Source organism: Colobus angolensis, unplaced genomic scaffold (genome assembly GCF_000951035.1).
Source record: "Colobus angolensis palliatus isolate OR3802 unplaced genomic scaffold, Cang.pa_1.0 Scaffold7, whole genome shotgun sequence".
Lineage (NCBI taxonomy): Eukaryota > Metazoa > Chordata > Mammalia > Primates > Cercopithecidae > Colobus > Colobus angolensis.
In genome coordinates, this window is record NW_012120709.1 from 17,757,960 (window position 1) to 17,830,048 (window position 72,089).

The window sequence follows — 72,089 nt, forward strand, 5'->3', positions numbered from 1 at the left end:
CACCCACTCCCCACCCCTTACTACCCTGAGCCCCAGGGCTTGCGATTTTGCTGCCCAAACTGTAAATCTGGCTGATGCTGAGAAGAGCAAACAAAGGAGCAACTGTGGGAACTGACAGCTCAAGGACTCTGGCATCAGGGTAGGCCCTTGGCTGCCTTTCTCAGGAGGTGCTGTCAGGGCTGATCTTCCTGCTGGCCACTGCATACATCTTAAAATGACAGAGGGTGTGAGTGGCCCTAAGAAGTTTCAGCAGGCACTGGAGAAAGGGAGCCTTTTCCAAGAAATGAAATGTGACAGAAATGAAAGCCCATGGACCACATACTTGGCAACATTTGACATAAAACGTTATTGCTAAAATCCCTATAATTACCTCCCAAAATGGGACAGAATCGAAAAAAGAAGTAAGGAAGAGAGAAGAAGCGAGGGAGGAGGGGGAGGGAGGAAGGGAGGGAGGGAGGAAGGAAAGGAGGGAAGGAGGGAGGGAAGGAGGGAGGGAGGGAGGGAAGGAAAGGGAGAAGGAAGGAGGGAAGGAAGGCATGAAGGGAGGAAAAGGAAGGAAGGGGTTGGGAAGGAAAGAGGGAGGGAGGGGAAGAAGGGAAGGAGGGGGGAGAGGAAGGAAGTGAGGGAGGGAGGGGAAGGAAGAAGGGAAGGAGAGAGGGAGGAAGTAAGGGAGGGAAGGAGGGGAAGGCAGAAGGGAAGGAAGGTTTACAGGTCTACAATTCTAGCTGTGTGTAGAAAGTGTAGTTATGAAATAACTACTCCAAACAAGCTTGAATTTGGGGCTCAATTCCAGGCTCATTTTCAAATCCCAGTTTCAGGGAACAGGACTCAGGTGGGAGCCACCCCTAAAAGCCTTCCACAGAGAGAGTGTGGTTGAGTGCGTAGGCGTCACTATCCTCTTCCTCCAAAAGCAGCTTGTCGATGGTCAGTGAGCTGGTGGCTCTCCTGGGATCTTCCATGTCCTGAAGGACTGGCTCTGGGATAGAGATGGGGAGCTGGACAAACTGGGGCCCAGGTAGGGCTGGGGCCGGAGGCTGGTACTGCAGGGTGGAGGTGGGTAGCGTGGAAAGGGGCTGAGGCCACGGGAAATAGGTGAGGGGTGCCTGGTGCTCTGGGCCCTCCAGCGGAGGCCCCACTGCAGGCGTGGCGGAGCTTCTTGTCTGTGACAGGGAAACACGGGACAGAGGGTTAGCAGCCCCAGGAGACCACCCATCCTTGCCCTTAGAGTGGTCTCCATCTCCCCCTTCAACTCTGCCCTTTCCTGGTTTCTCACTTCATGGGACTCCACCTCCTCCTGCTCAAAGTCTCCCCCAAGGGAGAAGCCAGGCAGACCCCCAAGGAAGAAGCCAGGCAGACTTCAACCGCAGCCCCAACCCTGACTCTTCCTAGCTATATGTCTTTGCTCAGGCCACTTCCTGTTTGGAAGGCTCATTTTTCTCATCTACAAAATAGAATACAAATAGTAATGAACTCATTGGGTTAAGCCAATTAGAGAGGATTTTCCAGGTTTCGTGGAATACAAAATTCATTTCTATTTCAGAGATCTTAAAATGTGAAAAATAAATGCACCTTAAAATCTGTGAAAATACATGTTAAACCATAGCCTGGCAGCTGTATCTGGAAGGTGGCCACTATCCTGCCCAGACACAAAGATAGTCCAGGCTCCACACAACAGCTTTGGAGGTCCCCATGAGCCAACACAGTTCTGTCGCCTCTAGTAATGGCCAGCATGGGAAGCCCAGCCATCCCCAGGTGGGGGAAGCACTGCTTTGTCAGCAAACTTGGCCTTCATTCCTGCTGCTGCCTGGTGCCTTCCACATCCTCATTCTCCTCTGTCTCTGAGCTGATCTCCATCGCCATCCCACTTATGGGCACCCATCATGACCCTTCAAGGGTCAGAGTCCTTCTCCTGCCTGCTCTACGAGTCACACCTCTCACCTGCACGGGCGACTTCCCTCACAAACCTCAGGTCAGGCCTGTAACAGAGGCGGGGCCTGGATTCTTACTTCTCTTTCACACTTGAGGAAAGCAGATAGAAGAGGATGCTCTTTGCATGGATTCATGAGAGCGAGGCCAAAATCTCTCCCTACCATCCCTGTCTCTCCTGTCACATATTCCTCCTATTGTCACTGTGTCTTGACAGCAAACTGTTAGAATCATTTAGGGCAAGGCTTTTCTTTCTTTTTTTTTTTTTTTTTTGAGACGGAGTCTCGCTCTGTCGCCCAGGCTGGAGTGCAGTGGCGCAATCTCGGCTCACTGCAAGCTCCGCCTCCCGAGTTTACGCCATTCTCCTGCCTCAGCCTCCCGAGTAGCTGGGACTACAGGCGCCCGCCATCTCGCCCGGCTAGTTTTTTTGTATTTTTTTTAGTAGAGACGGGGTTTCACCGTGTAGACCGGGATGGTCTCGATCTCCTGACCTCGTGATCCACCCGTCTCGACCTCCCAAAGTGCTGGGATTACAGGCTTCAGCCACCGCGCCCAGCCAGGGCTTTTCTTAACCTCCTGCAGATCTTGTTACAATGCAGCTTCTGGCACAAGAAGTCTGGGATTTTGCATATCTAATCAGATCTCAGGGGACTCCAATGTGGCCAGTCCAGGGACCAGAGTTTGAGTAGCAAGACTTTAGGGTGTTTTTGCATAGAATGGTAGAGCTGGAAATGGTCTCAGAGGCCTTCCAGCCTTCCAAAATCTGGGCTGAGGTGTAAGCCAGTGGTCCCTATCCCAGTGTCCTGAAACCAGACAGAATCCGGGAAAGCCTCATTATTCCCAGCTTTTCAAAAATCCAGATGGAAATTCTACATTTCCCAGTCATAAACCTGTACAAATCTATTGCAACTATAGGTTTATTTGCTGGGGAACAGAATTACATCCACTCAGCACCACAGCAGGTCTTATCTCTGCTGATCAGGAGTGTGGACTTATAGCTCTAGACAGCTTTGATGAGTTAATTCACAAAATGGCAAAACAAATAAATTAATTCTTAATAAATACCATTTGTTTGATATACAGAACTTTTCAAAGCAAAAGGTGGGGATGATGAAAGGGGATAAACAACGAAAGGAATCCTTGGTAATGAAATGGCTGGAAACCATGAGTCCGCCACCCACCACCCTCTCCCCAGGCTCCCTGACATGGAAATGAGGTGCCTGGGAGAGGGAGTTGGATTAACTCCTTCTTATCTATCATCCAGCCTCCAAAATTGATTTGCTGGGTAGCAGGTGGACCTGGGATGGAAGGGCTCCTGCAGGCCTTTCATAGAAGGTGCTTGGAGGCAGGGGCAGGTGCATCAGGATGACACTGGACCCTGGAGGGAAATGGAGGAGACAAGGTGGACCAAAGCAAGCTCTACCATCGAAGGTGGGCTCTGGGACAGCTCAAGGCCCAGCTGTACTTCCCACGGTTTCCCTGGACTGGAGCTGAATACAGCTGTAACCACAGGTCTTTTTGCCCTTGAACACTTGCAAAATTCCCATTCCTTTAGTCAAATAGGCATCATTAATATAAATCTATTTCCTCTCCTTCCTTCACTCCTGGGGGAAGAGGCTCTTCCTTTCCCATCAGGCCCTTAGTTCATGTTAGCCGATTTTGATATATGATAATAACTAATATATATTAGTGATTTCTGTATGCCAGACACTGTGCTAAGCCCTCCACATGCATTATTTCATTTGATCCTGACAATGACCCTTTTCTTGGTGTTCCCATTTTACGGATGAGGACACTGAGGTTCAGAGAGTTTTAAGTCACTAAACCCAGAGTCACATAGCTAATAAGTGAAGGGGCAGGGATTTGAACACAGGCAATCTGACAATAGAGACAGAACTTTAAAAAATTACCCCACAAGTGGGTCTGATGCCATCAAAAATATCACCTGTTGCTCAGCCTAGAAATCTTCTGTTAAGTCCCATTATTAAGTGAACGATCACTCCCTAAGTTATCTGAATAGAAATGAAAGGCTGGTTCCAACACAAGACCCCATGTAGATCTCACATGGTACCCCATTCACTAAAAACTTCAACTCAAAACCAAGACTCACTGCTTGCAGGGAAGCTGGGGAGATTTAGAACAGGGAATCAGAGAAGACCTCCCCAGTCCTGAGGAGCAGAAAGGATGACAAGAGAGGCTGTGAGACATCTTTGTGAAAGGTATTTCAGCAAATGAGAATCAGAGCAGGCCTCCGCGGAGGACAAGGCAAGCTTTGATGACCTGATTATCCTGAGAATCAGTAGCAAGGAAGATCAGGGTCGGGAAGTCAGCTCTGGTTCTAAAAGGGTGTACTCAGCATGGGCGGGTGCAGTTCTGCCTTTGTGTGACATACCGTGACATTGGTGATGAGTGGCGGAGAGGCATAGGTCAGCACTGAGGAGGGCCCCACCACCGTGTAGCTGGGGCACACGGGCTGCACATACATGTCAGCTGAGTAGGGACAGCTGACGGCTTCGTGGGGCACATACTCGGTGTAAGGTGTCCATGGGGCCAGGGGCTGGAGGGTGGCCGGGGTGGGCTGGGAGAGCCAGCCGGCACACAGAGCACCCTCCTCCGTCACTGCAGACACAGAGCCTTCCATGTCCAGGCAGGAAGGACCTGTGGGAAGAAGGAAATTTCAGAACTGCAGATGCCACCCAGATGAGAGGCCTGGGGGCCGCCAGGGCTACGGGGCACTCTTACCCACTGTGGTGTAGGTCGCCAGGGGCTGATGGGGCAGCACCACCTAGAGGGGAGAGGAGAAGACCAGGGTCAGTGTTTAGCCATTGCCAACTGGCCCTGTGCAGGGAACTTGCCCAGAGGGCCTCAGGGCAGGAGAGTAGAAGGTAGGAAACTCTCTGGTTAGAACAAAACACCCCACCCGGGATCCCAACCATCACCACCTACACTTGAGGGATTTGTGTTTCCATTTAGCAGGAAGTCTTGTGCTCAGGGAGCTGGTGTCTTCCTCTTCTCAGGGTGAGCCCCCAACTCACACCAGCATATGTGAGTCATTCGCTCACTCAGGCCTTGACAGTAGCTATGCTCAGTGGGCCAACTGAGCCAGTCCCGATCCCTCATCCCAGTTGCTCCACCCTGGCTCTATCCCTGGCAGCCTCCACCATGCGACCTGCACTCCTTCCTGCCTGATCCCCTTGGTCACCTCCCAACCTGTCTGCCTGCACGTGCGCACACACACACTCTCTCTCACACACACAAACACACACACTCTCACATACACACACTCTCACACTCTCTCACACACACTCTCACACACGCTCACACATACGTTCTCTCACACTCACACACATACTCTCCTACACACTCTCTCACACACTCCCTCATACACACATACACTCTCACACACTGACACATACACACATTCTCTCTCACACTCACACACACTACTCTGTCACACTCATACACACACACTCTCACACACTCTCACACACACATACACTCTCACACATTCTGACACACACACGCATTCTCTCTCACACTCACACATACTACTCTGTCACATTCATACACACACACTGTCACACATACGCACTCAGTCTCACACACACCCACACACTCCCTCACACACACATACTCTCACAGTATCTCTAACACACACATTCTCTCTCACACACTCACCCTCTCACACACACACACTCTCACCGCCGTAGGTGCAGGTGCTGCCCCGCTGCTGGCGTGGCCTCGCTTCCTCCTCAGCAGTTCCTTCACTGGCTCCTTCACGCGGACGCCCTGGTATGGCCGGGCCGGGGCGGGGGCTTGCTCTGGAGCTGTGGCTGTGAAAAGCAATGTCCCTGGAGCCCATGGTCCTTCTCAGACGAGCCCGCACCCCAAAGTGCTCATTTCCTCATGGATCTGCCTGCTCCCCTAAGTCGTGCTTGAACACAGAGAACCACGTGACACTTCCTAGAATGCTTCCTCCCAGTATTGTCACTCCTCCTACTCCCAAACCTTCTGTAGGCCCCCTGCACCCAGACAACGAAGGCCCAGCTCCTTATTCTAGAATGGGGCAGCCTTCAGAATGAGATCCGAACCCATTGTTCTCACCACTTTGCACACTCTCTACTACACGAACCCTGACTCCAACCAGAAGGTCTGTCTGTGTTCTCTACGTGCTCCTGCGTGTCTCACGTCCTCATCTGTGGCTGAGGTTTTCCACGGTCAGAATTCCCTCTCGCTTCCTCCAGCCTCTTGATTCTTGCTGACCCAACCCAAGTGCAGCCCTCCTGCCTGATCCCTGCAGCCTGAAGAATTTCCACATTCTATAGCCTCTCAAACATTTCCAGATCTGATTAGTATTCATCAGGTGGCAGTAGGGGACAGCGGGAAGGGCAGGGACTCTGAGCCAGATGGCACAGGCCTCAAATCCTGCCCCTGCCACCACCTCGCTGTGTGTTCCTAGGCAAGTACTAAACCTCTCTGTGCCTCTTAATCTTCAGTTTCTTTGTCAAAGGAATATTGAGAGAAGTCACCCGATGTGGCATATTGGTAGAACAGTATATGCCTCAAATAAACACAGCATAGACATTCAAAACAGTTCAGTTATGTAACAGTTATTCTTTTTGATGGAAGTGTCTTATACCCACAACTAGATTATAAACGTCTCAAGGGAGTTCTTGTACCTTATTTCTCCATATCTGCCCAGTGGTATGCCCATCCGTTTTAAGCTTAGTTGATACTTATTGATTAATCGATTGGGTGATTCTTTAAGACATGCTGCCATTTGTCTTCCCTTCACCTCTCCTACACCTTTAGGATGAAGGCAAGTGGCTCCCAGGTTCTCGGTGACTTCCACGGCATGGGACAGTTACCCAAGGGTGATCCATGTGCCCTGGGGCCAGACAGTGTCCACCTGCTGCTGAGGGAAGGTTTCCTTCCCCTCTTGCCGTCAAAGCCAGGAGACCAAAGCATTGACCCAAGTAAGAGCCAGTGCATAGGGCCCTTCCTGGCCTGGGAGAGCAATTGAAAAGCAGCCGTGGCTGAGAAGCGACAAGCTGTCCACCTAGACAGCCTGTGGCCTAGGGGCCCTGGGCTCTCAGAGAGCAGGCCTGGGTAAGCCAAGAAATACTAGCCCTTAGGACTTCCACAGGGAGCTCATTATTATCCACCGATAAGGGCCCCAGGGACCTGGGCTCTGAATCAAAGTCCCGGAAGCCTAGGTATCTGTTAAACCCGGATCTCCAGCGCTGCCCTGGTTGAACTTTGCTCAGTAAATACCCAGCTGATAAGGTCCCATGCCTGACTCGGCACCAGACCTTCCTCCAGGCTCCAGCCACGAGGGAGGCCTGGCCTTGAAGCCCAGAAGGCAGAGAGAAGCTTGGGCAACAGGAAGTGGGAAGTGAGCCCCAGGGGCAGATGATGGGGGTCAGGAATCCCAGTATCTCAGGTGGACTTCAGACCCATCCTCCAAGGTCCCTCAGCTGGCCAGGTAGCAAATCAACCAGGAAATGATGCAATATGCAGGTACAGGTCCTGCTCTGGGAGAGTCTGATTCTAGGGGGCTGATATGGGCCTAGGAATCTGTATGTATAAAAGTCTCTCTTGGGAGGCTGAGGTGGGTGGATCACAAGGTCAGGAGATTAAGACCATCCTGACCAACATGCTGAAAGCTCGTCTCTACTGAAATACAAAAAATTAGCCGGATGTGGTGGCAGATGCCTATAATCCTAGTTACTTGGGAGGCTGACGCAGGGGAATCACTTGAACCTGGGAGGTGAGGTTGCAGTGAGCTGAGATCGCACCACTGCACTCCAGCCTGGCAACAGAGTGAGACTCTGTCTCAAAAAAAAAAAAATCTCTCAGGTAATTCTGAAAATATACTGGGATTACAACATTGATAATTCATTCCTAATTTAACATAAGCATCTCCCGATAACATCCCAATAGCAGTTTCATTATCCTTATTTTAACTTCCCCTGTCTGAACAAGAGATCTCTGCTGGTGTTCATTCATTCTTTCAAATATTTCTAGTGCCTAAGAGTACAGCGCTGAGCAGGACCCATGCAGGTCCCCCCCATGCGGATCTTGCAGTCTAATGGGGAAGACAAGCAACAAAAGTTACCAGCAGATGAATGTGTCACAACTTGTGAAATTCTGGCTGCCATGGGAGTGTGTAGCCGGGAAACCAGCCTGGTTCTGTGCCCCGGGGCCACCAGTGCACCTCCACCTTTGCTCTGAACACCAATGACAGTAGACTTGAGAGCCACACCTACCTGTATTCAAATCTGGGCTGTCACTTACTGGTGGAAAGTTCTTAGATTTATTTAATGTCTCTAGGCTTCAATTTCCTCATTTGTAAAATGGGAATAATAATTCTTCTCTCACACAGTGGTTGTGAGAATTAACCGAAATAATACATGGGGAGCTCCAAAGGCCATGTCTGGCACAGGGTAGATGCTCAATACATGTGGTTTTAATTCTCTTCCCTCTGGCCTTTTCCACCTTCCTTTTGGGGAGATATTATGTCAGACAGCTCTTCCTCCTACTGAGGCTAACTTATGGTAACACGCGTCGTATTTCCCTCCACTACCTTCTAATGAAACTCACAATTCTTAATCCATTTACAGCTGTCTCATCTATAAAGTGAGGATCATAATGGTATGTATGTTGTAGGGCAATTTAAGAATTGCATGTCAAGTGTTTGGAATAGAGTTTGGCACAGAGCATTTAATACATGTGTGCTCCTATTATCATGAGTATTAGTAGTAATATTCCTTTCCCACATCTGAGGAGAGATACCAGGTGCCTCCCAGGGCTGAAGGGATTTCTCATTCCTTCAGCTATTTCTAAATGACATGGTTTTAGTCCCCCCACCTTCCTTCTGGGTGAGTCACTCTTGCACAAGTTCCATTTGCCACTTTCCCTACTGCTGGGTGGTGCCCAGGGATGACCACAGGCCCCAGGTACGATCTGACTTGTCAGCAAACAGGGCACCTGCCCTCCCACACTCTGCTCACTCTTTCTCAGGCTCACCCCATGGCCACATCAGCATTTTTGGTTTTAATCTTTGTGAGTACATAGTCAGTGTATATATTTATGGGGTACACGAGATATTTGGATACGGGCATGCAATGCATACTCATCACATCCGGGTAGATAAAGCACCCGTCCCCTCAAGCATTTGTCACTTCTTTGTGTTATAAACAATCCAATTACGCTTTCAGTTATTTTTAAGTGTACCATGAATTATTGTTGACTATAGTCACCCTGTTGTGCTATCAAATACTAGATCATATTCATTCTATCTAACTATATTTTTGTACCCATTAGTCATCCCCACTCCCACTCCCTCTGCTGCCCTTCCCAGCTTCTGGTAGCCATCATTCTACTCTCTATCTCCATGAGTTCAACTGTGTGAATTTTTAGTTCCCACATACAAGTAAGAGTATGAGAATTGTGTCTTTCTGTTCCTGGCTTATTCCCTTCACACAACGTCCTCCAGTTCCATCCATGCTGTTGCATACATCAGTTCTGTTCAGCCATATCCTGCAATTCACATTTGTCTTCAGTTGGGTTCCCAGCTATTCCTTAGGCATAAAGTACAGTCTGAGGCATTGTGTACTCGAAAGAAATTTGGGAAATGGGGTTACTTGGGGGTCTGAGCACTGTGGTCACCCTCTTAATTCAGCTGAAGGACAAGAAGGGCTCAATCTCATATGCACATAGCTCCGACCATCTCAGAGACAGGTATATGGCTCAGCCCCCTCTCGTTTGCATGTACACTTCTGAGGAAGGGCTCAGAGACCTGCTGGTCCCAGTCCCTCCCAGAAAGTGGACACACCACACACTTGGCTGGAAAGGGACCAGCTGGGCACTTCCAGGATCTTGTCAAGAGAGGGCTTCCTGCCTCCTACTGTTTCTAAATCAGTTAACAAAGAGCGCTTGGCAGAGGTGCTGTGGACAGAGAGTATCACCCTTTAATGTCTGGACTTCCTTGGAACACAGTGTCAACAGGTGTGCCCTGGCACAACAGACCATATGTGGAGCAATCTCTAAGTCCCCACCTCTTCCTATTGCCGTTGCAGGACTCCCACAGCTCCCAAGGGTCTCCTGACCGCCCGGCATGTGTCCACAGTTAGCTGCCAAGGAAACCTGTAACTGACTCCAACTGAGCGGGTAAGAGGGAGGGTGCTTCTCAGAGTGACTTTGTAAAGTGCTCATGAAATATCAGAATCTGAAGCCTCAAGATGATTCCAAAGGAGCCCAACACCCAAGTGTTTTTGCAAGTTGAAACTTGTAGTTGGTACCTTTCACACCAACCTATGTGCAGCAACAATAAACATTTTTAATTCCACAGCAAACACTGAGCTCCCTACTGCCACCAGCATGAGAACTGAGCCCACAAATACACATTTGGGAGAGGAAAAAAGTGTGTCTAAAATCACGATTGCCTCACCTTGGGGCACCCGGATCCCTGAATTAACTTTAAAACAACTAAATTGTAATACGTAAAAGAAATATTTTTAACTTTTTAAATAAATTTCTTAAAATAATAATAATACATCCAAAGAAAATAAACCAGGAGATTGAAATAATAAGATAGAAGCCCAATTTCCCAAAGTCAAATTAAGTCCCCGATTAACTTGTAACTCCAGGTAATATAACCTCAAAGCCTGAAGCTTTCTCACCATTAATCCTGTGGTCTGAGGGCCTTTTAAGTCTCCTGTGGGTATCCAAGAGTCCATCATGGAGGAAAATCTTTCCACCTTAGCATGAGCCTCTCGGCCCTGATTGAAAATCTCCTTTTTCGGGCTGAGAAGTTCACCATGTTGCCTTTCTATACCACTGGAAGTCAAACCAATGGAGTTTGAGGGGGAAAAAATCATTTACAGAAAAACCATCAATTTGGCCCCTATAAGGGCTTCCCTTTTCCAAAATGAGCAATGAAACAAAATCTGTAGGTATAAAAAGTCAGCAGAGACTATTTCAGTTCCCCCTGCCACGTACCCAGACATGCTCTACATCACAAAAATAAGAGTCCTGCAGCTGCTGTTCTGCTGGAGACTGCAGAGCATGAAAACTCAAGCAAACTGGTCACCTCAGTCAGCAACCTGGCCGCATGTGGACATTTGTGCCTGCTTTGCACCAAGCTAGGAACATATGGAGTGTCCTGATTTAAATAAATATGGTTCTCCAGTTCCTTGATGAAAGTATAATAAAATACCACCCAGGAAATACGCAAAATTGTCAGCACTTGTTTATTTAATGACACCTTGCAAACCACATTCACACCACAGTGCAGGAGCTACTCATCTAAGGAGGTAAGTCCCTCCTGATGGCTCTGAGCTAAGCAAATGCCTGGGGCCTGGTCAATGGCAACTTCTCTTCTGGGGCAACTTTAAGACAGCCCATGTCAGAAGCCAGTCATTCCCTAAAACAGCCTCCAAGGCACCCTTGAGAGAAGACCCTTCTCCCAGCCATTGTCCTCTTGTGACATCCCATGAGCTGCCAGGGCCAGGCACCAGGGTGGACAACAGTTAAGACAGTTGCTCTAATGGTGTGGTGGGCTGCAGGATAAGCATGCATTTCCGTCCCACCATCTCACCTACTGAGAGTACTCTCCATTCACAACAGACTGGTTGAACCTTGAATCGGCAAGGACCTACTGAGAAGAAATACAATTTTCTCTTTCTTCGTAGCAAAACTAATTGAACAATAGGAATTCAAGACTATTGCCAACAAAGTTGCCCTGGCTTCTAACTGAAAATCAAGTCACAATAGTTGCTGGCACCTGTCACTTTCACATAAAAAATTCTTTACATTTCATAGAAGAATTAGCTGGGTGCCGTGGCAGGAGCCTGTGATCTCAGCTACTCGGGAGGCTTAGGCAGAAGAATCACTTGAACTCAGGAGGCAGAGGTTGCAGTGAGCCGAGATCGCACCAGTGCAGCCTGGGCGACAGAAGCGAAACTCTTGTCTCAAAAAAAAAAAGAGTTGTTTACATTTTCGTGTAAAGAATTTTGTTGGTGCTTGTGGTCCAAGGACTTCTAGAGAACATTAACTCCAGTTGGCTAAAGGATTATTCATATCTTTAACTGAAACACTGATGTGGACGCTTTTCTTACGGTGACGGTCTGAGTCAAAGTTTTCAAATTTGTTCCTTCCATTCATGGACAATGGCTGATATTTTTCCAAACAGGAAGAAAGAAGTTGGGTTTTGGTAAAAGGTTGAACTTGACACACTACAGAAAGGCTTTCCCACTCATTTACACTACATTGTAGTTTACCTTTTGTTGTTGTTGTTTTTTAATGTAGGCCAACAAAGAAATCCCATATGCATGTAAACGCAGGCTTTCCATTCACTAACATTTGAGCTGAGAGGACCCTGCAGCCAGGAAATACAAACACGTCACTCATATATCCTGCAATCTGGATGATACCCAAGACAGAGGAGAAAAAGACAGCAGGGGGAAAATGGTGGCTTTAAAGGTGACTGGAAGACATGAGAGAAAGGGGAACCACAATTGAAGTACAATTTGATGCTGCCTGCAAGGCTGCTGGACAGCCAAGGAATAAGTTGTAATGTCTTGCTTGGTAGGCTGGGATGCCTTTATCAGATCACAAAGATGGTGGCTGACCTCACATTCTCTGGTCTGGGTGGAGAAGATAAAGGAACAGACAGTGGCATGTGCCCTCCCAGTGTCCCCATTCTAAAAGACTATTCCTTCCCATCAGCCCCAAAGAGCTCACTCATTAACCATAGGAAGGTCCCCTGGGAAAGGCTGAACCAGGGGCCATGGTCATTGAGAATTTCCCCAGACCTAGGCAAGCCACCAGGACCTAGAAAGAGCAGCCCTGACAATGGGACCCAGGGGACACTCTTAAGGTATGTTGGGGGTGACAGCAGAGGGTTGTTCGGTCTTAGAGCCACAAAGCCCCAGACCAAAGTGGTCTAGGGGCCAAGTGATTCCTACTTAACAGACGTCATAGCCAGCAGGGAATGGACCCCCGGGGCAGTCACACAGAGATCCCTCTAGGTTGTGTGAGGCTGAAGTCAAGAGCCCACTGACCCACAGAGGACCACCCATCTCCACCAAGCTCAGACCTGAGCATTTACACCCTGCGGCCTCAGGATTACGCGGATTGTCCCTAAACTTCTGGGTGTCCTGCCCCACAACCGCAGGTGGGGGCAGCCAAAGGCCTCAAGTGCAAGAAGTTTCCACGTGGCAGCAGCCCTCTAACCCTTCCCTTACAGGCATGACTCCCAGGGATCCTTTCCCCGGCACTCTCCGTACCTTCCACACCACACCTCCCTTCCTCTGAGCCTCCTGCAGATCAGGTCAAGCACATAAGGCTGTTTGTACCCATTCTCTGTTCCCAGGGACTCAGGTCTGTTGAATGAATGGGTGGCAAAGGTCCATGTGTTTCCTGGTCACATTCTTAACTCTCGGGAACTCTGAAATCACCACACTCCTATTTGCATGATGTTCCATAGAGATTTTGACACTAATGATTGCAGATGGGGCCTCACTACAACGTATTCCTCTTCCCCTCCCTTCCTTTACCGAGAAGGAAAGTGATGCTCAGAGATGTTCAGTGACTTGCCTGAGGACTACACTTGTAAGTAACAGTGTCCTCAACCAAGCCCAGGACCTGTGATTCCAGGTGCAGTCCACTTCTGCCTCACTGCCTGCCTCGTTCCTGCCCGGGCAAGTCCCGTTTATTTCTCTGAGTGACACTGCAGGTCAATCATCAAATGATTCCTGGCCCCGTCCTAACCCTCCTTGCTCCAGTTAAAGTCTGGGCTTGGACTACCCTGATCCAGTCTCCCTCAATTGCCAATTTCCCCAAGAAATGCTGTCGCCCAGCCAAGAGAGGAAAGATCAGTCCACGAGAACCTTGTCAGCAGCCTTCTCACATGAGGAGTGACGAGAACTGAGAGACCCAAACAATTCCCCGCAAGGTTTTATTTTTGGTATTTTTCGACTGAAATGACAGCGGACAGGTCCACCTGAGAAAGCAGCTGCATCTGCCTGCCTTTTACAGAAACTGGGGTCACCAGAGCAGAAAGGGTTCCCATCGCAGATACACTGTGTCCCAGGGTAGGGGACAAGACCAAGAGACCCCTGGCAGAGCATTCACTGAGGAAGTACTTGCTGAGCAGAACAGATGAGGTTCTTGCCCTCTTGGAGCTTGCAGTCTAGCCTAGTGGGGTACACAGACTTTAATCAAATAATTGCACAAACAAATTTAGAATTACAAACTGTGACAGAGTTGCATCTGCCTCAGAACTGAAGTGGTTCTGGCTTGTTTGGATAGTTTCCACCTACACCTGGTTTAGTAAGGCTTGAACAAGCAGCAAATTGGGGCCCCAAGTCTGTAGAGACTGTATAGAGGAGAGTGCAAGAGATATGACTGTTCTGTCTCCAATGCAGAGGGGCTGGTCTGGGGCCAGAGGCTCAGGCCACACCATGAGCAGACCCTTGTCCCAGACACTCTAAGTGACAGGTCCTGAGTGAATCCTAAGGGTGTGTCACTAGCTGGTCCTATCCTATCTTGGCTGATTGGCCCACCAAGAGAAGAGGAGTCCAGGGAACTCAGATTCTAAGATGGAAATCAGCAGGTTTCAGAGCTTCCTTGCTGAGTCTCGAGCGTGACTTGCTAAGATTCAACTTTGCAGAGGCTTTTTGTGCCAGGCTAGAGCTACCCTTGATGAAGTCATAACCTGCCTCCATCTACTTGAGGGCACTCTTCAAGTGGGAGGAGAAGAAGGACGCAGTGCAACACTAAAATCCTTGTCACTGAGAAGCAGTGTGGTATAGTTTGGGACTAGACCTAGCTTAGAAAGTCTGCTATGAAGACTATACTTTCAGGGATCATTTCTATAGTTTGTTTAGAAAGTCTGCTATGTTGTTTATCACCCGTGTGACTCTTGGCAAATCACTTAACCAGTGTGTGCCTCGGTTTCCCCATCTGCAAAATGAAAGTAATAATATCCATCTCAAAGGGTTATCATGAGAACTGTAGGAGATTAACACAGTGAAACACCTGGTGCATAATGCGCTCCCAACAAACAGGCTTTTCTCCTTTGATCTCAGCCAACAATCCATGGCCCATCTGTCATCGGAGAAGTAGCCTTGGCACAGTGACCTAATTTGCCCCCATTCAGCTACATCCTGATACTGAATGTCTCTGTCTTCAGCATACCCAGGGCCTTCTGCTGCCTGCAAGGTCTGTCTCTACATGCCTTCACTATGCTCCTGGAATTCATCTCTCAGGTACCTGGAATCCCCAGGCAGCAAGATACCCCTACTTAGGAGACAGGGAGGCCAATGATGCTGCAGAGAGGCTGGTCAAAGACCTCACTTTCATACAGCAATCCTAGACAGGAGATGCCAAACCCTGGAGATGGCCTTTTATAAAAAATACCATGAGCTGAGCAGAAGACCTCTTTCTTCAGCAGTCACCAGAAGATTAGGTTTGCAGCAGATCTGAATTTTTAAAGGATGACTAGAAATGAAAACCTTGGATATTTTTGAATGGCAGTGATTAGGCTGCAGACAGAACACGATGGCATTCCCTTGTCCTGACCTCAGACGCAGCCCCTTAAGGAACCTATACGTATCACCTAAAGGCCAGAGACAGCCGTGGCTGAGGCTGTGTTGTAGATACTCCTTCAAGGGGGCTAGAAACCTAGGAGCACATATTGCATATGGAATAGAAATGCGGCAATGGGCAAGGGAGGGATCTTCAGTGCCCATAGATGGGAGTTTGATCACCTTGTAGAGCGAAGCAGATTCCTGGATTACATATTTGGCATTGCCTCAGCTTTGCTGAGAGTGGGGCATCAGAAGGATAGAGAAAGGGCCTAAACAGAGCTCCAGACCTACCGTCCCAGATCAGAAGGTGAATGAGGAGAGTCCACCTACCCCAGTGGCCACCCCAATTCTATAACAAGGCAGCACCCCAGTGAGGGATGGAGCAAAGGAAAGGGCTGGCTCTTTCCTTATTAGATCAAGGCTTGAATCTAGAATTGCCCACCGAGCTAGGATGGGAATAACCTGTGGTTAGGCAGCTGGAGGAGGCAGATGGATATCCGATTTTTTGTTCCTTGATTCAAACAATATCTAATTTTGGGTTTTCAAGACCAAAGAGAGCTTTATTGAAAAAAATTAACTTTTCCTGAGACCATCATGTAAGGACCACTTTCTTGGAGAATAGACTCTTCAGACCCCAGCATTAGTTTTGTATTTGGAGTCAGACCCAACTGCCCAAGCTCCAAGGCTCATGGTGGCTTGGGGTGCAGCCTACGTGAGAGTAGCCCTAACAATGGATTCATGAGAGACAACACGGCCAGTCAAGAGGAGCTTTCTGGATAATGTTCAGCTTTACTAGCCAATGGCTCTCATGATGTAAGGGATTCCTTTAGGATGGACATAGGAGAAGGGGAGTGGTTGTTAGTATCAAGCCTGAGAAAGAAGTCACTTGGTCAATTTTTTAGTTCTAAAATATTATCACTGGGAAGAAAATCCAAAGATATCTAGGCTAATATCTATAACATTTTTGTTACAAACTCCCTTATTCAAATCTAGTGTAGAACTTCAGTATAAGAATAAAAATGGTACAGTTTTGGGGGAATATCTGGAGCTCTGATTGCTCATGTTCCCTCACATTTCCCGGCCGTTCTCACTCTGTTGGCACCTGCATGCACCACAACTATATTCCGGGGTTCTTCAGATCACAGCTGGATCCCCCTGACCTGGCCAGTCTACCCCTCTTTTTAGCAAGATCCCTGCTAGCTGCTTACAGAGAGTGGCAGTGAGTGGCTGTGCAACATGTTGCATTGGTCTTCATCAAACTTTGAAGCTGTGAAAACTATGTGTTCAGTCTTTGTGGGTCTCTTGTGAATAAGGAGGGGGTAAATTCCTAAAAAACTGACCAGTGCTAATATCTTATGTCCTAAGATACATCTGCACACTCCAGGATCTAAGCCAGAAGTCTGATTACCATGTATTCTTCAGGATCCAAACCCATTCTGTATGTTCCATGACACCTTTCCTGATTCCATTGTCCCCACCTTCTGCTGAAGATCATTTATTTCATTGGTTGGTTTCTCTAGCTGGAAATAATTCCATTATTGGATGGATGCCTAGAGGGATGCATACCTGCATGGGATGATGAATAGATGGTTGATTCTCCTTCTATTCCTTTCCTTCCTGAATTGGTGTGCCTTTCATCTAACATTAAGACTTGCTCCTATTGTCAACTCTCTTGCCTCTCTTCTTTCCTTTCCTTTCTGTCACCTCAATGTTTCCTAGTCCTGGAAAGTTTTAACAATGTCCTGTATGCTTGCTCTCTTCCAGTGAAACATATGGTTCTTTTTAGTGGATTAAAAAGTAATTCAATTTAAGACTGGTCAAATCCTTTTTTGTCCCAGCACCTGGTCTGAGAATGATTCTGGTTTATAATTTTTTGGTGACCAGCTCTTCCCAGAAAGTGGTACTAATGAAACTGTTACTAAGAAAAGGAGGCCACACATTGTTGTTTCAGTTTTCAGTATCTATTTCTTGCATATTTCAAGTGTCATTCTGCTCACAACTAGATTACAAACACTCAGTCCAATCTTGTGAATTAAAAAAACAAACGCAAGTTTGGCAGTCAGTACAAGCCTTGCCGCCACCCTACCTTACAAGGTCGGTAGGAAAATTGTGACCCGAGTTCCAAGTTTGATCACAGAATGGTCAGATTAATCATCAGAAGTAACCCTGATCACTAACCCACTACAAGTTGTAAAACTGGAGATATGTGGCCTGCCATTTCACAAGAAATGCAGAATTCAGAAGACATACAAATTGTAATCTAAAATTAGGCGGCATAACCTTTGTCTTCAGAGGTAGATTGTGACAGAATGGGAAAATAATAACAGCAACTAATATTTATTGAGTGTTTACTTAATGCCAAGCACAGCAGAAAACCCCTACCATAATCCCGTAAAGTAAGAGTCACACCCCTGGTGCATACCTATAAAGAAATGGTGGCAGAAGGAGGAAAGCATCACACTACCAGAAAGGCATAAACCTAGGACTCAAACTCAGATCCACCTGCCCCAGAAGCTAAACTGTAACTACTAAAGGCAAAGAAAGAACAGAAGTGTCACTCTCTAACACAAAGTTAAACCCTACTCTCTACATCTTATTCTCCATACTCCACCTAAACATACACACACACACACACACACAGAGAGACATGCAGATATGAAGGAGCAGTCCGACTTTTCCAAAGTCTAGAAAGTTCAGAGTGAAGGAAGTGCCAAGGAGGCAGAAGCCTTGGCTCCCAGCAAAGGCCGCCTGCCACATCTGGCTCTCTACTAAAACTGCCCAGAAAACAGTAGGGCTGGGTTATTTGGGGGCAAACTCTAGGTCTTTCTCTGAGCCTTTTATTGTAGCTAAAATGTCTTCAAAGAGTCCCCCAGAGGAGGCACAGCAGCAAGCAGAGACCTTGTTTTCTTCAACAAGTAAGCTGAAGTAAATGTTAAACAATCAAAATGGGTTCTCATGGTATGAACTACCATCTGCAGGCCTCATTTTGCCATTGGTCCCTTATCTGACATGGAAAGCCTGTGCTTTCACCAGGAGTACCTCCTAAGCACTGTGAGAGAGACAGGCACTGTGGCAGGGAGACAGGACAGCTTAGCAGGCCAACACTTGAGGTCTGTTCAATTGAATTTTGCTTTGTGGGAGAGTTACTAACTTAATCTTCATGATTCAGTTTCCTCATCTATAGAACGGACCTTACAACAGAATCTGCTTCATGGAGTTTTCATGAGGATTACATGAGATAATGCACTCAACGCATAGTGAAGACTGGCAGTTGTTACACTCAACATCTGCCTTCCCTTCCTTTCTAACAACCCCTGTATTATGGAGGGTGGCAAGGTGCCCAGTTAAACAATTGTGTTGTTCTCCCTTGTAGATAGAAATGGCATCAGATGTCAGCAGAAGTTGTGTGTTGAGGAGGGAGAAGGGGCAGCGTTTGGGAGGCATGATCTTTTGCTGTTCCCTTTTCTTCTTCTTTCTTGTCTGAAGATGTGATGTCACAGATGTGATGGCTGGAGTTACAATGGCAACTGTGGAAAAAACCTTGAGGACAAGAGCCACATGCCAAGGACAGCAGATTAGAAAGACAGAAGGAGTGTGGGATGATGTTGGCACCGTGAGACTCCATACGATCCTGAACACTGTGCTGTGTACTTCTTTTATGTGAGAGAAGGGACACCACTGTCTTACTTAAATCTATGTTATTTCAGGTCTCTTCACCAGCAATCAAATGTAATCCAGACTGATCCAACAGAACATTTTGTATACTGCATAGCACCAAATAAATTCTCCATCCCCCAAAGATGTTTGTTTATCACTGATAAAAGTATTGAGCCTTCTTCTGCTCTTAGTAATGCCCAAAGGTTTATTAGAAGCCATCCATTTCAACCTCCAGGTCAGCAGTTCTCAGCCTTCCCCCCTGGGAGGCATTTGCAGCTCCCCTCCAATGCCCAGGACAATTTAATCAGAAGCTCTAGGTTGAGATCCAGGCATCTGTGTTTCTTAAATCTCCTCAGAGAATTCCAGTGTGGCCAAGGTGGAAAAACACTACCCTAAGCAGATATAAGAGTCCCATCTATTAAATTAAGGACTTCTGATTTAAAACGTGTATTTATTTTTTTATATAAACACTCAGGAAAACTCAGCAATTAGAGCTGGAAAAGAACCTCAATCAAGTTCAATCTCTAGGAAAATTAGCCAGGAAAAGGCAAGTCCAATCCAACACTAGAACATCTGAGACCCAAAGTGGTTAGGTGGCTTGCTTAAGGTCTCCCACCTAATTATCTTTAGAATGGAAAGTAGAACCCTGGCTCCTGCCTTCAAGGACAGTGCTTTGTCCCCAGCATCACACAAGCAGGACCAGAGTGTTTCAGAGAAGGCCTCCCCATCCCAGGTAGGCTCACTTTTGTCAAGCAGTTCTACAAACACGAGAAAACTAGAGTGTTACTAAGCATTTCATAAAGGTGAGAATTATGTTAATGCTCATAATCAGTTAGCCAACTTTGGTTTGGTTGGCTCAGAATAAGAAATTGGTGAACATCTTCATTAAGAGGGAAAATAAACTACTTTAGAAAGATGTCAAAGGGGAAAAAAAACACTTACTTTGTATGGGAAAGTTAAAAGCAAACATTTACAAGACTTCCTTATGAATTAAATGTCCACACATTTAATGAACAAGTGTAGGCAAATTTGATTTTTTTTTTTTTTTTTTGGTTCCTCATGAAAGAACAGAATTTCAAGTGTGAATTGGAAGAAAGCTTTCAAAACTTCTGAGTCAGTAACTTTGAGGACAAATCTGGCATTTTCTTTAGTAAATAAATGTAAGGGACAGTAAGTAAAATATCCATCAAGAGCGTCATCTGCTCTTCTACCAATTAAATCTGCGTGTTTGGTTGACGTTTGTCCTTTATTTCACCTCCAGAAGGTGCATGTGAATTCATGTCTCTCTTTTGGATTCTACTTGCCCTTAACAGCAAGAACTGATTAATTGGCCAGGTGTGGTGATCCACGCCTGTAATCCCAGCACTTTGGGAGGCCAAGACAGATGGATCACTCGAGGCCAGTAGTTCGAGACCAGCCTGGCCAACATGGTGAAACCCCATCTCCAATAAAAATGCAAAATTAGCCAGGCATTGTGGTGTGTGCCTGTAATCCCAGCTACACAGGAGGCTGAGGCAGGAGAATCGCTTGAATTCGGAGGCAGAGGTTGCAGTGAGCTGATATGGCACCACTGCACTCCAGCCTGGGCAACAGAGCAAGACTCCATCTCAAAAAAAGAATTGCTGAATCAATGGAATCAACTTGGTAAGAAGTAAAGGTGCTCACTAGGCTTATTAAATAAGCAAAGGTTGTAACATAGAATAGAAATATTAGAGGTCGTCCAGAAACCTAAATTACTTCTTATTATATATTGTGCTTAAATTTATGTGGGAGATAGGCTTCCAAAAATTATATGTATAGTACACATTTTACTTATCTTTCACTGCCTCCCAAAAAATGTTGGCTCTTTATTGGAACCCGAGAGTAAACCTGAAGAGCAGAGTTCAATGTTGATGAGAATTTTAAGGCCTTAGTTTTTCTGTTTGCTAAATCTCTGCTCTGTTCAAGTTGTCTGAAAGCAAAGACATATCCATGACATAATAATTGGATACAATTTATTTCCTGTTTCAAGGTCAAGTCTACAGGACACCAAGACAATAAGCCAGTCCAAAGAAAATCAGTCAAGCCTGCCTTTCATTAGCATATAGGTCGTTCCCTAATACAAACAACAACAATAAAAAGCAACTATCCAATTTGTTCACTTTCTAACAAATGGAGTTCAGTTTATTATACACAGTCCTATCACTTTTAAGGAAGAAATTCAATTAAATCAATTTGGGGCACTGTACAAATTATTTAATGAATTGGCTGCAAGTTTTATTTCCATTGGTGTTGGCATTGTACAACTCCAGGATACTGAGTACCTTAAGGAAATGAATGCCTGAAGAACCAAGCAAATCATCTCAGACCAGAGGTTGGCAATGTTTTTCTATAATAAGCCAGAGAGTAAATATTTTAGGCTTTGTATGCTGCACAGTCTCTGTCACAACTACACAACTCTGCCGTGTAGCAAAAGCAGCCCTAGACAATATTCAAAGGATAAACATAGCTGTGTTCCAATAAAACTTTATTTACAAATGGGGTGACAGGCCTGATTTGGCACAGAGGCCATAGTTTGCAGACCCCTATTTTAGACCCTTGGAAAACTTTGCAATATCCTATCACCCAAGAATATTTAGACTGTGGCTTTTTTATTTTATTTTATTTTATTTTATTTTTTTTGGAGACAGAGTCTCACTCCGTCTCCCAGGCTGGAGTGCAGTGGCGCCATCTCAGCTCACTACAAGCTCTGCCTCCCGGGTTCACGTCATTCTCCCGCCTCAGCCTCCCGAGTAACTGGGACTACAGGCGCCCATAGACTGTGGCTTTTTAACTATTCTAATCAAAGTGTGGAAAAGGATATACGAATTTAACATAACACTTATCACTCAAGATGGGCCCACAGGAGGTTTCCAGGACGGAAGGTACTAACTCACCACTATCACTACTTATCAGGAAACTTGCTATCATTTTACCTACATTCTCTACTTTAATTCTCACAAAAACCTTGGGAGGCAGAATTAGAATTCCCGCTTCCCAGATGAGGAAATGAATGGAAATTTCCTTCTCAACAAAGAAAGAAAGAACTAAGTTGCACAGTCAACTTTCAAACCCAGACCGGTCTCCCTCCAAGGTTCCTGCTATTTCCACTACTAGCTGGGGAGGGATAGTAATTCTTCACATCTACACCTGACCAGCAGGTCCAAGTCCAGAACCCAGGGGGAGAATCTACAGATGGAGTGACTTCTTCATCCAATTGGCCCATCAAGCAAATCTCACATCCATTGGTTGGGGCTTGAAGATTTCTACTTCTCTGTGCCAGCAGTTCTGGGCTTTGCTCTAATCTTAACCAAAAGCCAGGGTTCACATTTAGTCCACAAACTAGGGTCATGGGCTAGGTAGCGAGGAGGTAACGTTCTCAAAGTGAATGTTTTCTTAACCCTTTCCAGAACCCCATAGTACAGTCATTTCAGCTCATGCCTCGAGGGTGTTTTCTGAAAAAAGAAAGTGCCCTTTCAGCACTCTTGGTGTCTGATTTCAAACCCTGCCCTTCCACCGGGTGATTCTAAGTGGGCTGACATGCTGCCCTGTTTTTACTGATTTTCCCACAGGGTTTAGTCACCCAGGTGCCCTCTATACCACATACTGGGGTTCGGGCTAAGGGCATGGGTCCAGAGCCCAGGGTCTCTCCTACTTTTTCTTTAAGGCTTAAAAGACGATTTAAGATAATTTTGATTTGTGTTCATCTGAACATGGGGAAACATTCACCCCAGTTATTCCATTGACGAGCTTACAATGTGGTCTCCCTTACAATGGAGTTTTGCTGTATCTGACTGGTCTCCAGAGTGTGAGCAGGAAGCATGCCCTCCAGCATCTCCTTTAAAAAAATTGGGGGATAGGCACAGTGACTCACACCTGTTATCCTAGCACTCGCCGAAGCGAGTGGATCACTTGAGTCCAGCCTGGACAACATAGTAAAACACCATCTCTACTAAAAACACAAAAAAATTACCTGGGTGTGGTGGCAGGCACCTGTAGTCCCAGTTACTAGGGAGGCTGAGACGAGAGAATCACTTGAACCCAGGAGGCAGAGGTTACAGTGAGCCGAGATTGCACCACTGCACTCCAACCTGGGCAACAGAGCAAGACTCTGTCTCAAAAAAAACAAAAAACAAAGAAAAAAAGTCTGTTCATCTCTTAGAAGGAATTAGAAACGAAAAAATGTAGTACGGAACCAAGAGGGGAGAGTATGGCAGATTGTGAATGCAGGGAAGCAACTCGTATCTCAGAGGCTGAGAGGCTGATGCAGACAGAGCAATGAACATGGCTTCAGTGGCACCTCACTTACTAAGGGTGGCTCCTCAGAGTGGGTATGATTTTTACCCCCATTTTACATACAAAAAATCTAAGGATTGAGAAAAAGGAAAGTGACTTGCTCATAGAAGGCAGGAGCTGAGGCAAAACTCCCTCCAGGGGCTCACACAAAAATCAAATGATTCAGCCCTAAGTGTAAGGACACACAGATGCTTAGGAGCCCCCAGTAAGGAGATGAATGCCCACCTGCTCTCATCCACAGAGCATTCACAACAGGGCCAGCTGCCACGGTCCCAGGAAGGATAGGCTGCCGCTGCCCCATCGCCTGTTGGTAAGAGTCACATGCCAACCATTCTTGAATATTCCTAGTTATCTTGGAAGGAGTCCATAACTCTCAAACCCAAATTAAAGTTCATTTCCCTTTATTTTTTAAAAAATGGATCTTACTGATACCAAACAATGGTGGGTCTTCACAATCTGAGAAATTTTGAAATCACTCTTCTGTGTTACTTGTTAATCAGTTTAATTCTGGAGAAATTTACATAAGATATAAAGCAGAGAGTAAATTGGTGATAAGGTGACAGTGTAACATTTTAATCAATGAAGTTATATTTTCAGAACTTTAATGGATCCAATTGAGTATCTTTCCATAAAATAAAAATACTCCCTAATTTATCTTTTTCTGTAAATCTAGATTCTCTTATATTAAGTTTGCTTGAGGCATGGCGTACTTAAGTTAATTAAAAGGCATTTTAAGGAACTAAGAATCTTTAAGAGAAAGAACAATTTTTGGTCATTCTTCTTGCTTGAGGAAGTATAGAACTAAGCCCCAATAAGGTTCAACTCTCAGAGGCTGATGAGTTGACTTCGTTTACCTTATGAAAAGAATGTTGTAAATAATCTGTATTATTTCAGTTATTAGTAAGGCAAGTCACTGTTTGGTCCACATAAAGAAAAATAAAGTTCACAGTTGTTCCATCCAACTCCAGGGATAAAAATCAAGGCCAAAGAAACCCACTGCTCCTTTTGCAGTGGGATAGACAAGCCTTGTCACAGAAGGGGAAAGAGAATGACGAAAGGCAAGACAGTGGAGCGAGTGAGGACACGCTTCACCAAGCCAGGTCTCCACTCCTCCCAGGGTATCCACAGGAACAAGTCACGCCCTGGCGGAAAGCTAAGTCACTCAGCTAGAAACAGGCCCAGGGAATTCAACAGCAGGCTGAAGAGCCACTACTTATGGAAATAAAGCCCCTCCTGTAAAGAACTGCATGGCTTTTCCCTCCAAACACCAAACCCATCCCACATCTGGCTTTTGTCGTGTGAATCATAAATTACCCTTTCTTCACCACAGTGATTCATGCACAGAAGCGGAGGTACCCTGAGCCGTCCCACCTTGGAACACTAGTTCGTTCCCCTCCAGCCTGGAAAATCAGCATCACCTCTGACAGGCTGGTTTCTCCACCAGGCTCCATCCCGCCCACCTCCCCGCTCCCCACTCCCGGGCTTGGAACCTAGACCCCCTCCTCTCTCCCCCGTGACCCCATCTCCTCCACCACCAGCTCCCCAATTCCAGTCCAAGCTGTGATCGCCCGGCCCTGCTGGCACTGGCTTGGTTCTGACAGCCACAGCCAAACCACTTACGTTTTTGCCAGAGCATGGCCTGTGACAGGATGTTGCCTTTTCTCTTTGAAGCCGACAGTTTGGCTTCTTTAATGTGAGACCGGGGTGTGTTTTCCTCCAGTGGAGCCACCGCTTGCGCTGAGGCTGTTTCCTGGGCTTTTTAAAGGCCTGGGTTCCCGCTGCGTGGGCCGCGTCATCACATCCTCCCACCTCATGCACGGGTGCAACGTTTCTGCAGTCAGGCTGCCTGTCACCCCACTGTGCGCGCCCCAGAGGCCCCAGCCCAGAGTGCTCCGCACCCGAAGCCAGCCAGCTGGGACAGAGCAACAGCGCAGCGCGGGCAGCCATGGCCTGCACCGGCCCCACGGGGACCTGCTGGGTGTGGGTGTGAAGGTGGTGTGGAGCAAGCTGTGGGAACCCCGTGTCAAGCCCTCCCCAGGCCAGTGATGAGCCCAAAAGCTCCTCTGGAAAACGTTGGTCTTTGCACAGCGCCCATGCAGGCTTCCAGGCCACCAGGGCATGGGCAGGACTCAGCCTGCCATGGGGCCTGCACAGCGGGAAATGCGATTCCCAGGGGTCACTGGTTCTTAACTGGGAGGAAACACCTGTCATCTCTTCAAGCCTCAGTAAACAACCTCCTCATTCTTTTAATATTGCTTTTCTGTTTATTCCATTTTGAAACACAATAGCCCCTCCCCTCACCCCCAGCCACCCCCAAAATGGCAAGGCTTAATCATGCTGAAATATGGGGGCGCTGGTTCTGATGGCGGCAATGCCCACAGAGAAGGAGGCCAACCCTCAGGGAAGAAAGGAGAACGTGCCCGTGCTCTTTGACTGGAGCTGGGCTTGTAGGCACAGGATGAACAGGGCCTCCCTGCGAGTGCCCAGCCACTGATAACAGGAAGCTTCTTGAAGTAAAAGTCATGGGCTCCCCGTCTGGAAGTGTAGGGGGTGTTGGCTACTGGCTCCTTCCCAGTTTGGAAGCCTTCTGCCACTGCATATCTGAGGTCTACATGCTCAGGCTCCAGGGACTCAACTCAGTTTGGGGTCAAGACCCCTTGGCTATGACCCCTAGAGCTGGTGTGGGGCCTTGCTGCTCTGCCGTCCATACTGCCTCAGAGCCATCTTGCACCCCCTAGAGCTGATCATGCTGTCATCTGGCCTACAAAGCATTCACCTTCTCCCTTCGGACACAGAGCTGGAGGCCTAGAAGGCCTCCCACAATCGAGCCCTTGCCTTCCTTTCCAGCCTCACCACCCACTGCCCGCCTACCACTGGTCCCAGTGCCCTCTAAGCACCACCAAACACCCATGCAATTCCCTGCCTTTGACCTTGCTGTCCTCTCTTGCCGGAAGGGCAAACCCCCTAGCCCAGAAAATATTTGTCCCTCTTCTCAGATCTTAGAGCACTTAGTTCATTACGTGATGGTGAATTGTCACGTGACTCTGTCAGTTTCTCAAGGAGGTTTCATCTTTGCCTCTCCAGTGCCCCACACAAAAACTGGAGCATACTGACCCCCAGTAAAAATTCATCTGATGAAGTTAGGAATTACTGTCTCTAATAGGTTGTTGATTTGAGGGCAGGTCTTGAGGAGAATTGCTGTCCACATTTCATAAATGACTCACTCAAAAGCCAGGGAAGGCTGTCTCCTGGCTGGCTCTAAGCCCTCCCTGCAAAGCCTCTGAAGTTCAGGACAGCAGAGGCCCCCATGCTGTGGTGGCTGGCAGTCCACACCCTGGCCTGGCAGGAGGCAGCATCACAAGGCTTTAGGCTGCACCGAGGAGTTTCCATGAGAAACAGAGGCACATCCCTCAGGCCTGCCTCAGTCACAGGAGTTGTGGGTTCCCATGAAGGCTCTGACACTCACTCGCTGCGTCCCCTTCAACAAGTCACATAACTCATCTAGCCTCAGTTTCCTCATTTATAAAATGAAGAACCAGTTCTGTGAGTGTCTCACAGGTTCTTAGGAGGATATGTGACCTTGCCGGTCTTCTCTCCCATGGGTCTGTCTTTTGTCTATTTTGGTCATGTCTTATTCTCTCCAAGTCCGTGAAATTCAGAATTTTTTCCTGTTCATCTCAGTTTCTCCCCACAGGCCTAGCACAATGATTTCCACAAAGTAATAATAATAACCACTTACTGTGCAGGAGGCTCCATGTTAAGCCTTAAATACGTTACTTAATCTAGTCACCACAACAACGCAGTAAGGAAACTTCTGTCTGTATTGTTCAGAGAAACAAACAAATGCTTAGGGAATTTCATCTGTCTAATGTCACCAAGCTATCAGGTTATAGGTTGATGCCAGACCCAAGTTCATCTGACTAGAGTCAGAGCTCTAAATAATTACACTAAAAGATATTTATTAAGTTGAAAGCAGTAAATGCCAAGTGTCAGCCATATTTGTTAGTAGTAATATAGGATCATTATTATTAAAACCTGAAGCAGATCAATAGAAGCTATATCTCATGAGATAAATTTCTGTCCGTTGGAAAGAGCGAAGGAAAAGGTGAGACCCACAGCTACTCTGACAAATCAGATCTTGTACAGTGGCAGAAAAACAAAATGTCAGTAGGCAAGCCCACCATCATGGCCAGCAATAAACCCATCCACTCTTACGGCCTCAAAGCTCATGAGGCAGATTCCAGCTCATTTCTTCCAGCAAATACCCTGCATATCAGTGACCACATATAGGCAGGTGCTTTGGAATCAAGACTTGATCAAAACAGCAAATATTTTCCAAGAAAACATATTCTGTGACTTAGAATCAAAAGTCAAACTGCGTGGCATAGTTCAAAAGAGGCGACTATGTTTATACAGTGTCTCAAGAAGTGGAAGAAAAGAAAAAAGATCTGTGAACATGATCCAGATGTCTCCAAATACAGGTGTGCTCACATTTTTAAGGAATTTGATATGCCAAGATCAAAACTTCTAAAATAATTTATTAAAGAGCACTGATTCACATTGCAAAAGAAATTTTAGCTTTGCAAAAAGATTCACCATCGACTTCATTTCTTCCATCATTTAATAAATATTTACAGAGTGCTTACTATATGCCATTACCTCTGCCAAGTCTTAATCTTTTCTTTTCATTTAGCCTTTAATCGTCTTCATTCTCATCATTTTTGATTTCTGAAAGCCCCATCTTATTTTGCTCTGTAATTTATGTATTCATTCATCTACTTTCCCCTTTATTTTCCACGTCTATTCTTTTTCCTGTCCCCTCATACCCCCACCACCCACCCACCATTCCAATCAGGGCAACTCTTTTCAGTGGTTGATGTTGAAGCTTTTATTTGTAGACATTTGTGCCTGTTCTTATAAGATATGTATTGTTTGGCATGTCTAGATTTTTAATTCATGTAGATGATGTTATATTATGCATTTTACATCATTTCTTATTTTTTTAATTCAGCACAGTGTTGTAAGATCTATCCACATCGATGCAGACATTCCATGCATCACTTCTAACACCTGCAAAGTATTCTATGGTGTGCGAGCACTGCATTTCACTTAAGCAGACTGTCTCCAGCTTCCTCTTCCACAAACAAAGCATTGATGAACATTCTTATATGCATCTTTTTTCAGAGGCATGTGAAAATTTCCTTGAGGTTATATACCCAGAGGTGGAATTACTGGGCCAAAGAATAGGCATATGTTTAATCTGACTGAATACAAACAAATTGCTGTCCAAGACTTCCACCAGCAGTTCATTCTTCCACCAGCTTCTCATATTTCCACTTTACCACCAAACTTGGCATTATCCAAGGTCTAAATGTTGCCAGTGTGGTAGATGTAGTGATAGCAACAGTGTAGTGGTTTTTTGTTTTTTTTTTTTTAGTGTAATAGTTTAGTGATAGCATAGTGGTTTATTTCACATTACTAATACTAATAAATGTAAGCATGTCTTCCTATGCATGTTAACCCTATGGAGTTTCTCTTCTCCAAAATACCCCTTCAATCACTTCTTGGCCTTTTGGCTAAGATCAAGTGTAGTATCTGTTCTTGCCAGTTTAAAATGTCTGTTCATTCCTTTGCCAATTTCTATACTGGGATTGCCCTTTTTCTTGTTGATCAGCAGAAATTCTTGGCACATCTGTATTCTAGATGTACAATTCTAGATATTTTCAGTTTTACTTAACACAAATTTCTTCACTCTTGTCATCTGCTAACTTTATTCATAGTATGCTTCTTTTTTAATATAAATACATACTTTATGTACATGGACCTATTTTATTTTACTGGTCTCATTGTTCTTGTACCTTATAGTTTTTATTGTTATTTATTATAGTACAGCTTAAATTTTTCAAATAAGTTTATCAAGTTCCTCAAAAAATCCCAGCCAGCACCGTGGCTCATGCCTGTAATCCCAGCACTTTGGGAGGCCGAGGCAGATGGATCACCTGAGGTCAGGAGTTTGAGACCAGCCTGGCCAACATGGCGAAACCCCGTCTCTACTAAAAATACAAAAATCAGCTGGGCATGGTGGTGAGCACCTATAATCCCAGCTACATAGGAGGCTGAGGCAGGAGAATAGCTTGAACCCAGGAGATGGAAGTTGCAGTGAGCCAAGATCGCGCCACTGCACTCCAGCCTGGGCAACAGGGAAAGACTCCCCCTGTACCCAAAACAAACAAACAAACAAACAAAAAACTGAAATTTGTATTGGTTTTCATTGAATTTATAGATTACTTCAAGCAAGAGTGATGTCATTATAAAATTAATTTGGCCCAGCTGAGCATGGAACAGCTCTCCATCTCTTCAGATCATATTCCATGTCTTTTATTATTAGAGTTTTAAAATTTTCTCCACAGGAGCATAGTATATTCTTTAAATAAACTAGGTCTCAATTATGCTACAGTTTCTGTTGACATTGTGAATGGCATCTTGTTTTTTATATAATTTTCTAGTTGGTTAGTGATGCTATAGAAAAATTCTAATATTTGAGAGTTCATCTTATTTCTAGAAACCTTGCTGAGCTATTTTATGTATTCTAATAGCTTGCTGGGTATCATAGTCTTTCTAGGTAGAAGGTGATCTCTTCTGAAACCAATGGCAGTTTTATTTTTTCCCTTCCAATTCTTCCATCTCTTATTTTTTTCCTTTCCTATAGTGTTGGCCAGCACTATGACAAGTAACAATGGAAATAGTGGTTATTCTTGCCTTATCCTTATCTTACAGAAATGACAAATTCCTAAAATTGAAAAAAAAAAAAGATGAAAAATCTTTGATTGAAAGGCCTCATGGAAAACAATAGAGGTAAGGTAAAACAAACACTTGGATACATTATAATGAAACTTTAAAACAACCAGTACAAAGAGGACATTCTAAAAGCTTACTGAGAAAAAGAATATATTTATAGCTAAGGAACAAGAATCAAAATGACAGTATACTTCTCCACAGCAAAACTGGATGCAAGCGGATAATGAAGAAATATTTTTAAAGTATTTAAGAAAATGAACACTGAACCTATAATTTTAAATCTAGCCAAATTTCCATTCAAATATTGTAGCATAATGAAAACATCTTCAACCCTACAAGACTCCCATTAAAACTGCTCTTAGAGAAAGCATTGAAACAAAAAGAGTGACCCAGGAGGATGTTGCAAGAAATATGAGAGCAAAAGGTAATCAAATACTAGACAAAGTATATTATAGGAATTTTCTTAAAGCTGGGAAAAGGAGAAAATTCATCCATAACAACACAAAACAAAATATCTTTAAAATAACATGATTATATAAGTCCAGAAAATACCATTTGTATTATATTATATTTAATTTTCCAAAATGTGACCCTTGAGGAGATCAAAGAGAAATCAAAATGCACTAGTGCTTTTGTTTTCTAAGGAGAAAATACAGCTATCAATAAATTTAAGAAATCAATAGGGACAAGTAAACATAAAAGTGGATCTGAAGGACAAATAAACATAAAAATGGATCTGAAGTAAGAGGCAACCACCACTTTTGTTCTTATCATAAAAACAAAAAAAATTTTATAACAAAAAAATTATAACAGAACAAAACAAAAAAGTTAAACTTTTAAACATTCTAACTTTTTCATAAATGAAATTTTAAACATTCTGTTTAACTTTTCATGTTTAAAAGTTTAGCTTTTAAATTTTAAAACTTTTGAGCATTCTGAGAGAAACCGAATCTTTCTATGAAAAATGGGAAGGATATATTTAAAAATTACAATGAATGAAAAACAGGAATAAGTTGGCAGGATAGGTTCTACTAGCTCAGTAACAATAATGAATTTAAGAAGATTAAACTCACCAATTAAAAGACAGATTTCTGCATTAAATTTAAATTACTTTAAAGATCCAATCATGTAATCTTGATTCTAGAACTAAATAAGGTCAATATAAGAAAAGAAAATTATAGGCCATCTACTTTGTGAACATTGTTTCAAAAATCCTGAGCAAAATATTTGCTTGCTGAATTCAATAGTATATTAAGGACTAACACATCATGATATAATAATAATACATTATAATATGTAAGATTTATCCCAGGAATGCAAGGATGGTTTATTCTTAGAAAACCTATTAGTGTAATTCACCACATTGATAAACTTTAGGAGAAAAATTATTAAATTATCTCAATCAAATATCTAAACATTTGATAAAGTCCAACATCTATTTGTAATTTAAGAAAAATAACTCTTAGAAACTTAGGACTAGAAGGAAACTTCCTTAACTTGAGAAAGTTTATATGCCAAAAATCTAGAGTGATGTTATACATAATAGAGAAATTGTAAACAAATTCCCTTTAAGAACAAGTTGCTGGCCCGGTGCATTGGCTCACACCTGCAATCCCAGCACTTTGGGAGGCCAAGGTGGGAGGATTGCTTGAGCCCAAAAGTTCAAGACCAGCCTAGACAACATAGTGAGACCCTATTTCCACAAAAAAAAATTAAAAATTAGCCAGGCATGGTGTCATGTGCCTATAGCTACTTGAAGGTGGAGGTTGGAGGATTACTAGAGCCAAGTAGGTCAAGGTGAGCTGTGATCATGCCATTGCATTCCAGCCTGAGCAACAAAGAACAAGTTGTCTTATTGCATTTTTGTAATTAATTTCCAAACATTTTTACACACAATTTTACACATAATTTTTTGTATATAGAATACAAAAAATAAAACATATAAATTATACCATGTAATTGTGCCAAGTTCTATTCCAGGCTTTAGGGATATAGCAATGAAAAAACCAGAAATGTTTAGTATCATATAGCTAGATACCCAGTGTTGGATAGAAAGAAAATTCATATGACCTTTCAGTAAATGATTTGTCATCAACTCAGACATGGACTAGTGCATAGAAAAATTGATGGCCTAGAGGCTCAACAACCTCTGAACTATGAAGATTTTCTATGGCCCAGAAATTCAGGGCAATTTGTAAAGTCAGATCTGTAGAGGATTTCTTGACCTGACAGATGAGAGTAGAGGGGAGGACCAGGGTGATTTTAAAGGGGGGCCATGAATCCTGTGTGTATATACTATTTTCTTTGGAAGACAGTTCATAGCATTCATGAGAGTCTCAAAGTTAAGAACCACTGTTTATTATAGAGAAATACTATGATATCAAATTTTTAAATACATAAAAGATAAGTTGCTTTATGTCCAGTTAGGACAGTAATGGGCTCCAAGGTAAAATGGGTAATCCACAGGTAAAATACCAAAGTCCACTGTTGCCTTCAGGCAATTTCCCACATATTCTTTACATACTGAGTCAGCTAAACAAGCCCATTTCTCATTTCTCTAGCAAATGTATATCATTTCATTCTTATGCATAATTTCCCTCTGGGTTAGGCAGCAGGATATAGGGAAGAGATTATTTAATTTAGAGTCAGAGAGCCTGGTTTGGAATCTGGCTGCAGTGCTAGCAATGTGGCCTTGGTCACATTGTTTAAACTCTCCTAGCTTTAATTTCCTCCTCTTCCAAGTTGAAATAATAATAATAATTGTTGCATTGATAGCCTAGTATAGAGTTTTCTACGTACACTAATTTTATTGTACCATTCAGATCAAGAGAATATATCACTGAATTCCCTTTCAGATCTTTGATCTCAAAATTCATGCACACTAGGGAGCCCTTCAAACTTTGCCAATTTCAAGTTTTCCGAGAAAAGATCAGGCCTGCAAAAGATCAGGCCCGTAAAAGATCAGGCCCTGCTACCCATTATTATAAAAACGAAATCTTCTGATTCTGATTCTGAAGAAACGGTAAGATCCAAACCACCTCTCATCCCAAGTTCTCAGACATCATCTGCAAATATGGCTGACTGCTGGATGGCAGGTTCTTATCTAGGAATAGGCCTAATCATTGGAATTTTAGCTTTATTGTGCCTTCAATAATTATACATTGTGACTAAGCACAATGAAAAGGAAATCATATTCATCTGATCAAATAGAGATTGCATCAACCCAAGTGGCGCCTGGATAAGTGCCAGTGTTCAGAAGCCAGGGCTTTATTGTGTGTGACAGCCTGGCCTCCACGGCAGGCTGGAAGGTGCCCAACTCTCTTTATGACCATTCCTGAACTCCCTCTGGTACTAGACAGATGGCCTCTAGCCACTCTGACAAACTTGCATTAACACAGGGAGCTGGCAAGTGTCCATGCCCTATTTTGCAGATGAGAAAACCAAGGACCAGGTGGCTTTAATTATTATCTATGGCTTGAGACTGCCATAAATGATCTTGGAAGATAATCAAGAAAGCCTGATAGTTATTACTTTTGGTGCTATTATGCCATGGAGTTTGGGGGAAAAATAGTCTTTGCAAAAAGAAAATGTTTCCGGGCTATTCTACTCACCATGTGATTTGTCCAAGGCAGAGAGACCTTTTTTTTTCTTTACCATTACTTAGCACCACACACTGAACAATGGGCTTTATTTGACAGTTTTGCCTCCATGTTACCAACATTATTTTTCCCCACTTCCTGCACAGTCAGTGGCCACCTTCAAGAAATATTTTCCATGATACTTCTACAAATACTTATTGAGCACAAACTTTGTGCTGGAAATAATGCTAGGGATGATAAGGTAAGAAAGTCCCTATGCTCAAGCAAGTTATTGCTGGTATGAAAAACCTGATATATTTTTCTTATAACTGAAAGTCCCACAAGAATTCCTAGAGAATAGTTTCCATCTAAATTACATGGGACACTTACTATGAAGAGATATTCATTGGGCCCCACCTCTAGAGAACCTGACTCAGTAGATCTGGAGTGGCCATGACTCTGTTGCTTGGTTGCTTGGTTGCTTGGTTGCTTGGTTGCTTGGTTCGTTGGCTGGTTTGGAGGTGTTTTAAAAAAAAAAAAAAAAAAAAAAATTCAGATGACATTGCTTTGGGATTTTGGAAGCACAACCCTAGACAACCAAACATTAGTCCTTCCTTTCTTCTCAAGATCTCCTTTTCTATCTATCCCCTTTCAAGTATTCTTCATTGGAATGCCCCTAGAACGCCCTGATTACCAAGAAAAACAAAAGCCTCCAGCTTAAGAGTAGCATGGAACATCTTTTGTCTAGCTAAACACATAACCATCATTTCCCACACACAACAGGGAGCTTGGCTTCATGAACGCTCCACACCCAGAAACAATTGCATTCCTATGGTTCTCCCAAGGAATAGCGATCCAGTGACCCTATGACCTGGCACACACTCTGCCTGTCCAGGACTCAAAGCTCTCAGCCTCACTTCTTCTTTGTGCAGCATTTAAAAGCCCACAAAGGGCCAGAGCCTCCCAAAAACGATATATTGGGGATGCTGGTAGTTTAATCAATTACTGACCAATGCCCTGTTCCCCTTAAGCTAAAGGCTCAAAGGAGTAAAGTGAAAGGAGTTTGTCGAGTGATCGAGGTAATACTTGCCAAACATCCTTCTTTCTGAAGATGCCACACAAGAACCTCCTCCTCTTCCTCTTCCTGAAACTTCAAGCCCTCCAGTGACTCAGGAGTTTCACCAGGTGTATTTCATGATTTGTGCTGAAACACCATGAAAATAGGAATTACAATAAAGCCAAAGTCCATTTCCTTATGAATCAAAGGTATAGTTTCCTATAAAAAGAAAAAGGATCCAACATGTGAAGACAAGTCTATTTGCATGCATGCCATGCTCCTGGGCAACTTTCAGTCACGGGTGGAGCTATAGGGCTGGCAGCTGTGCTGCTGTTTTTCAACTACCACTTCTATAATTTGGTGGGAAAGCAACTTGAATAAATGAATGAATGAAGAGAGAGAAAATGAAAAGGAGATATAAATAGAAATGTCAGTGTAGGAAGAAAAAAGAGGAAACCTTGAGAAAGAGATAATGACAACTCAAAATTTTAGACATTTTGAAGGTCTAAAAGAAAAAAAGAAACCTGCTTCCAAAGATAGAGCAGTCAATTCAATTAAGGATTAACTCTACATGAGGTGTTTTTTTGGCCATAGTAACACTAGAGTGAGACTAAAGAACAATGTAAGCTAAGCCTGGCCTCAGTGAACCCAGAGACAAAGTCTGACATTCAATCAATACCTGGGTATCCATGATCCCTGGTCCACCAAAGTGCACAATGCCCAGAATATAGAAAAGACTCTATAAATGGTAGCTAGTACTGTTATTACTATTTTTTCATTAATAAGGAATGTGAAAGATTTTGACTTGAGCCTAGTGTTGCTATCACTATTAGTGGGAGAAAATACTAATTTTTTTTTAGAGAAAAATAATAAATGTAACAGGCACACAATAAATATAAACTGACTGACATGAGTACTTTTTTCTTTTAAAAAAGTCTCTCTTAATTAATGTGTCCCATAAATAGACACAATCACACCATAAAAAAACAAAAGTGGAGGGAGGCAGAAGGGAGATAAAACAACTCCAGGAGTTCCATGTGTGTCTTCCAGCTCACAGAGCCAATGATAGCTAAGACTTCTGGAGCATTGACCATAGGCGAGGAATTGTTCTAAATACTTTACACATATTAGTTCATTTAATCCTCATAACAATGCTTTGAAGTATTAGCCTCATTTTACATATGAGGAAACAGAGTGAGGTTAAGAAACTTGACTAAAACACACAGTTTTTAAGGAAAAGAGCCAGGATTATAATCTGGGCAATCTGACTCCATAACTTATAATCACCACATCACATTATTCCCCATAACACACACACACACAAGAAAGTTAAGTCCCAGACAGCTGATCATTCATTCATCCATCCATCCATTCATTCACTCATGCATTCATTCATTCATTCATTCAGCAAATATTTGCTGAATGTCATCCCACTGTCATCCAGTCTGTATTTGGCATTGAGGATGGAGCAGGGAAAAGGAAAGTAAGCCTCCTGACTTCTTAGAGCTTACATTCCAGTGGAAATGGCGAGAGGTGGAGGAGAGGCAGCCAGAACAAATATCTTCCCATCAGAACAAGGAAAGCAGTGGGTCATAAAGTATCTTTCAAAATCAACATCTTGGGCACATTCAGAAAAGCATTTCTAAAAACCCAGCTAATGGATACAGATAAAAACCACCAATGGCATCCAACCTAGATATTCTACATGCAACAAATTCAAGAAATATCAATTGAGTACCAGCTACTGCCCTCACAATAACGAAGTGGGAACTGAGCTCAGGGAGCTCTAAGCTCAGTCATGCCACAGGAAGTGGGCACTAAGGCTCTGGTGGGCTTTCCACTCTGCGACAGAGACAGAAGGTTTTTTAAGAGTCCAACAGGACTCTGAGCATCTTGGCTCTCCCTCTTTCTTCAAAGCCTTCCAGTCCCACTTGAACATCTCATGATGCAACTCAGACTACTTACCTTCCCAAAACAAGGCAACCATTTTACGCCAGTTGAGGCAGACTTCACAGGCAGATGCACAGACTCCAAAGCAAAGTTCCAGGCAGATTGCTAAGCTGACTCAGACCCACCTGAGCTAGAGTTTAGATGGCCCAATTTATAACATGATGTCAAGCCCTGGATTGCAGAAAATTTGGCAGACTTCTGTGCAAGGAGGCACCTTAGGTTTCTTTTGTAACCAGCAAATTTGGCATAATGACAGTAGCAGAGTACATGCTCAATAAAGTCTCATTGATTAATTGATAACAGCTCCTTTACTCTTTTTCAGGGATAGACAACCATATAGACATCAGTGGCTGCATCTGAATTTGGAGAGTAAGTTCTCCAGCCCACCTAGGTTAACTACAGTCATCAAGCCCCAGGGATCCTATTCATGCTGATTGTTGAAGACAATGGCCCCAGTTGCTTCAATAGACTCCAAACTCATACTTTTGAGTCTTGAGTCTTGAGCCAACATTCCCATTTTCTGTTGCTCCAAATTTTTTATAGGTTTTGAAATACAGGCAGGAATTTAGCCAGGTTTATCTAGGAGAAACGTCATGGGAGCCTCAAGGAAGTATAGAGTTTTGCCAAATGTTGTATGAGAATCCTAGTCTTTATTTTCTTTTTTTAGCCACTGGACTCAGGTTCCACAGAACCTAGAACCTCTGCTGGCCAGGACTTCTTTCTCCTCACCATCCTACAGGCCTGGGTGGCACAGGCAGAGTTATGTCTGACGCCTCTCGCCTTTCCAAGTATCACAAGTAGTTTGGAATTGTGTTGCATCTCTCTGGTCCTTGAAATTGTGTTCCAAGCGGCTTGTGATCCTTGGAAATGTCTTTCCAATTGTGTTCCATTTGTGTTCCATTGGGAAAATATGGGCAATAGGCAGCCGTGGAAGGTTTTTCACTGAGGAGTGACAGGGTCAGAGTCACGCTTCTTTTAAAAGTGGCTTTGGCAACAGTGTGAAGATAAATTAGAGTTAGGAGAAAGGGTGGGAAGTTAGAGAGAGTCTTTCTAACAATTGTTTCAGCAAGAATTAACTAGGGTTGAACCTGGAGTGGTAACCACAGATGATCCCAAGCCACCTGGCTCTCATTCTGTTCCATTCCGAAAGCTTCATGTCTCTGCATTCTCGGAATCAGTCACACAGTAAGCACTCAATAAATGTTTGCTGAATTAATGAAAAGTAACTAAATCTAGTGTGAACACTTCATTTTTAAAATGAAGAAATAGGACCAGAGAGATGAAATTACCTGCCTATGGTTACCTAGCTAGGCAAGGGCAGAGATAGACCTAGAACCTAGCCTCCAGCTTCCCTTTTCCAGTGATTTTCTTTTTCTTTTCTTTTTTTTTTTTCTTTTTTGAGGTGGAATCTTGCTCTGTCACCCAGGCTAGAGTGCAGTGGCACGATCTCGGCTCACTGCAAGCTCCGCCTCCCAGGTTAACGCCATTCTCCTGCCTCAGCCTCCCAAGTAGCTGGGACTACAGGTGCCCACCACCATGCCCAGCTAATTTTTTATATTCTTAGTAGAGATGAGGTTTCACCATGTTAGCCAGAATGGTCTTGATCTCCTGACCTTGTGATCCGCCCGCCTCAGCCTCCCAAAGTGCTAGAATTACAGGCGTGAGCCACCATGCCTGGCCTCTAGTGATTTTCAAACTTTGTCATGCATCCAAATCACCATTCCCAGGGTTTCTGATTTGGTAGGTCCAGGACAGGACCGGAGGACTTGCATTTCTAACAAATTCTGAGGTGATGCTGAGGCTGCCGGTCCAGGGATCACATGTGAGAACCACTGCCTTATCTGGTTCTTTTATATAACACCTAGCTATCTTGTTCAGAAAGCAGGACCTCGCCTGGCTCCTTCATCCCTCACTGCTTGGCTCTGAGTTTTTGGGAGAATAGACATTCCAGCCAGCACAGTGGTAACATAGTTTGCTAGCTAAGAGCCCAGACCTGCAAGTCAAATGCTTGGGTTTGATCCTGCCTCCACCAACCTTGTCTCCTCTGGGTATGTACATTATAGAATTCTTGTGAGGGTTAGATTATTGAGTGTGTGTAAAACAGTACAACAGTGCCTGGCAAATAGTAAGCACCCAAAAGGGATAGCCATTCTTGCAATCCCATGGGTAAGCTTGAGCCTGGGCCCTGAGGGGAGTCTTATGGTACTGTCTGAACTACAGAGAGGTATGAGAATACACCACAGAGTAATGACAGATTATACCATATAGTCACCTAGATTCATGAACATACACATCAAAATGAGGGCAAAGATTGCTAGGAGGGATAGCACTGCGGCCTGATGCTGTCTATATCTCCCCCAAGTTTCCTCCAAATCCACTGTTATCATGGATCTGTTATTACTCTGAGTCGAGGAACCAGATTACTAAATCACAGTTTGTAAATTACAATGAGTCACTTTATCTAATCTAGATGGTCATATTCACTCATCTCTCAGAGGCTGTGATGTCAGCTTGGACTGATTAGAGCAACCAAAGCAAAGGGCAGCATTGAAACACCTGTTCCTTGCAGCCCTCCACACCCTCAAGCAGCAGCAGCAGCGGCTGACTATGGTGCACAGAACCCACAGTTGCCTGCGAAGGACACACTGAAGCCCGGAGGTAGCTGAGGTCAGGTCTCCAGGATGCTGGTTGCCCAAAGAACTGTATACTTTGATATCTACTACTCTAGTCCCAAATACAGGATGCGTGCACGATCACCATTTCCTCTTTAGCCACTCTCAGCTTTGGGGACCGATGGAAAGAGGTTGCAGAGAAAAGCCAGGAGGAAAAACTCCCCAGTTACTAAAGCAAAACCAGAGTGTCGAAGGTCTAGCATGAGGAGGAGAGGGAGATGCTCTAGGAGGGAAGGATGACTGACCAAGTGACATGACCTGACCCCAAGCTCCCCTTTATGCTGATTGAACTCTGGGAGTTCCACTACCCTTTGAAAAGCTTCATGCAAATGTGAACTCGAACTCTGCTCTTAGAAATACTCAGCACAGTTAAGACAAACTGGTACTGTCTAAGAAACTCCATAGCAAACAGCAATGAAGAATTTGATCTCTGGAATGAAATAGATCTGGGTTCAAATCTCAGGTCTACCTCTTAAAACTGTTACCTTGAGCAAAAGCACTTAATGCTTTGTGTCTTGATTTCATCACCTGTACAATATAGATACAAGAGTTCCACACCAGGCTGTCACAAGGATCAACTCAGATACTGCATGAAAATGCACACCATGAAGCCTCACCAAGAAATGGCCATTGTATTACCAAGCACTGGACAAGAGCGAGCATGCTAGGAATGACCCAGGGAACACTAGGCATGGGGAAGAGGTTAAGCTGATGAGTCCAGCTTTCTGAACTTGCTGTAGCCAGCCCATTCCTGTGGCTCAAAGTTCCTGCCCTTTCCATACTGATATGGTTTGGCTGTGTCCCCACCCAAATCTCATCATGAATTGAAGCTCCTATAATTCCCACATGTTGTGGGAGAGACCCGGTGGGAGGTAATTGAATCATGGGGGCAGTTTCCCCCATACTATTCTTGTGGCACTGAATAAGTCTCACAAGATCTGATGGTTTTATTAGGGGAAACCCCTTTTGCTTGGTTCTCATTCTCTCTTGTCTGCTGCCACGTAAGACATGCCTTTTGCCTTCCACCATGATTGTGAGGCCCCCGCAGCCATATGGAACTGTGAGTCCATTAAACCTCTTTTTCTTTATAAGATACCCAGTCTTGGGTATAGCTTTATCAACAGCATGAAAACAGACTAATATACATACCCAGTGTGAAAATTAATGTCTGGTCCACCTCCACAGCCTCCTCATTTCTACTGTTTATCTCTATATGGGCCCACCTTGGCCTCCTCTTCAGACACTTGTGGCCAGCCCTGTGCCTGGTTTGAGAGGCAGACCTCGTCTTCAAGTAACTGACACAAGAAAGTCATCATCTGGTGATAAAAACGACTGCCACTTACCAAGATATGGTCCTATCTTTGTTGGTCTAATAGTCTCAGTAGAGTGGAAAAGCCTGAGATGCTCATAAAAATCATTCATTGCACGTATATAGATGGAGAATCTATGAGGTGTCCTATCCATGAGTCCTCTCCCCCTCAGAAGCCATTTCATTAGAACTTAATCCTCTCAGCTCAGGGAATCTGGCTCCTGGATAGTGAGTCCATGAGGTGACTAAGGAGGAAGGCCAAATGGCCTGAAAATAGTGGAGAATTTTTCCTGGAGCAGAGAGGGCAGTCCTCGACCACAACCAGGAAGTAAGGAAGAAATTGGCCCAGGCCAGGTGGGTTTGGCCATCCAGCAACAGCTCCTTCATCCTGAAGGCACCCAGGGGCTCTGCTGCAGGTGCGGTCAGGAGCTGTGCCAGGGGAGACCGGCCTGAGGTCCCATGTGGCTTCCTGCCTGGACAAACACGCCTCCGCAGCCCCGGTGGACTGTCACCTCCATAGGCCCCCTCAGGCAGCACTCACACTAGCCCATTGTTCTTCCTCTTGCTGGCAGTTCACTGGCTCCTGCTCCCATCCCTGCTCCCGGCAACCCCAGCAGAGCCTTGCATCCCAGCACTCCAGCAGAGTATGTACACACTGAGCAGGTCCTGGGTTCAGTACTGTCACCCCTGTTGGTGTCCGAGAGTCAAGGACCTCCCCTATTTTAGGGACATGCCTTCAAGCATGGTAGGCATGGGACCAAAAGAGCATGTTGTGAAAAGGCTGTTCAAATGACAAAGATTTTCAACTGGTTTCTGTCAGCAGCATCCTTTTCTTTTTCAAATAAATTATTAAGCAGTTCTCCAAAATATAAAGCAGATAGAAAAGCCCCAACTTCAGTGAAAAGGGAGCAGGTGGGGCCTATAGGCTGTCTTTGGGGTCTTCCCACTCCTTTGGCTTCCCTAGCCCTGAGTCCAGGCAGCCCCACAAGCATCTCCAGAGAACATACAGAGTTGGAGATCCTCTGCCCTAGGCAATGTCCCCTTGAACTCACCCTGCAGACAAATGTCTTCCAGCCAAACTTAGAGGCACGCCTCCTACATCACCTTGATCACTTTGCACAGTCCCTCAACCTGGTCCACCAGCCGGTACAGGTATCTCGCAGAAGCCACCCTGGAGGCATGCCTGTCTCTCCCAGCCCAGCCCAGACCTGACGCTGCTATTGCAGGACAGTTTCAGTCCCTGTGCCCTTCAACCTTCTCCTCAGCCCCTGCCCAGGATGGTGGCAGGTGGCCATCAAGTAGCAAATGATACTTGAGACTTGAGAGCAATTCAGAACCAATGTCCCCTTCAGAGCAGTTGAACTCCTACATAAGAACAGATTGGCTCCATGCTAACGGGCAAAGAGTTGGGGCTTTGGGGACAGAGTTTTTAGAATGGTCCCTCCTGTTATATGTAACTTGTAAACTGTCGTGGCACTAGGTAACATTCTGAAACCCAGTCACCTTGATTTCCAGGGTGACCAGCCAGGGTTATGGAAGGCCCACAGCACTCCCTGTCCCCTCTGCCCTTTCCAGGCCTCTCCCAAGTCAGCCCCATTTCCGTTCCCAACCAAGTCTACCCACATGTCCCCATTCTGCTGCAGTTCCAGCAGGTGTGGCAGAAAAGTGGCCACTAATTAAGATGAGAACATTTCACTACCCCCTTGTTTTTTGACAACAGCTAGTGTACTTTTCTATGGTGTCTGAGGGTCAGTCAACCTTCCCTGAAAATCAAGACAAATGTAATCCCAAATGGGGATGCAACCACAAGGCCTAAGCTCACGCTACTCCCACCCTCAGTGTGTTCTCAATCATATGGGTCCGCCCACCTCCCAGCATCCTTCAAAGGATGATCATTTCCAACCCTCCTTTTACAGTGTTTATGATTCAGTTCCTCACTTTTTGATAATTATTCACATGGTGCTTGAATCTTCAATGGGCAGTTAAGAGTTAAGAGTTTCTGTTTATTTTCATAACTCAATTGTTATTTTCTCACAGGCAAGGACCGAGCCTTCCTGGAATCCCCCATGGTGCCCAGCAGCGTTTTAAACTGTTTGCCCACAGCTAATTTTCAATTAGTATAGGTTGATTTATTCATGCCACTGGCTAGGAACAGTGTTGAGAACATACGAACTCTGAAGAGAGCTCTCATAGAGCTGTTTCATTCAAAGAAACGAAACTAGGGCTGAAAAAGAGCATAAGATGAAGCACACATTTTAATCTTCTAATTTCTTAGCTCGTTTCATATTTTCCCTAAGCAAACATTTGTAAATTTAATCCGCATGACACCCGTCTCCTGACTGTCTCCAAATATCCACAATTTCTCCCCCAATCCACTTTCCAAATGCAGCCAAGAGAGTTATATTTTATGCAAATCTCTCATCTTCTTCCATGCCTTTAAATCCTTCAATTGCCCTTCCAATTGCCCTTAGGCCCTAATCTAAATCCTTCATCTAACTTCCTAGGCCCTCTGGGAGCTGGGATGGCTGCCTTTCTAACCTCATTTCCTAACATATTCCCCCCATACTTTCTAGGATACAGCATATTCAGCTTGCAGTTCTTAAAATTTCCACACCAGGGTTTCTCTCTACTCCAGACCTTCACACCAGCGCTTCTCTCTGTCTAGAATGTTCTTCTCTCCACCTTTTCCTTTACTTTCCTCCATCCCTTTGCCTGACTGATTCCTGTTCAATTTTCAGTTTTCAGAGTAAACATCACTTGCCCAGAAAGAACTCATCTAAGCCCCAGATGTCAGATCAAGCCAAGTGGTAGGTGTTCACAGGGCATCTGTGTCTCCTCTTTAAGGGCAGGGGGCGGTAAGGGGGGTTATCTTCTCGCTGATTTGTTTTCCCTCCTACATCCTGAGGTTATAGACAGTGTCTCTTGTTCATTGATGTATCCCAATACTAAGAATAGTGCTTATGAATAGAATTGAAATGTCACCACATTTCAGCCGAACGTTCAGGAAATCCTTCTTATTTACGGTGCTTTCAGGCCATAAAGATATTATGCTTCAAGTGATGCTTTGGGATCACTGTTTTTAAGATAAATGTACAGTTAAAGAAACACTGTGTGCAAGAGTTCCATGATCTCTAACTCAGTATAATTTCTCTTAAATAAAGTCATTAACTTCCCCTACCACCACCTTATCCTCTGCTTCTGCCCTATCACCCTCACTTACAATCTGTGTTTTGTGGGGCATCAGTGGAAAGAAGAGGGTAGTCATGACCACCATCACCACCACTAATTAGCCACTGTGTTGCTGCCGCTTTAGGTCAATCATCACTGTCTTTCCTACCGAAAGAAAAGGTTCCAACATCGCTGATCATCTGCAAGTCTGAGACAGCTTCAATAGATTGACAAGCAATCAGAGATAGCTCTATGTGTTTGCAGAGCAGCCAACCATTGACCAAGTGTGGTTTCAGAGGACACCCCTGGGTTCCAACCACATTGCTCCAAATCTTAACTAAAATGCCCCAGTAAGACCTTGGTCCTTTAGCCTAAGGCAGTGGTTTTCAAACTTTGGCATGCATCAGATTGCTAGGCCTCACCTCCAGAGTTTCTGATTCAGGAGGTCTTGTTCAGGCTGAAAATTTGCGTATCTTTTTTTTTTTCTTTTCTTTTTTTTTTTTTGAGACAGAGTCTCGCTCTGTCGCCCAGGCTGGAGTGCAGTGGCGCCATCTCGGCTCACTACAAGCTCTGCCTTCCGGGTCACGCCATTCTCCCGCCTCAGCCTCCCGAGTAGCTGGGACTATAGGCGCCCACGGGCACACCCGGCTAATTTTTTGTATTTTTAGTAGAGACGGGGTGAAAATTTGCATTTCTGTGCTCCAGGTGAAGGTGATGCTGCTGGTCTGGGAATCACACAGTGACACCTTCTCACTTAAACTAGGGATGGCTGTGAGGCCTGGTGGTGAGTGAGATTCACCTGTGGAGTTTTGTTTTGTTTTTGTTTTTGTTTTAACATTATAGAGTTTGAGTGGGGCCCAGTCTTCTGTATTTGATAAATGTATCATAAGTGATATTGCTGCAAGGCCAAGGTTGAGAACCATGTTTATCCCTGTTTAAAAGCAATGATCCCTGTAAAGGTCTAATATTTTGAGGCAGAGCCGGTGATTTACATACTAGCATAAAAGAGTTCTTGAGCTTTCCTGAGAGATCTTAATGGGGCGAAAAGGCATGAAAACTGAAGATCCTACACCAAGAGGGATATGCGGATGAGGCACAACCCCAGAGGGAAACTGAGGCACCCAAACCTCACCTTTACTCACATCACCACGTGGGTCGCCCAATCTGTGGAAGCCCCATGCAGGAGGTGCCCTTGAAGCCGCAATTGCAGCCGCTTCCTTGGAGGCTTTTATTACCTTTGGCTGTGCTTCCTGTAGGATCCCCAGCTGTGGCCAAGACTGTCCAAATGGGCAACGTGAAAACTCCAGTCAGTCAGATATTTTGACTGAACCTCTGGATACCACTTAGCCTCTGGCATGAGAAAGCTCTTCCCCTGACCTCCTGTAAACTTCATTGTCCAGGGAACCACTGGAAAGCATTCGCATGTGAATTTGATCATTGGACTCCCTTTGAACTTAGGAGCCCAATGGGATTTTCAGCTTCATTCCTTTCATGGGGAGAAATGACGTATCTCCTGAGCAGGGCAAATTCAGCCAGATGTTTACCCCTTCACTTTCTAGCCCCAGGGGAAGTGAGTGGTAGGAGGAAGGGGGCAATGTTTTTCCTGTTTCCTCTCCCAAATGCAAACTGTGAGTCATATTGCCTCCTGAGAAGGTAAGACCTACTTGCTTAGTCCCTCCATGGCTTTAAGCGGGTGTGGTCTTCTAAGGAAATTGAGCTCCTTGTTTCCAGGACAGCAGTCTCTGAGAGTGAACTCCAAATTTACTAGAGAGCTTCCACTTATAAACCACAGCGTCTCCATCCTATACCAGAGCCTGGCTAGAAGAGGTGTGGGACTTGCAGGCCACAGCTGAGGTTGGTGGGATGGGATGCAGAAAAGTGGCTGAAGCCTGAGAGGTCCTTCTGCCCTCAGGGTGGTGGGTGTGAGCTTAGTGGGACTGAGGTGTGGTGGTATTTGCAATCCTGCATTATCCTAAGTATGGTCTGGATAGAGGCCTTATTCCTGATCTACCGAGAGAAATGGGAGGCCCTGAAGAGAGGCGGGATGGGTGAAGGTGGGGTGAGCGTGGAGTGAGGGGAGACCGTGTAAATCCCCTCTGTTACTGGGGAGGTCAGACAGGAATTTATAGCAAAAGAACTCTGAGAAGCAGGAGGCCCAGCCTCTCACTGACTGGCTGGGCAACCTCGGAAAAGTCATGCTTCCTCTCTGTGCCTCAGTTTCCTCATCTGTAAAGGGAGGAGACCAGAGCAGATGATTGTGCCCAGGCCTAATGTTCTGTGATTCTACAGTTATGTGAATTGAACTACTATTGAGTCTCTTATCTTAAAATACGATAGGCAGTTCCTAAAACTGCTCTCAACTGAGGAAAGGGTATTGCATCTGTAGTACTTGAGTTAGTTTACAAATAACAAGAACTTTAGAACCCTCCAATGAAAATTCATCTCTCTCCCTCCCTCCTTCTTTGTCTGTATTGCACAAGCTCATGTTAAATGATGAAGAATGTTTTAAACAAAGTGCAGTACAAACAGATTAAATGTCTAAACTTTAATATAGCATAACTTTAACATCACTTCAAAGGAAAATAATCTTATGATTCTTAAAGCCCTTATCCCCAAAGACAAGACACATAAGTGAGGAAAACTCAAGAAGAAAGAAGGATTCCTCTAGGAGATAGAGGTTAATCTCTACCACTCCCATGCGGGCTGGTTAATGACTAGCTGCTAACAAAGAGTGTATGAAGGGGAAAAAATAACCTCACCATGGAGAGACCTAGCAGACACCACCTTAACCAAGTGACCAATGTTAACGTCACCTGTGACTAGTCATGTTCATATCACATAGCCTTGGCAGGATGTAGTGAGAAGCCCTCTTCACCTCTATAGTAGTCTTTCTAAAAAACCATAGCCCCAGAATAACCATAAGACAACAGCAAACAAACCCAAACTGAGGGACATTCTATAAAATACCTTACCAATACTCTTCAAAACTGTCAAGGTCATAAAAACAAGACTGAGAAACTCACAGAGCAGAGGACACTAAAGAGACACAATGAATGATTTCATAGGCTGTTCCTGACTGGAACCCGGAACATAAAAAAAAAAAAAAAAAAAATAGGAAAATTGGTGAATCCAAATAAAGTTTGTAAGTTAGTTCATGGTATTACATAAATGCCAATTTCTTAGTTTTGATAAATGTACCATAGTTGCATAAGTTGATAACATTAAAGAAAACTGGGGCCGGGCACAGTGGCTCATACCTGTAATCCCAGCACTTCAGGAGGCCGAGGTGGGCAGATCACGAGGTCAGGAGATCAAGACCATCCTGTGAATGGTGAAACCCCGTCCCTACTAAAAACACAGAAAATTAGCCGGGCATGGTGGTGGGTGCCTGTAGTCCCAGCTACTCGGCAGGCTGAGGCAGGAGAATGGCGTGAACCTGGGAGGTTGAACTTGCAGTGATTCCAGCCTGGGCGACACAGAGAGACTCCGTCTCAAAAAAAAAAAAAAAAAGGGAAAAGAAAGCAGGGAGAAGGGAGCATATGAATCCTCTGTGCTTTATTTTTGCAACCCTTCTGCAAACCTAAAAATATTTCAAAATAAAAAGATTTTTAAAAACCAGGTTGTACATAGGGTGGCCAATGTCATTCATGCAAAAAAAATGTGTCAACTAGCAATGAATATAGTGTGACTCTTTGGATGTAAGATTTAAGATTTGTGCATCATAAACTTAAATTAAATGTCAACAAATACCATGGCCTCACTATCTTTGTTCTCATGTTTACTAAATTAGACTATAATCTCTGTGAGGGGTTTTCTGCCCATCACTGTATCCCCATCACCTAACTCGCAGTAGGCACTCAGAAAGTATGTGTTGAGTGAATGAATGAATGAATGAATGGTATCATTCTGGGCTTGTACAAAGATAATTGGATGAATTCAACCATGCCTTCTTGGAACACACAATCTAAGAATGTATAATTATATATTTTTATTCATATATTATTTATATGTGATATGGTTTGGCTCTGTGTCTCCACCCAAATCTCACAGTGAATTGTAATAATCCCTACATGTCTTGGGAGGGACCCGATGGGAAGTAATGGAATCACGGAGGTGGGTTTTTCCCATGCTGTTCTCGTGATAGTGAATAAGTCTCAGGAGATCTAATGGTTTTGTAAAGGGGAGCTCCCCTGCACGCGCCCTCTTGCCTGCTGCCACATAAGATGTGATTTGGTTGCTCATTCACCTTCTGCCATGATTGTGAGGCCTTCCCAGCCATGTGGAACTGTGAGTCAATTAAACATCTTTCCTTCATAAATTATCCAGTCTCAGGTATGTCTTTATTAGCAGCGTGATTACAGACTAATACAATATGTCAATATATTTAAATTTTATTACATGTTATTTTATATCAATCTAAGAAATCTAAGATCTATATATAAAATCTAAGGTACATTTACATAATTCACACACACATACAGTCAGAGAGAACAAAATATCAATATTCAACCAACCTGAGGAAAAGGGAATTCTATGTCAGGAAGGATTGTTGCCTATTTTTGTTCACTGCTATACCCTTGGCACCTAGAATAGGTTTGGCACTAGCAGACGCTCAACAAATATTTGTTCGACGGATGAATGGAATAAGCCTCCTGTACCAGCCAAGGGGATGTGCCTTCCAGATCCTCTCAGGGTTAGTATGTAGGAAGAGTGGGGGTGCTACAGAGAAAGCTTCAGCCTTCCCAGCCTCAAGGCAAGTTGGCATGTGCTGTATTTGTGCTAACTGTTCCCCTGAGATGCCTTAAAGATTCTCCCAACCGGCATTCAATGGCCTTTCAGAATCCACATTCTGCACAAAGGTCTGACTGTGTTTTCAGCCAAGAGCAAAATAATAATAATAATAATAATAATACATCAGAAATGTCTCTACACACTCATTTCCACATTGAAATTCGTGTTGACTTGGTGAAGAATTTCAATGGAACTGAACACCGCTTTGCAGAGTGGAACATTAAGTGGAAGCCCCAAAGCAAAAATTTCAGAATGAGTCCCTTTAGCCTTCTGAATTGCCAAATCGATCTCTCTCCAAAGAAGGACTTCTCTTACGGGAGCCCCAAGAGTCATAGGGCTGCTCCAGTGGTATTTATGCCCATCATCCTGTGAGCTCGTAACTCGAGCATGACTCTGGACAGAGCATGGGTAATTTCTCTACTTGAGAAACCCTCAAAGTAGAGCCTCAGGTTACAAAGATGAAATACAATTGTGTACACAGAAATCTGCCTGTGAAGCCAAAGGTAATTAACCTGTGCTTTTTATGCTTCAGAATCTCAACCTCAAACACTTCTGTTGTTTTCCTCCAGGCACTGCGTTATGCAGGACTGAAATTAAAATGAAGTTCTCCCTTCACCATGACACTGTAATTAATGGAGAAAGGGGAAATGTTGTTTGTGGACTAAGGTCTCCTTCACCTGCATTGTGGGACAATGGAGAAAACCCAGCGAAGCAGTTTATCTCTGGGCCAGAACTGACAGCTGCAGAGGAGGGGATCTGGGAAGCATCCAAAAGTCCATTTGGCCAAAACTAACTTCCTTTCTCTCCCACCATGGGGCCTACAATTGTCACCATTAATTTTCAGTAAGTCACTCTCTTGCCCCTTGCAAACTTGAATAAAGATATTCCTGAGTGGGGTGACAAATTAAGCCATTGTCACTCAAAGAGAGCTTGGTATTTATCAGATTAACCAACAAGTCATTTGAATAAGTCCTAAGGAAATGGGACATGGGATGTACTGGTTAGATGATGACAGTGATGATGGTATTGATGATATTGATGATGTTGGTGGTAATGATGATGGTGATGATAATGGTGGTAGCAATGTGAAAATATTAGTAGTAGAACTAATAACAAAAATATCATTTTAGAAAAAAGTATTATGTACCAGTCAGGATGGTAAGGAATCTGTATTGATTATTTCAGCTTGTCCTCACATACACTTTCATATATCCATTGATATGGTTTGGCTGTGTCACCACCCAAATCTCATCTTGAATTCCCACATGTTGTGGGAGGGGACCCAGTGGGAGGTAATTGAATCATGGGGGCAGGTCTTTCCCATGGTGTTCTCATGATAGTGAATAAGTCTCATGAAATCTGATGATTTTATAAAGGGGAGTTTCCCTGCACAAGTTCTCTTCTCTTGTCTGCCACCATGTAAGATGTGCCTTTCACCTTCTGCCATGATTGTGACACCTCCCCAGTCACATGGAGCTGTGAGTCCATTAAACCTCTTTCTTTTGTAAATTGTCCAGCCTCGGGTATGTCTTTATCAGCAGCATGAAAATGGACTAATACATCCATTTTATAGATGAAGAAAACTAAAATTCAAAAGACAGTAAGCAACTTACCCAATGTCATCCAGCTAGAGGAGAAAGGCCTGCCGCCCATCAAAGAATTAAGATGATGCCTTACCTGAAACAACCTAAGCATCTGTGGTTAGGAAGCAGTTTCTAGGTCCCTAGAGAGGTGAGGGCACACCACGAAACAGGGTGCAGGGAATCATCTGACATAACAACTTGACCCAAGTGCCCTCTGCTCTCCTCACTTTTTCAGGTATTACTCGAAGGGTAACAGACCCCAGATTGACTTATCTACCATCTCTGATGAAGAAATACATAGGAAAACACAAAAACACATCTCAGTGAATATGGCAGGAGCTGCTGAGTGAAGAATGTCCTTTTTCTTGGAATTGTTTCTCTAGGAAGAAAGGACAGGTCATTCATGCTGGGAGACATGAAAACTTGGAGCTTTGATATAAAGATCAGGAACTGAATGGTATACAATTAGCAGCATGTTCCCTTTATCTCTCATGGTCTCATTCTCAATATTGAACAGTTTCAATCATCACATTGTCACTTCATGTTATCTTGTTATCATATTCTGTGGTTTCATGTGTTGGATCTTTCCAACTGGATTGCTAACTCTTTGTGGATACACACCACAATCCTGCTTCCTATACATCATCCCCCACATCCCAGCACTATGCTGGTCATGGTGTGGGTGCCTAATGCATATTTGTAGTCTGATTTCTGGAGTCACCTCCATTGCAGTCAGATTCAGCTACTGAGGACTCTGCTGGATATTAAGATGTCAGAACCGGCCAGGTACAGTGGCTCACGCCTGTAAATCCCAGCACTTTGGGAGGCCGAGGCGGGTGGATCATGAGGTCAGGAGTTCAAGGCAAGCCAGGTCAACATGGCGAAACCCCGTCTCTACTAAAAATGCAAAAATTAGCCGGGCCTGGTGGTGGATGCCTGTAATCCCAGCTACTCAGGAGGCTGAGGCAAGAGAATTGTTTGAACCTGAGAAACAGAGAGTGTGGTGAGCTGAGATCATGCCATTGCACTCCAGCCTGGGTGACAAGAGCAAAACTCCATCTCAAAAAAAAAAAAAAAAAAAATGTCAGAACCATGAGAACCCAGAGAGTTTGCAGAGGTTACCTGGCCTCTCACTGAGAACAAAACTGACCCTCTTTATCATTTTCTGGAACACCAGACAAGCTTTGGCAGGATTTGGAATGTGTAGCAGACTCCAGATACTTTTTCAGGGGTGGATTGATCTCAGTATGAACAATAACCCAATGTTGCCACTACCAGAGAGTTTAGGGAGTGGGGAGGGATGGCTACCTGAAATTATGCTTTATAAAATGTACATGCTCACATTCTTCATAAAGAGGAAGTATAGCATGGCAGTTAGCACAGACTCAAAGCCTGATTTCAAATGTCGACTATGCTACTTGCTAGCTGTGTAACTTTGGACAATCTACTGAACCTCCCTGTGCCTTAGTTTTTTCACTTGTAAAATAAATGATAGTACTTATCCTATAAGATTGTTGTAAGGATTAAATATGTATAAAACACTTAGAAGAGTTTCTGGCATATAGCAACTGCTATATAGAGATTAGATATTATTATTACTAGCATCCTTACTTAGTAATTATTATTACAGCATTCTGCAGATATAACATATCTTTACTGCCCTTCATAATGTATGATGCTTTACTTTCTCCCAACAAATCTGTGGAACAGGTTTTATTAGTGCCCTTACTTCAGAGAAGACGCAATTTAAGATTAGAAGACGTAAGTGACTTGCTAACAACCAACAATCATATGACCATTTCACTACACACTAGTGTTCTTTTGTTTTAGTTTTAGAGACAGGGTCTCTAAACTGGGCTCAAGTGATCATTCTCCCATGTCAGCCTCCTGAGTAGCTGAGACTACAGGCACACACCACTGTGCCTGGCTATACACTAATGTCTTTTGATTATGATGACCTTCAGGTGACTGTCAGCTTCTGCATGCCTGGAGTGGGGGAATGAGTGGATGGCTCAGCAGGGCCCTGCTGGCCCACTGGATAGAATACTGAGCACCATCTCTCTTTGCTGGCTGACCACCAAATAGTTGAATGCATGCTTGTGCCCAGTGTCTTACCTCTTCTCACTTTTCAAGAAGAATCCCTTGGAAAATGAGACTTGAATTTTCTTGTTTTAATCATCTTAGTCATCATTTTTTCCCATCACAGTATGCCTTGTACACTATAGGCACTATTCCCTGGGGGAAAAAACATCTCCTGCCTGCTGCCAGGTTCAGATATAGCCCACTTAGTTGGACCAGAAATGAGCTGGAGGCCAGGGCTTTGGGAAGGAGGCACTGGGAAGCCGGCATCCTCCCTCCTGGGGCTATTAGCCACTGAAAAGCTAGTACATTCTGCTGATGGCATCTCCTCTGTACAGGCATTCCACAAATAACTGCAGACCTGGAACAAGGCATTGGTGGGATGAGTCAGACCCAGGCAGTGCACCTCGTAAAACTCACATCCCAGGGGTGGGTAGCAAAGTCCATGTACAATAGTCTCTAATGCTGGAGCCTGCCTACCTCATTTCACATCCTACTCTTGCTCTTACTACAGATCACTAGGCAAGTTACCTACTTTCTCTGTGCCTTAGTTGCTTATCTATAAAATTTGGATAACAATCACACTTACCTCGAGAGGATTAAGTGAATTAATGCATATAAAGCTCATAAAAAAGTGTCTGGCACGTGGTAAGCATTTAATAAAGGTGATTATTACTATTATTATCATACAGTATTATTATATACTATTAAATATATAGTATATACTATAATACTATATAGCATATATACTATATCTAGTTATACCATGTAAGTATATAGTATATAAATATACTATATATGTAGCATATAACATATCTAACATATATTATATATGCTATTATGAAAATGATTAGATATTAATACAATATTCTGTAGTAACACCATGGAAAGGGAATTATTTCTGACAAGGCAGGTTAGAGAAAGATGCAGTTATAAAAACAGCATAATGGGCCAGGCACAGTAGTTCGTGCCTGTAATCCCAGCACTTTGGGAGGCCAAGGCAGATGGATCACCTGAGGTCAGGAGTTCAAGACCAACCTGACCAATATGGTAAAACTCCGTCTCTATTAAAAATACAAAAAATTAGCTGGACATGGTGGTGGGCACCTGTAATCCCAGCTAATTGGGAGACTGAGGCAGGAGTATTGCTAGAACCCGGGAGGTGGGGTTGCAGTGAGCTGAGATTGTGCCATTCCACTCCAGCCTGGGGGACAGAGTGAGACTCCGTAAAAAAAAAAAAAAAAAAAAAAAAGCATAATAGTCACTATTTGTCAAAAGCTCAAAGCCAGTTCATAAGCATTATCTAATATAGTCCTCCTAAAACCCTATGAGCAGAAACTTGCCACCTTTTGACTGCAAAAGCTCATCCTCAGAGAGGGTAAGTAACTTGCAGAGTAGTTCCATGGTGGAGTTTTTGCACCCAGGTGGGATTGTCTCCAGAGTCCAAGTTCCTAACCACTGTACTTTATTCCTCAGGATATGTGACTTCCAATGAGAATCAGAAGGGCAGGAAAAGTGTGGAGTGTCAGGGTTAGGATGGAGAGGGCACAGAGGCCTCCATGACCAGAGCCCAGTGTCAGGGCAAAGGGGCTCCATCAGTGCAAGTGAAAGAACGCTAAGATCCCTCCCCTCTGCACAGACTTACTTCAGCCAGGCCCATGGAACATGTAGCCTTCCCTGTCCTAAGCCTCCGAGCCCATGTCATAGATGCAATTCCCAGAGGACAGGTGGAGATGCTTGTGCTGAGTCACTGGAGCTGAGGCCACACTTAATGGGGTGGGAGAAAAAGGAAGTCACCCCCTCTCCTTCTCATTTGTGTCTCTTACATCCTCCCACTTCCTTTTGTCTCCTGGTTGGTGAGATCCCCATTACTACAACCTGCTTACAGCCCCCTGGGCCTGGCTCACTGGCCTCGGGGAAGAGATGCAGGGGACCTCAAGAAAGGTTCCCAGAAGCAGGTGAGGCTGCTTGGGAATGAGTGGAGGAGCACACTCACTGCGGGGAAAACCAAGAGCTTATAGCTATATGGCTACTGGCCCAGGACCACCTGCCTCCTCCAGCAGCCATCCCTGACATCAGCGTCCTCACCTCCACCATTCAAGAGAGGGTTTCAGAGAAACAAGGGACCAGGTGTACGGCTGGAGCAAAGTAGTCAAAACAGAGCACCTTTGCTTTCATTCATTTCCACCTGAAGTGAGAGGTACAAAGAGATCCCAGATGACCTGAAGACTCTTCTCTCACCAGGAAATTCAGACCCAGGAGAGATGGCAACATAAGCTAATGAAGTCATCTTCAGGGCAACCCAAGTAAGCATCATGCACCCATTCACCTATCCAAAGCATTTGTCAAGAACATACTATGTGCCAGGCACCAGGTAGGCGGGGGGACAAATAGAATCCCTACCTTCTAATGAGGAAGGCTTTCCAGTAGGCAAATATTATAAGATAATGGGATTCATGCTATGATCAACGAGACACAAGGTGCTGTGGGAGGAAACAAGAGAGGGCAGCCAATCTGCTAATGGAGGGTGGCTGTGGGTCGGATGCAGTGGCCTCTGAGTCGAGTTGAAAAGAAGAAGTGAGAATTGGAGTTAGCCAAGGGAAAAAGTGGGATAACGCCATTTCAGAAGGAGGAAGAGATAGGAATGGTGTTTATGCAGATGTTTGTGGTTAAAGAAAATCAAAGAAGCTCCCATCTGACTGCATATATTTCCTCTGACAGGGAGAGAAGACGTGGTAGAGGAGAAAAAATTTAAAAATCACCCCTTTAGGAGATGAGGGGAGCTGGAAAAGGAGCTGGCTAGGTGCTGTGGTTTAGATATAATTTGTTTGTCTCCACTGAAATGCATGTTGAAATTTCATCCCCACTGTGGTGGTGTTGAAGGCAGGACCTAATAGGAGCTGGTGAGTCATGGGGGAATCACTTGTGGTGCGATGGCTTGATGCCATTCTCAAGGCAATGGGTGAGTTCTTGCTCTTGAGAAACTGGATTGGTTCTTGGGAAAATGGATTAGTTCCCATGAGAGTGGATTCTTATAAAGCCAGGATGTCCCTGAGGTTTGGTCTGTCTTCCCACGTGCCCACTTCCTCTTTGACCTTCTCTGCCTGTCTTGATGCAGCACTAAAGCCCTCACCAGGAGCCAAGCAGACACCAGCACCATGCTTCTTTTACAGCCTGCAGAACCATGAGCCAAAGAATATTCTTTTCTTTATAAACTACCTAATCTCAAGGTGTTCCTTTATAGTAACACAAACAGACTAAGACACTAGAGATACAAGTCATGTGCACAGGACTCTCCCATGTCAGTACCCTCTTCCTAATGAAGGGTTCAATTGGAATTTCCTCTCTTTTGGATGGTTTTGGCATATGAAATGCTGTATGCTATAGTAGGAAAAAAAGCAATTTCCTGAAACATTTTATGTAAGTTATCTCATTTGATTAACTCTGCTTTACAAATGAATAAGCTAATGTACTAGAGTGATAAGTAACTTGCAGTGTCACATACTTGGGGAAGTGAAAACCTAAAGAAGGTGAGAGACTTGTTCTGCCTGCTTTAGGTGCATGGAAATGATGGAAGTTGAAGACAGATCTTCCTACTCCAAGTCTTAAGTTTTGTACTGTAAGTCAGAAGACAGAGTTCCGGTCTCAGGTCTGTTACTAATCTGCAATAGGACCTTGAATTAGTCATTTAACTGCCTTCTAAGCCTCAACTTCCTCATTTGTAAAATGAATCTATGGGTCTTTCTGAAACTCTTTTTTTTTTTTAGACATTTTGGCTCTGTCACCTCAGACTCCCAAGTAGCTGGGACTACAGGTGCACGGCATCACACCCGGCTAATATTTTAAACTTTTGTAGAGACAGGGATCTTACAATGTTGCCCATGCTGGTCTCAAATTGCTGGGCTCAAGCAATCCTCCTGATATAACTAGAGATTCAAGAATGGCCACCGAGAATCCAGCCCATGAGCCCTCTAGCCTAGGAATGAGACTTTGGCTGGAAATATCAAAGATGGGTTTTCTTTCATTTCCACAACCCTATAAGGTTTGGGAATTCCAAATAAACAAATTTACCATAATAATTTGTTGACCTAACTTGTTGCCATCTCCCCATGCACAGAGAGATAGTATGCAATGAGTACAAAAGACCAAAAGTAAGCACTATGACCAATTCATTGTGTGCCCTTGGTCAAGACCACCTCACCTCACTCAGACTCAGTTTTTTCAGCTGTGAAATGAAGTAGAAGATCCTTAAAGTTCATCCTACTTTAAATGTCTCCCACAAACCTTAAGTCATATAAGCAAGTGCATCCTCAACCTGTCTACTTGATTTTCCAGTAAGCAATTCTAACGTAACATGTCTAAAACAAAATCCACAATTTTCCCCATCAAATCAGCTCCTCTTGCAAATGGCAATCACATCTAAGTTTCTCAGACAAAAAAACTTGGGGTCATCCTTGGGTTCCCACCTTTTTTCATCCTCTGCACTCAGCCCGTCAGAAAGTCCTATTAATTTTACCTTCAAAATATGTCTAATGTACAACAACCTCTCAGCACCTCCACCAACATTACCACTCCAGCCTAAGCTATCATCATTTCTCCCCTAGATTAATGTGCCCCTTCTCTACCTCGTCTTATTGCCTCTAATTTTGTCCTTACACAGTAACAGCAGCCAGAGTGATCCTTTTTTTTTTTTTTTTTTGAGGCAGAGTCTCGCTCTGCCGCCCAGGCTGGAGTGCAGTGGCCGGATCTCAGCTCACTGCAAGCTCCGCCTCCCGGGTTCACGCCATTCTCCTGCCTCAGCCTCCCGAGTAGCTGGGACTACAGGTGCCCGCCACGTCGCCCAGCTAGTTTTTTTAGTAGAGACGGGGTTTCACCATGTTAGCCAGGATGGTCTCGATCTCCTGACCTCGTGATCCGCCCGTCTCGGCCTCCCAAAGTGCTATGCCCCTGCTTTGTTTAAAACCCTCCAATGGCTTCCCATCCTACTTGGGCAGAGTCTCAGGTTCTCATTCTGACCCACACCCTAATGATCTGGCATCCTCCTGCTCCTTTCTCCTTCTACTCTCCTCCTGTTCATCCTGCTCCTGTCTCCTTCTACTCTCCTCCTGTTCACTCTGTTCCAGGCACACTGACCCCCTTGCTGCTCCTTGAACAGGCCAACCATGGTCCTGCTAGAGGACTTTGCACTCACCATCTCCTCTGCTGGGAAAGGATTTACTTGGCATGCTCCTCCCTTCTTCGGGTCACTGAGCAGATGCTGTCTTACCAAGGCAGCCTTCCCTGGCCATCTTATAGGAAATAGCACTCATGCACATTCCACCCCACCTCCACTTTCTAATTCCTTAACCTGCTTTCTTTTCCTTCATATTATGGACAGACTATCTTGTACAAGCAGCATGTCTCAAATTGTAATGCGCACACAAATCAACCAGGGATCTTGTTAACTGCAGATTCTGACTCTATAGGGTTAGGTTCTGCACTTGTAACAAGCTTTCAGATGATACCATTGTTGCTGGCCCATGGATCACACTTTAAGAATATAGAGTATATAGCATTTATTGATTTGTTTATGTCTGTCTCCTCCAACAAAAAAATAAGCTCCATGGTAGTCAAAACTTTGACTTTTGTTGTTTTTTTTTTTTAATTCTATATTCCTTAGACTTTATATCAGTGTTTGGCACAGAATAGAGATAAAATAAATTCATTGAGGGAATCATGAAGGTATGAGGCAGATAAGTGAGGACCCCAGAATGTCATCCAGTAAAGTCCTAGGAGCTAGAGCAAAATCCAGTGGCAACAGAGGTGGAGCGAAATAACTAGAAGGAGGCAGAAAAAGTTCCAAATACAGACAAGTCAAGAGTCAGTGTAAACCATCAATGCAGGGGAGGGTCAGCACCTGAGTGAGTCATGGAAATGCAGGATTCCGATCACAAAGTCCTTTTAGACCTTGCTACCAGCTCAGGAACTTACTAGAAATATAGAATTTCAGGCCCCATCCAGTTCTACTGAATCAGAATCCACATGTTTCACAAGCTCCTCGGGTGATGGGAATGTACACGCCGGTCTGAGAAGCACCGCTTCGGCATGGGTTTTGGTGAATGCCCACACAGCAGTAGACTCTGAACACACACTGAGTGCTGCCATAGGTGCCCTCGCATTCATTATCTCCCAGGATCCTCATAACAATCATGCAATAAAGATATCCTTTTTGTACTCATTTTACAGATGAGGAAATTGAAGCTCACAGTCACATACCTAGTGGGAAACAGAGCTGGGACTTGCCCAAACCAATTAACTTCCATTCCATTCAACTCATTTCTACTAGCATTTCAATGAGAATTTATCCTGGCCAAGCAAGGCAATAGTGGAGAAGCTGCTGCTGGCATCATTCTAAGGGTAGAAGCAGGGGGCCTATATCAGAGTGTGTTACAGTGAACAATGGAGGAAGGCTCAGCAGTAGGTTCTGATCGAGGAGAACGGGACAATGAGAGCAGGTAGGATTGTCTTCCAAGAAGGTACAACCAGAGCCTTCTGGGAGCATGGCAAAGTTGGCCCTGAATCCATCCAGAAAACAAGTCCTTCATGTTACAACTGGGGACATGTAGAGGTAGCTCCAGCCATGCCATGCTGCCCTATCTAAGACCCTCCCCTTCCCGCCCCCACCTCAGCTAGCTACAGTGGTGTGTTACCCTTCTGACCGTTCGTTCAGCGAAATGTCAGTGTAGGAGCAAACTGAGAGTGAATGTGTCTTTCATTTGCCAATTAGTCATGTACCACTTAACCGCTCATGTGTGTGATTTGAGCACGTGTGTTACATGTTACTTAATATTTCCTTTATTGGTGATTGGTTTAATGAAGTTGCACATGGGCCAGGATGGCCTTGTATCTAATTGGTTTCCCCAGAGCACAAGGTGGACGCACAGTGCATGTTTAATAGATGTTTATTGATGGATCGCCTCTTCTAGAGAACAAAACCAGAGCCCCTCAGTCCCTCAATGCCTCACCAGGGAGAGCGGTCCAAGTGGAGGAGATGAGTCCTAGGAGCTGAGTGGGTCCATCTACGTGGGTTGGCCTGAGGGTCCCTTCCTCACCCAGTTGAACTCTCCTATCAGGTCTCAGGGAATCCCTGACACACCTCTCCCCTCCTCTTTCATCTTCATGGGAAACAGAAACCACCAAATGTGGGTGTGTGGTGTGAAGACACTAGATGGTGTTCTCGTCCGGGCAGCTGTTTTGCTATGTTGTTTTCCTGCCCCTTCCTGAGAAGATAAGATCTGGACAGGCTTGTGATTCTCTCCCACGGACCCTCAAAGGCAACAAGCAAGCCAAGTTCATTTCTCAGGCACCTTCTCAGAAGCACACCCCACATCAGTATGTTTAATGAGATCCGGGTCGCTTGAAAGCAGCAGTGAAAGCAGCTTCCCTAAAACACAGGGCAAGATCAGTGCCTCCTCTGAGCTTCCCTTTCTTCTCTCAAGATCTCCAGGCAAAACTGATTTGCATGGGCAGCCAACTGGTACTTGAAGCCTGAGGTCGCTGGAGATACCAACACCTTCCCCAGCTGTAAGGGGGTTGGGGGAGATGAGCACTTAACAGAAAACAAAATTTGCAGGTCTTTGGGGAGCCTGGGGAGAGGGGAGAAGACTGCTCTGGAAAACACAGATGGAGAATAAAAGAAAGAAAACAGCTAAAAAGAATAAATGGCTATGAGCACAAACTCTGCTACCTGGCTTCAAAATGGGATTGCAGTTGCAAGATGGCCCTAAGATATGAACTAACTCCTCTGGGACCCAGATTGAAGCCCAGGTGGCAACTGCACCTGCCTCACCCAACACAGAACACAGAATTAGTCCTGCTCTGCAAAGCCCTGTGACTGCCTTACCGTTACCAGTGACCCCCCCACCTCCCCTGAAACCCAAAAGGACGGAAACCTAATTTTGATCACTCTTCCTTCCTCCAAAGCTGCTTCTCCTTCATTCCTCTTCAGACCCCCTTATATTGTAAACTGGCCGCTGATAATACCATTCACTTTCAAACCGATGTTTACTGAGAAGTCAGAGGATGTGAATATAAAAGATAGGGCTTGCAAAGATAGAGGGCAAAAGAATTGGAGATTTCTTCTTCTATTTAAAGGCATCATGCCCTCCTGACCTAGGTCCCAGAGACCAGGCTAGAGAGAGAAAGAGAGACGCTGAGGTTCCTGGTGTATCTCCCGATGTGCAACACGGCAGGAGGAGGAAGCTGGTATTGCTTGTGGTCCCATGTGACCTAAGAATGGTGTTTCCCTATGGTGAGCCCAACAGCCTCCCAAAGAATCAGGCCTCCAGAGCAGAGCTGGGAGGGGAAGACATGGCAACCCTGGGGGCTGGGCCTACAGGGTGGGGGAAAATTAGAGGAGCCAGAGACCCACAGTTTAGAAATACAGTGGAGGCCAGGTGCAGTGGCTCATGCCTGTAATCTCAACACTTTGCAAGGCTGAGACAGGAGGATCCTTTGAACTCAAGAGTCTGACATCAGACTGGACAATATAGCAAGAATCTGTCTCTACTAAAAATCAAGAAAAAAAATAGCTGAGTGCAGTGGCACACACCTATAGTCCCAGGCACTCGGGAGGCTGAGGCAGCAGGATCACTTGAGCTTAGGAGGTAGAGGCTGCAGGGAGCCAAGATCACACCACTGCACTCCAGCCTGGGCAACAGAGTGAGACCTTGTCTGAAAAAAGAAAAGAAATACAGTGGAACGTGGCAGCTCCTTTGTTGTTAAGTTCTAGGATATTTTTCATTCTGGGCAGCCTAGAGTGTCTTTAGCTGTTAAGGGGAAAGAGCTTGGAGGATGTGCGGAAGGGAAAGCTGGGGTATTACTGAGGGTTGAGCCTGGTAAGGGGATGGAGTTGCCTGGACTGAATCCTCAGGGCCTTCATAAGTTCCTTTCCTGGCCCCTGGATAACAATCTGGACCTCTCTTCCTCCCTCTCCCTCTCTTCCTCTCTCTCCCCCTCTCTCGTTTTCTCACTCTCACGCATACACAACACACCTTTTCTTGGTTAGATCATTGCATTCAATCCTAGGTAGGTGTGCCTCTAATTTCGGATCCCCAAGCATACACACCCTTGACCTCAGGGGCCTTTGGCTTCCTGAAGTCAGGTCAGAAGACAAACAGATCTGAAATGCCGTTAGTCACACCACGGAATGGAGTGAGTTGGGTGCTTCAGGTAGATCCGGAGCGTGCCTTGGCTCTCATTCGGTATCATTTCTTAACAGCCTGAAACCCCCAGGACATCCCGACAGTGTCTGTCCTGGGTGGGCCAGTGGGAGCAGAGAGCACGGGTTTTGAGGCTGGAGCCCCTGCATTTGTATTCTGGCTCCACCACCTACCCTGTCACCATGAGAAAGTGGTTTGACTTCTCTAAATCTCCTTTTCCCCTAGGTAGGAAAGGGACAATCATGTCCCTTAGTAGGACTGAATGAGATACTGCGTAGACCCAGCACAGTGCCTGAGCAGATCAAAAACTCAATAAGTCATAGTCATTTTTATTTTTATCAGCACTGCCATTATCATTGTTATCCTCCAGGTCAGGAGCCACGCTAGGCCTGCAATGAATTTTCTTAGAGTAGCTTTTTGAGGGAGCCGGTCCCCAACTCTTTTCAGAATCCCCAGAAACTATTAAGGATGTCTGTGTACACCAAGTTTGCCGTGTTTAGTTGAACCTTGAGGGACTCATGCCCCATTGCATCCTACGGGTTTTTGCAGAGTCTGATGACTAATATTTTGTATAGAGTCTGATGACTCCAATACACCTGCCTTATGTACCCAGGTCTGAAACAGCTTTTGTAATAGACTGAGAGATTCACTACAAGGACTCTCCTTTGTCAACATTTTACCAGCCTTGATGAAGGATTAAAAATGAGGTTAACCAGCAGTTCTGACTCGGCTTCTGTCAGTCACAGCTCCGCATGGCTGCACTTGCTTCTCTCTTCCCCTTCCTCTTCCTGTCCCCTCTTTGCTGATCAGGACTCAGCCTGGTATTCTTGTCACAAAGTCATCACCTAGGTGAGCTCAGCTCAGCGTGAAACAAAACAGCTCATCTGAAGGCACCACACAGTCTGTACTGGGAGGAGGGGACCCACCTCAATCCCCTGCCTTCTCACAAGTGGGTTCTTTTGGTTCCATCTTGCTAAAGCGGGGCAGAAGGAATTTTCATCTGAGCTCTCAGAGCCCATGGACATGGGGGGAGCATGAGCTACCCCTAATTCCTTGGGTACTGGGTGGTCTGCAAGCACTCCCTCATAGCACTGTCTGAGGGTTGACCACTCAGCTTGCAAAGATATCTAGGCACAGTTTGTTTTCAAAAGGCTTGCATGTTTGTTATTTTTTGAACTTTGGCTTTAGATCAGTTTGGGTGTTCTCCAGAGAAGAGCCCCTCTGCTTTGCCATTGAAGCATTCTCTCACTCGTGCTCTCCTCCCTACTCCCAAGTGTCTTGAATCACTGCTGCATTGCAGCTTCATGCATCTGGACTGTTTTCATGTTCTTGGGCCATGGCGTGTATTTTATAAACACACGGTCAGTTTACACTGCCTGGGAACTTAGGGGATTTCCTCTCTATGGGAAACAGCTGTGAGGAACTTGACCAACCTTGGCTTTGTGGAGAGTAAGACGTCGCCTCTGATCCTCCACGTGGGGCAGCTGCACTGGCTGTGTTCCTGTTGTTATGCCTGAGGATTCTCCTAGAAATCTGAGCTAAGAAGGGAAGCTCATTATGCTCTCCTCCCTGGTTTCCAGTTTAGTCATTCGTAAGTGATTTTGCGTATCATAAAGCCCCATGTCTGTACACATTCACGCCATCTGCCAGCAGCACCTTCAGCCATCTGACTGCTGTGGGACCTCTGAGGCCACAGAATTATGGCATCATAAAGCTGGAAGAGACTTTAAGAGAGCCATTCACCCAACACATTAGATGAGCACTTATTATGTGCAAAGTCCTGTGCTAGATTCCACAGATGAAGGAGGGTGAGCAAGACCCAGCCTCTGTCCTCAAATAACTGACAGACTTTAGGCTTGGCCATTATCGCCACAAAGCCTTCTGTGACCTTCTTCTTCAGGGGGGGCTCAGGGTGTCCTCTTTGGTTCCTGCCACCCGCTAAGCACTATCACAGCACCTCCCATGCTGCAGTGAAGTGATCCTCGTGTCTGTCTTCCGCATATAATGTGAGCTTCTGGAGGGCGGGACCAACCATGCTGGGTGACGTTGAGATTCTGCAGCTCCTACCATAAGGTTTTCATGAAGGGGAAATAAGATTAAGAGTAGAAACACTCTATTTACTAGCTACTTAGGCTAACCAGCAAAACCGGAGGAGGTAGCTACCTGAAGCAGAAAGAACTAGAGAAGCCAAAGGGATACCACAAACCTTGAGAGTCCATGAAGAAGCTGGGAAAACTGGAAGCATCTAAGCCACCGTTCTCTTGGCCCTTCTGCACACCCTTTCTGCCACATCTGCAGGAGTTTGTTTTAGTTCACCGGGGCTGCCAAAACAAAGTACTGACTGAGTGGCTTAAACAACAGCAATTTACTTCCTCACCACTGTGGAGACTGGAAGTCCAAGATCAAGGTGTCGGCGCAGTTGTTTCTTCTGAGAGCCCCTCTCCTTAGCTTCCAGATGGCCACCTTCTCTCGTTGTCTTCACACGGTCTTCCCTCTATACCTATCTGTGTCCTAATCTCTTCTTATAAGGGCACGAGTCGTATTGGATTAGGGCCTACTCATATGACCTCATTTTACCTAAATAACCTCCTTAAAGGCTCCATCTCCAAATAGAGTCACATCCTGAAGTACTGGGGATTAGGAAGTCAACCTATAAAGTTGGAGGAGGAGGAGGAGGGTGCACAATTCAGCCCATGACAGAAGTTAACACTGATGCTCAGAGATGTGCCAATGAGTCCTTGATAAAAGCCACAGCCAATCAGTTGAGGAACCAAGAATTAGGCCTGTAACTGCCTTCCTTCTTGACTGACTGATAATCCCAGAGATACAAAGCTTCATCCAGCACTGGTAACCGAACTTAACTCTATTTTGCCACCACCACTTCCTGTATGTGGCCCTCGCCCCTTGGCCTCCTCACAGCACTGATACTACCTGAGGTGTCTACATTTGAGCCAAAGGCAAGAGAAGGTATCAACGTGGAAGAGAGAAAGAAACATGTCTCCCCTGGGACTAGGACGGGAAATGACACGGATGGAGGCAATTTCCAAGGAGAACCACTGGCTCGCTTCCCAAGCTCATAAGCAGAACATAGAAAAAAGGTCCAAATGCCCTGACTAGATGGAAGAGAGCCAAACCACCAGCAAGCACCAGCAGTGGGTCTCTGACTGCCAGCCAGGGCCATGGTGCTGCCAGACAGGAACTGACATGGAGCAGAGAGAGAGGCCTGGCAGCGGGATGGCTTCCCCCTCCACACAGCTTTTACTGTTGGTTTCTGCAGGGTCATGAGTCCTCAGCAGCCTCAGTTCCCAGAGTCGCTCTTCAGTATTGGGTGCCAATTGGCTAAGTGTCGTACTGGAAAAAGAGTATGGGATGTGAGCTTCTAGATAAACCGATATTATAATCAGATTTGATTTAGTTTGGCCACACAATGCCAAGACAGCAGGGAGGTGTTGCTGACTCAGCACCAGGCACCCGAGGACAGGCAGGTCCAGAAGTGGCTTGGGGTAAAGGAATCTACAACGGACAACTGTAGTGTCCTAGAGATGCTTAGGGTCCAGCCACTAAGCTGTAGTCCAGTTCTCTAGGCAAAGGAAAGTTCACAGTCTATCTTCTCAGCTCCCCCTGAACCCAAGTCTCATGGTGCAAAGTCCTGGAGGACTTGCAGAAACCTGCTGGCTTGTCCAGGAGATATTAAAGTTTCCTTTAAAATCATCTCAGCAGTCCAGATGACCTGCTCCTCAATCTCATCCTGAAATTGCATCCAAATCAGGGTAGACCAACCTAAGAAGCCAGTTCTGGAAGTGGAACTGAGGAGGTCACAGCCAACAATCCTCCTTGGACCAGGTGGCATTCTGGGCTTTGTCTAGAGAAAGCCACATTTTTCACACAAAGACCAAAGACTAAGGATCAGGAGGAAGAAGGCAGTGGGCATGGTAGGGTGTGGACTCTGCCTTAGCAGAGACTCTGGGGGAGATGAAACAGCGGGAGATGAGACCATGATCATCTCACAAGAGTTAAGCCTCAAAAGTCACAGGAGCTGTAGGTAGAGCTACTTTGCCCACCTGTGGTTCTTCCCTGTAATGGGTAAGAAGAAGAAACAACATTTAACAATTTGAGACAGGAGTTTGTCTAGTAGAAGGCCAGAGGGATTGCAGTGGCAACCTGGTGACCCCATTCATTCATTCATTCAACACATTTTTATTGAGCACCTAATTTGTGCCAAGCATTATGCTGAGTGGCTGACAGGATAAAAAATAAACTAACAGGCCTTACCCTTATGAAGCTTACATTCCAGCCAAGAAAAGCGAAAAGAATCAATTATACAATTCCAAACACTAATAATTGTAATAAGTGCTACCAAGGGCTTTGAGAGTACATGACAGAACACAATCTTGGAGGTCCCAGAAGGCTCCCTTGGGACAGGGACACCTACGCTCGTCCCTAAAAGGTGGGAGGAAATTACCTAGAAAAAAGGATGGGATGGGGATGGGAGAGAACATGCCAGGAAAAAGGAGTAACTTATGCAAAGGCATTGAGGCTGGAGACAGCATGACAGAGTCAAGGAACCAAGGTCCCAAGTGGCTGGAGTCCAGAGATTGGTGTGCGACGGGTCTGAAGAGCCTAGCTCTCCGAGAGGACACCTCATGTACGGCCTTGTAGACTATCTAAAGGGTTTTAATCTCTATCTAAGAGCAGCCAGAGTCATAGAAGGGCTCGAGGGAGGATGAGATGGCATAATCAGCTATGCTGACCTGAGCATTCAGCCCTCCCCTTCACCTAATGTTGCCGCCATACAAAGGAGGAGACCTGGCCTTGTGTGTGAGTTCATCATGATCTGAAAAAGTCCAAACTGGACAATTCATGAGAGCTACTTTGCTTCTAGCAAGCAGAGCTAGTCAACCGATTTGCAAAGACAAAATTTAGGTTTGCACGTGTGTTTCCAGAAGGGCAGGATGTCCCTGTGGGCTCCTGTCTGGCTACCAATTAACTGATGTCTGCACCTTAGAGGTGTAGACCTGCCCAGCTTACAGGAGAGAGAAAATGGGGCTAACTTCCCCAGCAACACTATAAATTAAGGCTTACAAAAGGTAGAAGGTGGCTGGGCATGGTGGCCTCACACCTGTAATCCCAGCACTTTGGGAGGCTGAGGCGGGTGGATCATAAGGTCAGGAGTTCAAGACCAGCCTGGCCAAGAGGGTGAAACCCCATCTCTACTAAAAATACAATAATTAGCCAGGCTTGGTGACAGCTGCCTGTAATCCCAGCTACTCAGGAGGCTGAGGCAGGAGAATCGCTTGAACCGGGGCAGCAGTGGTTGCAGTGAGCTGAGATCGTGCCACTGCACTCCAGCCTGGGCAACAGAGTGAAACTCTGTCTAAAAATTAAAAAAAAAAATGTAGAGGGCATGGCAGGTCACAGCAATTTTTCATGATACCATTGAGACCAAGCTCACAAGAATTAAAGGGGCCCAGAAGCTGCTGGAGAGCAAGTCAGCCTCTCCCCATCTCTGAAACTCAGGATAACAGTCCCTTCTCTGTGCACCCAGAGGGAATCTCTAATCCATCATTCCAATAGGATTCTTCTAAACTGCTTCAAGCCAGTCTGTTTTTTTATCCCAAAACAAAAGGATGCTGGGGAGGGTCTTCTGGACTCAGAGACCTTCATAAAAGAACCCCAGCAAATCCCTCCTCCATCTCTGAGCCAACCGTGCACCAAGCTCAATCTCAACCTAAATATTCGAGGCACAAAAACTGATCTTAGAGGTCCCCAGTAAGGGCAGAGTGGCTCTGAACAAGACCACATTGACCCATTCGTGTTGGACTTCCTCTCACGCTCATAAGAAATGGCTGCTGGGCGTGGCCTCTGAGACCGCCCAGGCGCCCTCCTGCTGGACACTTCAGATGGACATTCGTAGTGCTTACCCCACCCTGCCACCCCAAGAGTCCTGGAAATGCATGCGTGCACAGGCCTCCATCGCTCTAACGCCCACATGGCCACCAAGCGCAGGCTGGAATAGAAGGATGTGTCCTTCGACCTTTTGGTCCTCTCTTCCCAGACTGAGCCTGGGCATCAAGTACACAGGAAGGCAATTAACCTGAATCACCACGTGGAAACACTCCTGTTTAGAACCTTTGTGCCTCAGGTGCAGCGGATCGGCCAGGGAGAGGACAGGGTGACTCCCGAGGCCAGACACAGGACAAAGTGCCTCCCCTGCTCAATAAGAATGGACACGAGACACCCATAGGACATGCTCAGGAACTCCAAGTTCTGTCTTGGCCTTCCCCATCCCCAACAGGCAGCCAATCCCCAAAAGCAGCTGTGGGCAGAGAGGGAGGGCAGTTTTGGATTCTATAGACTAGCAAGCAGGTGCTGCGGCAGCTTCAGTCTTAGTGAGGCTGCACGCTTCTCTCTTTTCCCCCACCTTAGTGAGACTCCCTGTGTCAGGACATCGGTGCATTTTCTCCCCTGTGCACTGGGCACAGTGCATTTCCATTTCTTTTCCTGCTGGGGACCCTGTAGCCAGTGACTCCTGACATGGCTGCTCCTCAGCAGACACCTCAGATTCCTCATGCAGAAGACACTCCTGTTGGCCACTCCTAAGCCCTCCTCAGGCCCCTAGATAGCCCCTCCACCCTGAGTCAGCAAGAAGGGCCACCACAGTGACAGAGCTCCCCCTACTGACAGCTCACTGTGGTGGAGGGCCCGGAGGACTGAATAAGGCACTTTCTCCCCTAGAAATTAGATTCCAGAAACACCTTCCAAATCTCCCCTAATCCACTGCTCTCAAATAAGGGCAGCATTATCTGGAAGATTCTAAGAATCAACTCCTTTTACATCAGTGCCACAGCTCCGTGGACAAAACTTGAAATAACACCCAGGACAGGCCCTTAGCCCAGCCTGGGCCAGACCAATGGCTTCTGTTCCAGGGTCCCCACTGCACCGAGCTCAAAGCATCATGTTCACCAAACCATTTAATTAAGCATTCCTACTAACGACCTACCAGAGAGCTGGCCTACTCCTCCTCAAAGGAATTCTTAGACACTTTGCCCACCCTTACACCACAGGCAGCTGAGCCTAAGCTGACAACTTCCAAAGGACCTGTCGACATCAATGACAATAAATAATAATATAACACGCTTGGTTCTCAAAGTATATGACATTCATTTAATCCACAAAAACAATGCCACCACCCCCAAAAAATAGATGCCATCATCAGATGAGGAAATTAAGGCATAGAAAGATGAGTGACATGCCAGGATGAAAACTCAGTTCCTTACACACAAAGGCCACTTTCTGGAGGAGCTGTGAGCTGAGGACTGTTAAGGCGAAAGGACATTGGAACCAGGAAATCTTCAAGGCCTGAGCTCCTTTCTGTGCCCTGCCAGAAGAGGAGGCCAAGAAAGCCAGACCTTTTCCTCCCCAGGTGCTAAGTCACCACAGAGACCCTTCCCAGGTTACCACAGCCTTAGAATCACCACCACCAGTGGCGCCAGAAGCCTCATGGAGGAGCAAAATAGGTGAAGGGAATGAGCACAGGCTCAGAGGCTTGACCAGCCTCTCCCGTCCTGCCCATCACAAGAAACACATTCTTCAGAGAGCTCTTAGCTAGAGAAACACTAAAGGCCCTCGCAGGTTCATCTTTAGGGCATCTCCCATCCACAGTCCCAGTCCATACAATCCAGTGCCCCAGGATACTGACAGCAACACAGATAGATGATGCTCCATTTGGGAAGCAGCAAGGGCAAGGAAAGCAAGGAAACTAGCCTGGGCTCTAGAGCTGGGTGACTTACAAAATGGCGTCACCATCTAAAAACGATGGAGTCAAGAGGAACACAGTGGGGTGAGAAAGGAGATGATGAGTTAACAGGAAAATGCCTGGCGTCTTGCCCCACAACTTGGCATGGAATTCACCTCAATATAATTTGTGCTGTAAGATGACAGTGCTAATTTGTTCACATTTATTAGAGTTGGTTAATCCACCCAAATAATTCATTTATTTGAGGCCAATAAACTGAAAGCTAATTGGCCTCAAAGTCATTCATCATCATTAAGTGGTAAGGTTATGTGGTTTTTAATAAACCAAGCCTGCAGATAAAAGATTTACTGGTCACTTAAGCATTTGTTTATTAATTCAGTAAAATAGGCCAGATGTGGTGGCTCATGCCTGTAATCCCAGCACTTTGGGAGGCCGAGGTGGGTCGATTACCTGAGGTCAAGAGTTCAAGACCAGCCTGACCAATATGGTGAAACCCCATCTCCACTGAAAATACAAAAATTAGCTGGGTGTGGTGGCAGGTGCCTGTAATCCCAGCTACTCAAGAGGCTGATGCAGAATCACTGCAACCTGGGAGGCAGAGGATGCAGTGAGCCAGGCTCTATTAGGTGCTTTAAAAGATTAATAAAAACAAGCCCAGTCCCCAAGTAGCTTAAACCTTACTAGAGAAGAGATGAGAATTACCCAAATAAATGCAAATGATGTCAAGGGCCATGAGAGGGGACAAACTGCCATGGCAGTTTAGAAAGCAGGTGAGCAGGTCCTTCTGTGCAATCACAGAGGGCTACATGAAGGAAGGCGCCATTTGGGCTGGACCTGGGAAAATGGGTAGGCGTGGAACAGACATTTATCATGGGGCATGGGTTCTAGGCAGAACGTGTGCAAAGGAGGAAAAATGAAGGGTACTTTTTAAAAGCAGTAAGTGTTCCTGGAAGACAGTGGCAGCATTTCTGGGTAGGGGGTTCACAGATGTTGTTGAGGTCCTGCTGCATGCCAGGCAGTCTGTACCATGGGCAGGCTCTATGCTGATCACGAAGATAAATGCATACACAAAACACACAGGAGCCCTGGCCTCATGGAGCTCATAGTCCCTCTAAAGTCCGTTTAAGCTACTTGGGGACCGGGCTTGTTTTATTAATCTTTTAAAGCACCTAATAGAGCCTGGCTCACTGCAGCCTCTGCCTCCCAGGTTGCAGTGATTCTCCTGCATCAGCCCCTTGAGTAGCTGGGATTACAGGCACCTGCCACCATACCCAGCTAATTTTTGTATTTTCAGTACAGATGGGGTTTCACCATATTGGTCAGGTCTTGAACTCTTGACCTCTAAGGGTATGGTCAAAAAGAAAGACTGGAGAGGCCCCAGTGCTGTCCATTTAAGTAGCCTGGGGACTTGGGGGTTGGCAATGGAGAGTTAGTGACAGTTTTTAAAGCTGCCAGGTTATGACGAGAACCTTTTAGAAGATTAATCTGGCCCGATAGGAGAAGAAAAACTTAAGAAGAAAGAGGAAAAATATTGAAAGCTCGGTTAAGAAACTACTGTAGTAACCCAGATGAGAGATAATTGCCAAAATCAGAGCAGTAGGTAGGAAGAAAAATAGGGTATGAATGCAAGAGATACTCACCAAGCAGACTACACTCAATTTGAGAACTAGCAAGGGCAAGAAAAGCATCGAAATAGACCTTAGGCCGGGCACAGTGGCTGACGCCTATAATCCTAGCTCTTTGGGAGGCCAAGGTGGGACGATCGCTTGAGCTCAGCAGTTTGAGACTAGCCTGGATAACATAGTGACACCCCATCTCTACAAAAAAAAAATAAAAATAACCAGGCATGGTGGCACACACCTGCAGTCCCAGCTACTTGGGAGGCTGAAGTGGGAGGGTCATGTGAGCCCTGGAAGTTGAGGCTGCAGTGAGCTGAGATGGCGCCACTGCACTGCAGTCTGGATGACAGAGCCATACCTTGTCTCAAAAAAAAGAAAAAAAAGGAGAAACTGACCTGGGCTCTAGTGCCTAGGTGACTTACAGACTGTTGGCATCATTATCCAAAAACCAGGGTGTCAAGAGGAGCACAGTGGGATGAGGAGGTGGGTGATGAGGTCATGTGGGGTATGCCCAGTGTCTTCCCACAATCAGGCAGTGGGTGGTCCAGCCAGAGAGAGGTGAGAATTGCCAAGAAACCATGAAAGCAGTGACAGAAGGAAGGGAAGGGAAATGAAAAACAAATGGAAAGGAGGGCTGGATTGAGAGCAGCTGTATCTACACATTGTATAGATCATCCTGGCAGAAGACCCTAGCACCCATGGTTCTCTCTCCGTGTCCCCAAAGCTCTTTGGACAGACACTTTCTTTTGCAAAAGAAAAAGAGAACACACAATAGAGAGAATGTATTGCAGAAATACGCATGGCAAATATGGCAGGATAGGGAAAGGGGTTTGCAGTCTAGCAGTGATGGGTGGACAGGGTGTTTCAATCTGCCGTGTTCCCCTGTAGCTCTAATACATCTTTGGTTCTCCTCTCACAGTGACTCTCCCTCCATGCTCCAGAGACCCTGACTCCTCAGTTTTTCCATTGCTACCAGAGCCCAGACCGGCCTGGATTCCAGATGATGACCACCACTGGATCAGAAAGACCAGATCAGA

General features: G+C 45.2%; 1 protein-coding gene across 2 annotated transcripts; it reads right to left on the bottom strand.

The window, feature by feature from the left end:
* Positions 1 to 672: 672 nt before the first annotated feature.
* POU2AF1 (POU class 2 associating factor 1) lies at positions 673 to 25,527 on the bottom strand. Of its 2 annotated transcripts, XM_011926700.1 has the most exons (6): positions 25,113 to 25,527; positions 23,718 to 23,796; positions 5,629 to 5,759; positions 4,669 to 4,711; positions 4,319 to 4,584; positions 690 to 1,160 (listed from the first exon to the last, which is right to left on the bottom strand). In XM_011926700.1, exons 1-6 carry the CDS (start codon positions 25,437 to 25,439, stop codon positions 846 to 848), a joined length of 1,161 nt encoding a protein of 386 aa, XP_011782090.1. In that variant the 5' UTR covers positions 25,440 to 25,527; the 3' UTR covers positions 690 to 845. The 2 variants fall into 2 exon arrangements, with proteins under 2 accessions (XP_011782092.1, XP_011782090.1); XM_011926702.1 differs by lacking the exon at positions 23,718 to 23,796 and having other exon boundaries at positions 673 to 1,160; positions 25,113 to 25,345.
* Between the last annotated feature and the right edge of the window lie 46,562 nt (positions 25,528 to 72,089).

Coding starts and splice junctions, on each gene's coding strand:
- POU2AF1 (XM_011926700.1), bottom strand. CDS start 25,439: ATGGCTGCCCGCGCTGCGCTGTTGCTCTGTCCCAGCTGGCTGGCTTCG. Junction 4,585..4,668: donor GGCGACCTACACCACAGTGG/GTAAGAGTGCCC, acceptor TTCTTCCCACAG/GTCCTTCCTGCCTGGACATG. Junction 1,161..4,318: donor CACTCATCACCAATGTCACG/GTATGTCACACA, acceptor TCCCTGTCACAG/ACAAGAAGCTCCGCCACGCC.